The sequence below is a fragment of the Caretta caretta genome, chromosome 27, assembly GCF_965140235.1.
Source record: "Caretta caretta isolate rCarCar2 chromosome 27, rCarCar1.hap1, whole genome shotgun sequence".
Lineage (NCBI taxonomy): Eukaryota > Metazoa > Chordata > Testudines > Cheloniidae > Caretta > Caretta caretta.
Genome location: NC_134232.1, coordinates 9,003,094 through 9,071,287, shown reverse-complemented (window position 1 = coordinate 9,071,287; position 68,194 = coordinate 9,003,094). Strand labels below are relative to the sequence as shown.

The window sequence follows — 68,194 nt, the reverse complement described above, 5'->3', positions numbered from 1 at the left end:
AGGCTCCGAGCGGCCCTGGAATGCTGCTTTCTCTTCCAGTCCTGTTCACCGCTCCCGCAACCCGGGGAGACCTGCTATTCCAGTCCTGGAGCACCAAGCATTTCCCTTCTGACCGAGAGCCCTTCCAGGCCTGGGCCCCCGTCCCGTGTCACGCTGACATGATCTGGCCCAGCCCTGGGGTCTCCCACATCTCTGCCGAGGCCCCTCAACCTGGTTATTCTGGCCTCCAGGGTTCTGCCATGGTCAGTTCTCTGCATTGTTCTGACCTGCTGCTCTCTCCCTTTTAAATCAGGAAATACAGTTTCTGCTGTCCCGGGGGTGGAAAACATTCAGCGTCAATCACAACTGGCCACAGATATCCCGTCGTACCAGGCCGTCCTCCCGCCCTTTCCCCCGCGGGGAAATCCAGGGACCAAACTATGCTACACTCTTCACCCAACGCTGGATTTGCCAAGCCCGCGGCAGTGTTTCCACTGGAAGGATAACGCCGCAAGGGCTGCCAGAAACGCACGCCGTCCAACCTTCCCCGACAAACAGACTCACTCGCCGAAACCGTCTGTGCGGAGAACACTGGTCGAGGCGGGGTTCTCTGCACGCGCTGTGCAGGGGCCAGGGTAGATCCCGGCGGGCTCTGGTGGGTGAAGAGCTGCTCTGGAAGCAGGAGGCCAGGACCAGCCAGGGGCCTGGGGAGAATGAAAATGAGTGATATTGACCCGTTCTTAGCCTGCTTAGCATGGATCCCGGCAGGGAACGCTGCCTAAGGAAAGGGGATAGGTGGGCAATCTAGGCCAATCTGTAACCAAGCCAGCAGGTAGCCCGGGAGGGACCCACAGGGACAGTGAATGAATGACACACACCAATTCCTAGCCCCCCCCAGCAGGGGTCACTGCAAGATTGGGATGGATGGGACACACAAGAGGGAACCTAGCGCCTCCTTGAGCCAGAAGGGGCACAGTGCAGAATAAAACGAATCCAGTGAAAACTCCCCTGCCAGCCCGGCTGGAATAACACTGGACAGGATGTGCGGCTCAGCTGGAGGAGACAGGTGAGTTCTGTAAAGCCAGAACTATAAACACCCCGCAACGGAGAGGTGAGAGGCGAGTCCACACCTCTGAGTTATTGTTTCAGGGTCCCTGCAGACCCAGACGGCCCCCGGGTCAGTTACGCTCAGCTCAGTAGCCTTGAGGGGTTTTCTTTTTTTCCTCTTAATGAAAGCGGAGATTCGGCACAATCTGTGTTCCGCCGGCCACGTAGATGTACATGGGATTGGAACAGAACCCAGGAGTCCTGACTCCCAGGCACCTGCTCAAAACTGCTACTCGCTCCCTCGTACGCTGGGTTAAGCTACCTCCACTCCCAGCGTAACTCCATCTCGGTCCCTAGAGTGGTGCCATGCACAAACCTCTCACCGCATTTCCTCCCCACTGCAGTTTCAGTGAAACACAGGATCCTGCTTCACTTCCTGTCCTAAACTCGCTGCCGCGGCCCACCCCAGAGGTGGCCACGCAACAGCGCCGGGCGGAGCTCTCGCAGCCTGTACGGGGCGGGGGGGGGGGGTGTGTGTGCTAACTTCTCTGTAACCAGCACATTTACTCCGGTGCCAAGGGAGTGAGATAGGGAATGAGGATCGAGCCCTGCCATTTGCAAACCAGTTTGTCGAGAGCCCACGGGATGTTCGGATGAAAGGGCTTCACTAAACGGCAGCCGTTGTTAATTATTAATCCCCATTATTAATAGGCATGACAGTTCCGTTGCCACGGGGTGGGGGGGGAGGAGGGGTATTTCTTTTCTGCTTGCTGGTCCCCTCCCAGTACAGCCCCAGCCATTCTCCCCACTGCCCCAGGAGGTTCAAACATTTTCCAGATCACTCTCCCAGTGCCCACCCTTCTGGGGTTTCCCTGCCACAGGCCCCTTCCAGGAATTCGCTTTGCTTTCCAACGATTTAAAGGGCCTGGTGCTTTTGCTAGCACTGAAGTCAGTCTGGATTCATCTCTCTGGGCTGGCTTCCTCTTGCTTTGATGTGAAGGCAACTCAGTTGAGGCTTATCCCCAGGTGGTAACAGCCTCCCTGAGAATTTCCCTCAGCAGGCAGCTGGCATACAGGTACCACATTATCCCTACTCTCAACATCCAGCACAGGGAGGGTGTTGGGGGCATAGCCTAGCACTATGGTCATCCTCTACTTCCCTGAGGATCATGGGATACACAGCACAGATTTAGAGCAGCCTAGGGGCTGCTCTAATTTACATCCGCATCCTGCATGGCCCTACCCAGACAAAGGGAGTGCACATGGGCTTTAAGCCATCATCTTACCCCGTCCCTGTCCTGGCATAACTACAAGTCAGGGTCATTGACTTCAATGGAGCCATTTCCAGTTGGCACCGGTGTGAGATCAGAATCAAGCCCTCCAGTCCAGGTTTGCCGGAGCTCAGTACGTTGGGTGCTGATCACTTTAGCAAATCTGGGCCCAGCGGTGGGTACTGAGCCCTTGGGAATCCGCGGGTGGTTGCTTTCTTCCCTGATCCCTCCTTCAGAGTCAGTCACGCCTAGGGAACAGACTCCTCATTCCAAAAGCCCCCGTTCACGTTCACACGGGGGCTCCCCCTCAGCTACCTACAATCTAGCGCATGACAGCTATATTTAGCCTCCCTTTTTTCTCTTGATAAAAGCCCTGCAAGTATGTATTTCAGAGATCAGCCATGCCAGCGTGGGGGCTGCGCCCACCTGAAGGGAAGGGAAAGGGCTGGAGGGAGCTGATGCTAACAGGCATTCGCTGAGTTTGCAGCCTGCGTGGTTGGCGGAGCTGCTCACGGCAACGCCGTTTCGAAACACCTAAAGCCGCGAGGGGAGTTGCATCCAGTGGTGCAGGCTAGTGGTTAGTACAGGAGTCAAGGCAGCAGGGCACCTGGGTTCTGATCCCACCTGGGAGGGAGGGAGCTCACTCAGCCAGAGAACTCCTTAAAGTGGAGTTTAGTCTACACATTCGAGGGCAACAAGTGGGAATCTGGATTTCTGAGTCTCATTCCCAGTGTTAAGGGGGAGAGTAATCTCGTGGTTAGCAGCACATAGCAATCTGAGTGCAATGGCTTAGGGCAGGAAATGAAGAATACCAAATCCAGTTGAGGCTGCAGGGTGAAATTTTTTTTGTGGGGGGAGGCAGAACATAAGTGAGCGAATGTGCTTTAAAACAATGGGTTAAAACATGGTCAGCAGAGTGATCTAATGGGCAGAGAAGAGGGGTTGGGAGTCAGGACTCCTGAGTTCTATTCTTGGCTCGGGAAAGGAACTGGAGTCTCAAGGTTGGGGGGAAGGGGGCCTGGGCATTGGGACTCTTGGGATAGTTTTGTCTGTGCCACTGACTGATTCACTGTGTGGCCTAAGGGGGCACCGTTTACCTCGTCGTGTTTCACAAATGGGTATTAGACGTAAGTGCCTCTCCTGGGCATTGGAACCTGAATTCGTTAATGGGTTGAAAAGGCCAGGAGCATCCAGTGAGAGATGCTCCGGAGGGCGCTTGAGGGCTCAGTCTCCTCCCCTCTGGATACCGGGGTGCTGCAGAAATGCACAACTGGAGAGTCACGTGCACGGCTATTCGCGCGTGCGTACACACACAGCGGCGTGGGCACACACCTACACACTCGCACGCGGTCGTGCACACCCGTGCACGGCTCTCTCCCCGTGCCCTGGAAATGTGTGGGCCAGATTCCAGCTCCCAGGGAGTTTCTGGAGCAGGTACATGCCCTGGAAACTAAGGCTCTGTAATGGGAGCGGGGCCGGAGCGGCCTACGTGAGCACAGCTGCCCCTGGGGAGCCCCGCCAAGGAGAGAACACCACACTGAAGAGCGGAGCAAGAATCTTAATGGAGACTAATGAGGCTACTGGCTTTGCTCCCTGCAGCTCCCCCACAACTGAGACACCCCTCCCTGCAGCCTTCCCCCCCAGCTCAGACCCCCCCCCGCAGCCTCCCCTCAGCTCAGACCCCCCCCAAACAGACCCCCCCCTGCAGCCTCCCCTCAGCTCAGACCCCCCCGGGGCCTCCCCCCGAACTCAGATCCCCCTCCCTATGACCACCCCCCCCAGCCCAGACCCCCCCCCTCCCTACAGCCACCCCACAGCTCAGGCCCCCACTCTCTGCGGTCTCCCCACAACGGATCTCAAACTCCCTCAGCTCAGACCCCCACACACACACTTCCTGCAGCCTCCTCCTGCCCAGCTCAGACCCCCCCCCTTCAACTCAGCCCCTCCTCCCTGCACCCTGGCACCCCCACCAGGCCAGCCCCCCCTTCCCCACCCAGCTAAGAGACGGGGCGAAGGGCAGCCCGGTGAGAACCTCCCGCACCGGCTGGGGTAGCCCCGCTCAGCGCCTCTCCCCCCTGGTGGCCACCTGCCCGCACTGCACCCGCCCTCCCCCAGCGGTGCCAGCTGCCCTCTGTCCCCCCCAGGACCCGCCCCGTGCGCTGGGTTGACCCCGCCATGCCCCCTGGCAGGGTGCACGTTCCGTGTGCAACGCGCCCTGGGCACGCGTGTCTGCAGCTTGCCCCCCCGCCCCCCTCCCGGGCTAGCGCTCGCCCCCCGCGGCAGTGCCCGGCCTCAGGGAGGGGGCAAAAGCTGCCCCCTTGGCCAGCATCTGGCGGGGCAGATGCACCCTCTTCCCTGGAAAATGCATCCTCCCCGGGGCAGGCTCATCGCTGAGGGGCCCCCAGAGCTGGATGGAGGCGGGCCCCCCTTTCCCTAACGCAGGCTGCTCCGTGGCTATCCACCGCCCCCCCCCAGCCCCCTATCCCCGCTCTCCACCCACCCTCCTCTGCCACATCCCAGGGCGAATCAGGCCAGGCCACTCAGCAGGCAGGGAGCCGCAGCCGCGTGTTAATAACAGGCCTGTTGCAGAACATAAAAAGCCCCTGCCAATGAGTCACATACACCCCGGGAACAAATAATCACAGGCCCTGGCATGGGCGGGCACCTGCCTGCCAAGTCCGCTGCCATGCTGAGATGGCAGGGAGGGGGTTAGAGGACCCCCCCCCCCGCCAGTCCTTTGCAAGGAGGTGCCAGTCAGCCTGCAGCCTCCTTGCTTTCACTCTGCAGCGGGAGGTGCCCTGCGATGCCCATGACCCCACCTGCCGGCAGAGGGGGCAGAAGCTCACTGGCAGCAGGATGTCAGGATGGGGTGGAGGGGGGGGGGCAAGGCCATCAGTGGGCCCAGCCCCGTCCTCCCCTCTCCAATCTCTTGCTCTTCCTCTAAAGGTGTGAGGGTACCTCTGGGGTGGGCCGGACTTGCCCAAGGGCACCCAGGAAGTGCACGGCTGAGTCTGCAATTGACCGCAGTTCTCCTGAGTCCCAGTCCGGTGGCCGGTCCACTAGACCCTCTCTCCGCCCCCAGGCTGGGCTGGGGCACAGGCAGGCCTGCAGAGATGCCACCTTAAACGAGCGGAGGAAACACACACCGCCCTAAATATAGACGCCACTCGCACACAGGCTTGGAGGCCTGGACGGAAAAGGGGGAGGGTGGCTGGTTAGGGGGCGCTGGGCTCACAGTGGAAACAGGCAGGAGATAATCTATCCATGGGCCATGCTCTCTGCGGGCAAATGGGCTCACGCAGCCCTCTCCTTCCGAGGATGGGTGTTTGTCCCACTTCTATGGGGGTCTCTCTACCCCTTGTTCCTCCACCTTGTTGTTTCCCCAAAACCCCCCTGCACCCGAGTCATCCCATTCGCCCTCTTTGTCCCAAATCAAGAGCGGCGCTTTCCCTCCTAGGAGATCAAATACCGCAGAATCGGTCCCTAAATCTGTGCAGGGAGGGCTCTCAAGGTCCGCACTGTCCTGCTGTGGGGACAGGAAAGGACAAAAAGCCAGGAAACGGGGGACCTGACACAAGCCTTCACTGGTCAGAATGTTGCAAAGTTTTTACTAAATTTAAATATTAAAGGAGGAAGAATCAGAGGGGAAATTTGATGTTTTTGCAAATTTCCTTCCCCCCTTAACAATTTTTGAGCTGGATGAAATGTTACAGATTTAAAGGGTAAGGGGGGGATTGTTTTGAAAATGTCCCTATCTCTAATGATTTGGGCTTGCACTAGGGCAGCTGTAAATAACCCAGAAGCACTGAGTGCAAGACCTATTGCGCCAGGTGCTGTACACACCGTTTTGGGGCTGAGGAGTTTGCAATATAATTAGACGAAGGATGATTTATCCCCATTTCACAGGTGAGGAACTGAGGCTGAGAGATGGAGCAGAGAGGAGCGAGACAGACTGAAGAAAGTAGCGGGAGAGTGGGAGAAATGTGAATGAAAAGATAAATGCAACCTATATACTGTCCAGGGGCCCACTCAAAACAGCTGCCAAAGTTTGCTCTTCCCCTGCGGTTTGGCTTCCCCTTTCACCCTGTTTCACATGTCTTTGCAAGTCTAATATTAACCCTTATGGAATTGTACTGTCACCACTGCCCTCTAGTGGATGGAAGCAGAACTGTTGCATATGTCCTAAGCCCCATACTGCTGAGTAATGAGGGTGATTCTCCAGTCCCTCACCATAGAGGACTGTGATCTGCGAACAGGAAGAGCTGAATTTTGTCCCCACTGTTTTCCTAGAGGCTGTGTCCTGCACCATAGTGACCAGTGTGTAGCCTTTATCCTCTCCCTGTCCCCATTTCACTGTGCTGGAGACGGCCTTTGCCTACCCACAACTCACAGCATCCGTTCAGGCTTCCCCCACCCCCCATCTCCACCTATCCGTGGCACTTCAACCGGGCCCTCTAGGGCTGGGGAAGACAGGCGAATCCTTTCCGATTGCTCATTCAGTCCTGGCTTTTCTGTACAGATTGTGGCTCTCCATTGAGAACAGTGCCTTCAGCAGCACCGTGGCATGGCGTCTGAATACATGTTTGTCGTGGCATCTGTGTGGTTTGTATTTTCATCCACTCGATCCCTTGAATGGTGTAATTAGCGAAATGGGAGAAGGGTCGGAGCACCCAGAGTGGGGTCTGTGGGCAGAACGGGCCGGGGCTGGGGAGATCTGGACCACTCAGCTCACAGTAACGGGAGTGAAACCAAGGCCTGATCAGTGAAGGCGTCTCGCCGAATCCTGCCCCTCTTCCCCACGTCGGTGCGTGGCCTCTTGCTCCTCCAGTCGCTCCCCTGATTTCAACGGGAGCTGTCCAGGAGCGAGACCCTGCTCGGCGTGGGTAGGACACTGAGACCTGATCCTCGGGGCTCGGTTAGAACCAGCCCTGGTGCAGCTGGTGTGAGACCCTCCAGCACATTCCAGGTAGACCCCGTACCCAATGGGCATGGCGGTCGATCACGCCCGCCTGCTGGGGGCGTCATCCGGTGCCCTAGAGGCAGGAGGCTCTGCAGGCATTAGACCAACCCCCATGGCTTTCCAATGGTGCTTCTTCATCTCTTCCCTGTCCGACAGGAGACGGCCAAGCCCACGGGCCGGCGTCACTCCAGCTGAGATGCTTCCAGGAGCCTTTGAGACCCGCTGCAGCATGGTTCCTGCCGCCCAGTGTCCAAGTGCAGGATGGCGTCATTAGGGTGTCAGCCTCTCCCGAGTCAGTGGGGACTAAGACCTGAGCCCCACACAGCTGGGGCCAGCTCTTCCCAAGAGCTCAGCACGCCGGGGACAAACTTGGCCCTACGAAACCATCGCTATCTGCTCTGTGTGCAGTGACCTCCGGGGGAAGATTTGCTGCGGCTCACTCCAGCTTCTAGGGACGTCCCAAAAGCCTGCAAGCCACAGCTGCCCTCCTGGCCGGCAGCCTGGGCAGAGAGGCCGGGGGGGTGGGGCTGAAGGAGCTACAGAGACCATGCTCCCAGCCCAGAGGTTGCTGCTCTGTAAGGGCTCCCCTCTCGCCCCCAGGATGAATCGGAGAAGCGTGGGGGGAGTTGGCATGCAGCCCTACCCACCAGGTCACAGCTCTGGCTGGCTTCTGCTTGTCAGTCCCCCAGGCCAGGCGGGGCCGTTGGAGGGTGGGATGCAGGGCTCCCCACCAGGCAGAGGGCGTGGCTGCTCTGTGCACCAGGCCACCACAAGCCAGCCTCCCCAGCCGTGGTGGGCAGATGAGCCCGAGCGGTGACGATCGCTGAGCCCGGGGCAGGTTCACAGGGAGGTTAGTGGAACAATCCAGCTGTGGGCAAGAGATGACCTCTGAGCCAGCACAGCACCGCGGGCAGGATCCTCAGCCACGCATGGCAGCTGGGGCTCACAGGCCACACGGCCAGCCCCCTCTCCCCGGCACTGCCGTCCCCCGAGCCGGGCAAGGGCCCCGGGATCCCGGACACAGCAGAGAATCAGAGCAGCACGTGGCGACTCTGTGCCAAGACAGCTGATGCGTGGGAGGTTTTACCTGGCTGGAAGGAGATCAAGGAGTCAGTGGGAGGAAGAGAAGGCTGGGGGGGAGGAGAAGGCTGGGCCCAAAATATGTCTGGATCCAGGACATCGGTCGCCCCTTTCTCCCTGCCCCACACGAGTGCTGGCAGGGCTGGGTCCTCCATGGCAGAGGCCACTCCCCGCCAGCTGCAAGGTGCTTGGCCCTGGACCCACAGCCAGACCTTCTCCACCTGTAATCCCTTTAACTCTCCCAGGCTAACCTGGGGCAGGCATGGGGCCTGAGCGAGAGCCGGGGCAATCCCCGTGCTGTAGGAAGGGAGACCGAGGGGGTGTGTGTGTGTGAGGGGCTGTCAGGCATCCCTCTGCCCAGGGAGTTGCGACTGAATCTGGCCAGCAGGGGGTGCTGTTCTGCAGCAGGTCCCCTCATTCCCAGGAGACTCCTGTGAAAACAAGGGGGTCACTGGGGCAGTTCCCCCCCACCCCCGTGCCCTGCGGTTCCCGCTGGCTGCAGCATGCCCACTGGGCACATACTCCCCTGGGCACATACCCTCCTGGGCACCTAACCCCCATGACACCTACCCCTGGGCACCTACCTGCCCTGGGCACCTACCCCCAGGCACATACCCGCTGGGCACCTACCCCCCTGGGCATATACCCACTAGGCACCTACCCCCCTGGGCACATACCCACTGGGTATCTACCCCTCGGGCATATACCCAGTGGCGCTTGGCTCGCCCTCGGGCTATTAGCTAGACAGCCAGCTCTGGAGCTCAGTTCCACCTTGTCTAGACCCCCCCACCACCCCAGCGGATCCCTCTCTCGCCTTGTCTGTCCTGACAGCCTGTCCCTGTCAATCAGAGCGTGGCTCTGGCTGGATTCCCAGGCTAAGGGGGCAAAGATGGCAGCCCGGGGACTGCTGTGGACTCCTTTCCTTACGGGCAAGTAACATCCTCTCTCTGCCCCGGGGTTTCTCTGCAGCGAGGCTGGGGGGGGGGGGGTGTCTATCTGTATTGCAGAGCCCCGGGGCTCGGGGGACTGGGGGAGAGATGCCAGCAGCCAGCCTCAAGGCTCAAACAAGGGGGTAGAGCTGGCTATTCTGAGAGTGAGACACGGGGCTGAAAACAATGCCCCTCCTTAGGGGCGAGGGGTACACAGACAGAGACCCCCGCCCTGCCACTGGCCCCAGCCCGGAGAGTCACTGGCGACTAGCAAGGCGAATCCAGAAACTCGGACTAAATATAGCTAAAACTAAATATAGCCAAAGGTGCAGCAGGAGTAGGGGGACAGGACGGCTTCCGTCCAGGCCATTTCCCCCCGCCCCCGGCGGACTCGCTCTGGCTGGGCCCACCAGCGGGCTCCGCAAGGTGGAGGGGCAGGAGGCTTCTGTGGGAAGGTGGCGCAGAGCCAACCGAGTTCAGAACCAGCTGGCGGCCCGGAGCCGGGTCTCGCTCTAAACTTGGGGGGCTCTCGCTGGGGTCCAAGCTGCCCCCAGGGGGTTCTGGAAGGCCTATTTGGGAAGCTGTAGTTGGGTTTGTGGAGGCTGTTATAGGGTGACCAGGTGTCCGGTTTTCGACCAGAACACCCGGTCGAAAAGGGACCCTGGCGGCTGCGGGCAGCACCGCCGACCAGGCCGTTAAAAGTCCGGTTGGCGGTACTGCAGATCTAAGGCAGGCTAGTCCCTATCTGTCCTGGCACTGCGCTGGGGGGTAGGGGCCATGGGGCTCCGCACGCTGCCCCCGCCCTCAGCACCGGCTCCACACTCCAATTGGCCGGGAGCTGCGGCCAATGGGAGCTGGGAGGGCGGTGCCTGCGGGCAAGAGCATCATTCAGAGCCCCCTGCCACGCCTCCGCCTAGGAGCCGGACCTGATGGCCGCTTCTGGGGCGTAGCACAGACTCAGGACAGGCAGGAAGTCTGCCTTAGCCCCCTCGCTGCGCTGCTGACCGGGAGCCGCCAGAGGTTAGCCTGCGCCTCAACCCCCAGCCCCAGCCCTGAGCCCCTCCAACACAGAGCCCCCTCCTGCACCCCAAACCTCTCATCCCCAGACCCGCCCCAGATCCTGCACCCCTAGACCGTGCCCTCACCCCCTCTGCTCCAGCCTGGAGCCCCCTCCCACACCCTGAACGCCTCATTTCTGGCCCCACCTCAGAGCCTGCACCCCCAGTTAGAGCCCTCACCCCCTCCCACAGCCCAACCCCCTGCCCCAGCCCAGTGAAGGCGAGTGAGGGTGGGGGAGAGTGAGCCACCGAGGGAGGGGGAATTTACTGAGTGGGGGGCAGGGCCGTGGGGCAGAGGGTGTGGCCTCAGGAAAGGGGCGGGGCTAGGGTATTCAATTTTGTGTGATTAGGAAGTTGGCAACCCTCCCCTGGGCTCTTGAGTTGGGCATTTTATCCCCAAGTCTCTCAGTGCTTGGAAGAGGGAGGTGCCGAGCGGCTCCCGCTTTGACACGGAAGGAGGGGTCAGCTTGCCCAAGATCACCCAGGCTCTCTGGACTCACAGGCCCTAGCCACATCCACCGTGCCACACCGTCCCCCTGAGCTCCTCCCGCAGCTCTTATCTGGCTGGTTGCCCATTGCTCCCCTTGTCTTCTCCTGGCTGGATCTGGGGGAGCCCATATGGCCACAGGATGCTCCCATTCCACCGGGCCGCCAGTTGTAACCCAGACCCTCCTCGCAGCGGTGTTCCTGGCTGGGATCCTGGCTGCTCTCCCCGATCGGCACGTCTCGCCGGTGGCCGGAGCCATCTTCGTCCATGAGCTGAAGAGGGAACATTTCCAGGGGGCCTTCCCCTCCATTCGCAAGAATGACAGCGGTAAGTGAGTGCGCCGGGAGGGTCCCACAGCCCCATACCCAACCTGGCCCCATGCAAGTGGCTTCCTGGATTCCTATTGTCAGGTCAGTCCGATAACCGATCCAAGAGGAGGGGGCTCCACTGGGAACTGGGTCCAAAGGTGGCTGGTACCATTCCCTGACCACTCCCCAACATGGACTGACCAAGCTGTAGGACTAATATCAAATGTATATATCAACTCTCCATATACCCCAATATCGAATCTGATCTATCTATCTATCACCAGATACCCCAACATTCATCTATCTATCACCAGGCACCCCCCATCTATTTATCCCCATACACCCCCAATATCTATCACCAAACACCCCTCAACGTCTATCTATCACCATACACCCCCAACATCTATCTATCTATCACCAGGCACCCCCCATCTATTTATCCCCATACACCCCCAACATCTATCTATCTATCTATCTATCTATCTATCTATCACCAGACACCCCCCATCTATTTATCCCCATACACCCCCAATATCTATCACCAAACACCCCTCAACGTCTATCTATCTATCCCCATCCACACTTATCTATCTACAGACATATCCCAATATAAATCTAATCTATCACAACACCCCCATCTATCTATCTATCACCAGACACCCCCAATATCTAATCTATCTATCTATCCCCATCCGCACTTATCTATCTACAGACATATCCCAATATAAATCTAATCTATCACCAGACACCCCCCATGTATCTGTCCCCATACACCCCCAATTATCTATCTATCATCATACACCCCTCAACGTCTATCTCTCTATCCACATACACACCTATCTATCTACAGACATATCCCAATATTAATCTAATCTATCATCACCAGACACTTCTATCACCATACATAACCCACTGTCTGTCTATCTGCAGTATTTCTCTCCCTCTCATATTCAGCTATCTAGCATTATTATTACTCATTCTGAATAGCTCTCACTCTGGGTCAGGCCCTTTCCAGCATTCAGTAAGGGCCGGTCCCTGCTCGGAGGTGCTCGCGGTGGAAGGACAGATGGACAAGCTGAGGATAGGGAAAGGGGACCAGCATCTCCCCAGCTGTCTCTCTCGTCGCCCCTGGGATCTCTGGGGGTGCGGTGCACACAGCAGCCCTGGGCTTGGCTCCATATACGGGCCAGGCCGTGGTGTAGGAACTGGCTCCAGGGAAGGTCCCATCGCTGTTGGGGTGGTATGAAACTTGGGCTGCTGGGACGGTGCCTCCCCTGCCTGCCTCTCCCCCGCTCCCTTCCCTTCTCCCCGTGAAGTCCACTGGGGACTTTGCTCTTGGTCTTGATTTTACATGGAAGGCGCCCAGATCCTGTGGTGACGGGCAGCAGGATGAAATCTCAAGAGCGCTAGCCTGGTGGGGCCTCTCCAAGTGAAGGCCCCTGAAAACCCTCAAACCATGTGCGGATCCTTTCAGAAATCCCACCCGACACCCCCATCACCTTCCACGCCCAGCTGCTGGGATACCCCGACCTGCCCCGGTGGCTGCGCTACACCCAACGCGGGCCGTACCGGACAGGCTATCTATACGGGTCCCCCACCACGAAGGACGTCGGCAGGCAGCTCATCGAGGTACGGGGCCGGCGCTGTCCCCCGCAGAGCCCTGGGGCGCGGGCAGGACGCAGCGTCTTTGCGGGCAGGGGTGTGGCTTTGGGCCATTGCGGGTCGCTTTGTGGCAATGGGTGCTGTTGGGAGGGGTGCGGGTGTACGGGGCCGGAGGGGGGTTCCGTGTGTGTGCGTCTGAGGGCGTAAGAACCGATGTTGCTTGTGAGGGGCGGGTGGGTGCCTGGCTGTGTCGGCCTCGCCATGGGGGCCGGTGAACGCTTGGTCATCGGGACTAAACCTAACGCAATAAAGCTAAACAGCTCCAAAGTCCTATGGAGACCCGAGCAGGCTGCAACCTGGGGGCTCCCTTCCCCCTATTGACCAGGCTCTAGGAGCTGCTCTCTGGGCACTCGCGAGCCATCTCCCCATTCAAGGGCAACAGGGCAAACCCCCTGGAGCTTGGATTTCTCCGCCTCCTGCCCGGGTCTGCCGTTTGAGCCACCCTCCCCAGCAGAAGGAGATGGCCTAAGTGGGACTTGACCTGGCTGGTGGCCATTTTGTTCCGTGCGCGGATCCGAACCTCTTTCTTCTTCTCCATGTGGCAGGTGACGGCGTATAACAGACACACCTACGAGACTGTGCGGCAAAGGGTCATCTTCACCGTTGTCCCCTCCCCAGGTAATGCCCCCGCCTTCCCTGCCATCGCTACCCATACCCCTTTCCTAGCAACCAGCTTAACCCAGGTCTGTCACCATCCCCTCGCCTGGGCAGGGCAAGGAGGAGCCAGCAGCAGCCCTGACCTGATGGTGCAATGATGGACCCATCTGCCGTGTCAAGAGAGCGACACCACCCAGCCCTCCCAGCATCCGTTGGAGGTTGCCCCTTCCCATAGACACCTCAGCATACTCATAATGCTGGAGGTTCTGGCCGTAAGACTCCAAGGCCCTTATGAGGTCTCTGCAGGTCCAACCCCGATGCCCTCCCAACGGGGTCTCTCTGCTCCCTCACCACAGACACCCAGATGCCGTACCAGGCGGAGTTCTTCGTGAAGAACCGAGACGTGGAGGAAGTCCTGCCAGCGGACGCGCAGAAGCAGTTCCAGCAAGCCCTGGACATCATGCTGGAGCAGAAGGACTGGAGTATCATCAACATCACATCGGCCTTGGACCGGGGAGGCCGTGTTCCCCTGCCCATCGAGGGCAGGAAGGAGGGGTAGGGACCTTTCCCGTAGAACATCAACTATGACGGGACAGACAACTACCCATTGGCTTCCGTAGCTCTGTTCCTTCTTGAGGCTGCCCAGTGCAAGCTCTCCTGGGGTCCCCCAGCCTGGCCCCTCAGCTTGCACTTCTGCGAAACGCCCTAGAACCAGGGCTTGGTCCATGGGGCCAAAGGGTTCCTAGGCTGATTCTACCAGTCAGAAAGATCCCAGACCACTCCCCACAGCCAACGGACTCCCAGACTGTTCCCCACAGCTGGGGCGGGGTGGGGGGGGGCTCCCATACCATTCCCCATAGCCGGGGGCTCCCAGACTGTTCCCCACAGCTGGGTGGCTCCTGGCCCATTCCCCATGGCTGGGAGGGCTTCCAAACTGCTCCCCACAGCTTCTGTAGCTGAGGTAGGCTGGGGCTGCCATGACCGACATTCTCGCGAGCTGTTACACCTAACCCCTCTTCCTCCCACCTTTCCTGTCCCTCTGTGCGTCTCCTCCCCAGGGTTTACATCAAGGTGGGCTCCCGCAGGCCTTTCTCCAACTGCCTGATGGAGGCCATGTCCTCCGACAACCAGTTCAGGTGCAGCCTGGAGCAGCAGCCGGTCATTACCTGCTATGACAGCTTCAGCCCTCAATTCAGAGTCGACTGGTGCAACATTACCTTGGTGAGGGGCTTTGACAATGTCTGCGCTGCCCTGGGTGTCTCGCATCCATGCCTTACTACTGGGGCAGGGGAGGGGGAGGAATCCTGACCCAGGGAAATCCACTGATTTCACCTGGGTTTCCAAGACTCCCTGCCCCAGAGCTGGTGTCCCATCTCAGTGCCCTGGGAGATGCCACCTATTACATATCTCTGCGCAACAGCAAAGGTGAACCTTAGGGCCTCTCCTGGTCAATTGGTAGGGTATTGTGCTGGGAATCAGGACTGGTTCTGTTCCTGCCTCGGTGACTGACCTGCTCGGTGACCTTGGGCAAGTCTCTTCCCCTCCCACCCTTGTCTATTTAGGCCATAAGCTCTCTGGGGCAGCAGGGGCTGGCTTTCGCAATGGCCTAGTCTACACCCAAAGCTGCACCTGGTTTAACTAAATCGGTGCCTTTACTTAAACCGCTGCAACCTGTGTGCGTAGCCCGGCCTTTGTGGGTCTGAACTGCCCCTAGCACAGCGGGGCCTTGATCTCAGCTGGGGGCCTCTAGGTGCTGCTGGAAGACAAATGCCAGGTCTCAATGAAAGGGAGGGAGGTGCTAGGCAGAGGGGCGTCTTACGCAGCACCGTGTCGCTGTGGAGAAAGAGGAACTCGGCGGCATAATAACGAAGCAAACTGTCATTTTCGCTGGAAATCCCCAACAACTCAGTTCCCGAAAGTATAGTGCCAGCCGCAGTGCTCCTTTCCACCAGCAGAGGGAGGCGGCTCCTTTGGAGAAGGTGGCGGGGTGGGGGGGGCTAGTGAGCTCTGCCAGGCCCTTATGCAGGGTCTGAACCATGGGGCTGGTACAGTCTCATTAAGTCCCTAGGGGGGATGATGGGGCGGGGGGGGAGGGGGGGGCATGTTGGCAGGGCCCCACTGCTCAGGAAATTGGGATAACTGGGGATGTTTATGGGCAAATCCCAGAGGATTCGATAGGAAACATTAGCCTGGCTGTAGGGTTCCCGATCACCCTATGGGAATTAATAGGATGTTTCACTCAAGCTCTCCTCCCCCTGCAGCAGTCAATAGGCAGCGATTATTATTAAGGATCCGTATTAGGGCAGTGCCACCTAGTGGCCCCAACTCAGATGAGGGCCCCGGTGGGCCAGGGGCTGGACCCGCAGAGTGAGTGGCAAAGGGCTCACAGGCAAAGGAAGAGCCTACCCCTGATTTACAGCCGGGGAACGAAGGTGCAGAAAGATGGGGGTGTACGGCATCACGGGGGTACATCCCTGCTCTCCAGAGTCCCAGTTCGCCGCCTTAACCCCAGCCCATCATCCATTACTTCCTATCTATGGACCCCTAGAGGTCTCCCCCCCGAGAGACCACGGTCAATCGTGATGGCATCCTGGCGTCTTCTCTCTCTTCTCCTCCTTCAGGCCGATCTCTCCAGCCTCAGCGTCACGGAGGGGGTGCCCGTCTGGGGCGATGGGGTGCTGGAGGAGGGCAGTGAATACAACCCCCCCACGGACTCCCCTGAGAAGGCATTCTTGTCTGACTATCTGCTGACCATCTTGCTACCTCTGCTGGTGGCCTTCCTGCTCTGCCTACTCCTGGCCTACATCATGTACTGTAGGAGGGAGGGAGTGTAAGTTGGATAGATGCCCCTGGAGCCAGGAAATGGGAAGGGATGTAGGAATCAGCTGGAGACCCCCTCCCCAGCTGATCGGGGTGCTCAGGACTTCCCTGTTTGCTGATGGCTGGAGCCCCCTGGGGCTGAGTGAAATCCACCCTTGCCAAAGCACTTAGCACCCTAAGGGCTGCAGATGTGCCTGGATTTTCGGCTGGCCCCTCTGCTCTGGGGGGAATTTCCCCCGCTCTGGGAAACTGATCGTGCACCCGTCTGTCATGGTAGCGGGGAGAGAGTTCAGCTCCCGAAGTTCATTTTTGGTCACATCTTGTGACCTTTGACATACTTTTAACAGCTGAGCTCGCAATTCGGGAAAGTTTGTTGGCCTAATTGGCAACAGCCCCCCGCCCCTTCAGCCACTTGTGCCGTACGAGGATCTCCACTAGCTGTGAGACGTATTGGGGCTATGACACACAGCAGCTCTGAGTCCCTCCAGCAGAGGGCAGCAGTGCGCGCACACTTCACTTCTCGCTGCTGTTCACGTGGCTGGGGCCAGCCAGGCTGTCTATAAACATTTGCTCAAGGGTTATTTAAAGTTATGATTTATCTCTACTGGGGCCTGGCTGCACATCTGGCTTAGCTGATGACAATTTTAAGCTCAGCTGTTGGCAATATCTCATGACCACTCCCCCCTTTCTTTTCCCCCCGTAGGCACAAAAGGGATAGGAAGACCTCTGAGTAAGTGATTCAGCGATCACCATTGTGTCTGCATGCGGGGGTGTGTGTGAGATTTGTATGTCGGTGTGGGTTTGTGAGGCTGATTGGTGTGTGTGCTTTGCGGGGGGTACGGTTGTGTGTTTTCTGCCTGTTTGTATTTTAACACGTTTCCAGGCTTCGGCAGTTTGTGTGCTTGCTTGCCAACGTGGGTGTGTGTTTGGGGGGTTGTTTGAGATTGTGTTGGGTGGCTGGGGGTGTACACACCGAGTCATGCCAGTACCTAGGAGTTCTTTCTCCTCCCCACTCATATCTCACAACTGTCACGTTGCCGTGAGTGTGAGCAGATCCGGACGCAGGTCCCTGCGGTGGCCTGGGCAGACCTCTGTTGACTGACCCTCAGGGCCTGGCAATGCAGCCTTCAAACTTGGACTTAAAAGGCTCCAGGCTTGTCCCGCTCCCGGATCCCGCTCTCATCACCTTCGTTCCCTGCCTTCCTCTGCAGGGACGAAGGGTCACGCAGATGAAGAATTAATCTCTTACATTTCGATAGCCCAATTCATCCCCGAGCACTGACACACATAGGATGGGATTGCATTGCCCACCACTGAAATGCAGCCACCTCTGGAGTGGAACGAGGCAGCCGTTTGACAGCACATGCAGCACGGCGACGCCCCACTTTAGTGCAGGAGGCTGCCAGATGAAGCAGGATGCAAATCCCCTCCCAGTAGGATTTTGGGAAGAGCGCCAGGGCTAAATACCCCAACTCTTGTGAGAGGTGCCAGGGGATCGTTAATGAGAATGAATAGCCGCAGGCCAAGGGCTGCATCTGAATAGAGGAGCCAGCAGTACCAACGTCTCCCACTCACCCTCCTGGGACCCTGAGGCGAGGACGAGCCCAGCCCGCCCGTCTACACTGTAATTTTATAGCCTGAGTGTTTGCTGAGCAGGGCCAGCCATGGGTGTTTCACTGCAGTGCAGACATAGGTCAAGATCCTACAGGACCTCAGCCTGAGCTGGTACCCGTGTCATTCCCCCCCCTTCACTGGCTGTTAGCAGATGGGTTTCAGGCTCATTCCCACCCTTCATCCCTTCTTGGTACCAGAGGCTGAGCCTGGCCCCAGGAGAGTTGAAATGCAACCTTGTATTCATGGAAGTGCTAGAACTCTGGTTTTGGAGGTTTTCCCTCCCACTTTGACTGGCTGCTGCCCAGCCTGGCTGGCCGGCGTCCTGGCTCCCTGGGAAGATCCCTCAGCACCAGCTTTCCTCTTTCTGCCAGGCTTCCTGCTCCCAGTCTTTTGGGGGCCTCCTTCTTGGGCGCTGCTCTCTCTTTCTTCTTTCCCACCCCTTGCCGACTCGGAAGGGGCCCCAAGCTCCCGTGCCTTTCAGCTGCTGCAAGACCCCTTTGAAGACCAGGTTCTTGAGCACCCTCTGGAAGTGATGCTCGTTCCTCCTCAGGTAGTAGCCAGTAGCCATGATGATCTTCTTGACAACCTGCAGGGAAAGGCCTGAGCACCCCTTGGACACGGCCACAGCCTCCAAAATTAGCTTGGAGACACCTTGACTTAGTAGCTTGGAAGGGTTGGCACCAGCTGGCTGGTTGAGGAGCCTAGAACCTGATGGCTTGGGCTGGTTTGAAGAGGCTGGAAACCAATGGACGGGAAGTATCAATTTTCTCAGTTCTCTCTGAATCTGGCTTATCTGAGACCAGAGTGGCCACATCCAGGTTGGCTGACGCAGAGGATGGGACCTGGGAAGACTCACTCGTATCAGTCATTTTGCTCGCTGCTCCTTGCCTGGTCGGTTGGCAGCCAGAGGTCTTTCCTGCCTGTTTACTGTGTATTTTCCAGCTTGAGATGCAGCACCGAACCCTGGAGTGAAGTAGGCAGCCTGGTTGCTCCAGATCCAGCACTGTGCAGATTGGCCTCCCCTCAGCGAATCCAAACCCCGGCATGGGCTCCACGTTCAGACCGATTTCCACAGCTCCTTGGGTTTAATTTCCAGGGACCTCAGTTAGGAGAGGACACAGGGAAGCTGCCAATTCACTGTTTCCTGAGTGAAAGTGCTGAATTTTTGCAGCTACTTTTCAATTTTGGTTCCTCGCAGGCTGACTTGGAGATCCAGGATCCTGGCTTGGCTGCTGTCTTCTTTGAGGACTTTCTCCTGCTAGGTACCTGGGGAAATGGACTCAGCTCAATCCCTCCTGCTGGATTCCAGTTGGCTCCCAGTGATCAAGTCAGCTATTTCCATGTGAGGTTGCAGGCCTATTACAGCTGTCCCTGAGCTCCAGGACAACCTGGCAGTAACCATGACAGCAAAAGTGGGCCAGTTGTGATGTCATAAGGAGCTCGTGATGCCCATGTGTGTGTCACCCCACATCGCAATTTTTACAGACTGTGATTTAGAGATTTGAAGGATCTGCCAAGATGTAATTTGTCAAAAGGCCCTTGATTTGATTGAAATGGCGCCCTGCAGGCCCCTGGGTGTGGGGTTCAAGGCTCTCCTCTGCCTTGCCGTGGAAGTTACTCTTATCCAGGGGTGTCAGAAGGGAGCTGACGGGCTGTGTCGTGTGTGTGTGGGGGGGGGGGGGGGGATGGAGCGGGTCTAAGCATGTCTGCAATGGAGTGAGCGTGTCTCCCTACGTATCTGTTGGGTGTTCTGTGCCCAGAGCAGGAGGGGACCCGATTCCTGACATGCCAGCTTGGTGCTCAGCCAGCTAGCGGTAGGAGCCAGCCCCCAGTGCTTGTGTGATCAGAATCCTGGGATAAAGGCCAGCGGGTATCTCAGCGTCCCGGTCTCTGCCTCCCAGAGGGCATTGCACCCAGCACCATGAAACTGCAAGCTACTCATGGTCGGGGAAGCCAAATCCCCGGCTAACCAGGACCAAGTTAACCTCACCGGGCATTTTCGTGCCACAGCAGGTGAATCAGGTCGAGCAGCAAGGGCACTAGCTTGGGACTTGATGGGCCTGGGTGCTAATCCTGGCTCTGCCACTGACTCATTGTGTGACCTTGGGTACATCACTTCCCCTCTGTTTCTCCTCCCGCTTTGTCTGGTCAGATTGCAGGCTCTCTGTATGCCTTCCTCCATACTGGCTCCGATGCATGGAAGCCCTGCCAGTCCAGGATCTCTCTCCTTCAAGTCCTTCCATAAAGGGCACCTCTTCCCCTAGGGACTATCAAATCCCCACTTTTGCAACAACCCAGCACGCCCTCTGATCACTGCATGTCGTTCGTGCCTTGGTCCTCTGGCTTAATCGGAACGACAGAGCCTTGCAGAGCAGAGGGTCCCTTGCCCCATGATCAATGTGAAAGCTTGACCAGCAACATAGGGTGCTACTTGCCCCCCCCACACACACATAGCTTGGGAGATGTATAGGGATCAGAGCCCCACGTGGTGTAAATACATCACCATTCCTTCAACCCCTCCCCCTCTCTTCTCCTGGAGGCAGGTTCCCAAGGATGAGTCTGGACATGGGGAGTTTTTAAATACAGCCACCATTTTATTTCCACCAGGGGTAAACCTGTAGTAGGGGTGGGTCTATCCTTCAAGCGTTGGCTGGCTGCTGCCCAGCGTGGCTGGCTGACGGCTTGGCTTCCTTAGAAGATCCATCGTCAGCAGCTGCCCTCTTTCAGCCAGGCTTGTGGCTGCTATGCCACCCTTGAGGGGCCTCCCTCGTTTATTGGGTGCCTTTTTCTTCCTGTGCCCTGTGCCCATCTTCTTGGCCAGCTCCTTGCCGATCCCAAAGGAGCCTGAAGCCCCGGTGCCTTTCAGCTTTTGCAGGAGCCCTTTGGTCACCAGGCTCAAGAGCACCCTCTTGAAATGGGTCTTCTTCTTGGCCATGTTGTAGCCCGTGGCCACGATGATCTTCTTGAGAGCCTGCAGGGAAAGGCCAGTGTGCTTCTTCGAGGTGGCCACAGCCTCCAGGATGCGCTTGGAGAGTCCTCGACTCAGTGGTTTGGACAGCTTGGCGTGGCTGACGCCAGGCAAGCTGGATAGTTTGGAGATCTGGCTGCCTGATGGCTTGGTCTTCTTGGGGAGGCTGGAACCAGACGCCTCAGGCTGCTCGAGATTCTCACGGGTCTCTGCCGCTGGGTTAGCTGAGCCTACGTCAGCAGAACCTGGGGCTGTTGGCTCAGGGTTCCCTGAAGCTGGGGCGGCTGAATCCAGGGGAAGAACCTCAGAAGGGTTTTGTGTGTCATCCATTTTGCTTGCCTAAGGGAGCTGCTGCTCCTTGTCTCCTGTCCCAGTTTAGGGTCTGCCCCTTCAGACCAGCTAAATGTCTATATCGTCTGGGAGTTCCGCGTTGAGACGTAGGACTCGCCAGGCGGCTAAAACCCCGTTGTCCTGCTGCCCCAGGACCAGCTCGCTGTGCGTGGGCCCTGCTCACCGAGCCCAGCCTCTGGCTGGAGTTGCGTGTCCAGCTCTTGGCAGCTCGGGGTACAAGAGGCTTGGCTGCCGGAGAGGACCCAAGGAAAAGCTGCACCTAATGGTTGCGTTTGGGGACGCACGGATTCTTAGCTCTGGCCTTGCAGCCTTGGCCCGTCTTGGCCTGGCTGCCTCGCTTGGTGGCTGTTCTCCTTGAGGACCTTCTCCCACCAGGGACCCACCTTGTCTGACTCACCGTGCTGGATTCTGGGCTGTGGTCAGCTGGGGGCAAGGGTACAGGGCAAGCGAGTGATGAGCTGTAAGCCCCAGCCCACTTGGCCACACTTGGGCTGCTAGAACATAGTGGTTGCCATGAGACCGGAGCTTGGTAGATTGTGACATCAGGTGCACCCTGTGATGTCTGCGTAGGGGCGTGTCTGGGCACAGGCCCCCTTGGAGAGGAGCAGGGGAGTATCCCTTTAAATCATTTGCAAGCCCGCTTGCGGTGCTCACTGTGTTCTGGGTGTTAGAAGCGGCCAGGTAGAGCAGCAAGATGTATATAGCCAGGCTTGGCACGTTCATATTTAGTCAAAAGGGTTGTTTGGGACCCAACTGTGCAATGTGCTGTCCTCATATTGTTGTGGGTTGCAAGGTGTTAACCAAACACCCCACAGGTGACCAGAGACCCCCCCGAGTGCTGAGCTTTCCTTTGTGTTCCCAGGAGCAGAGGGCCAGGCTGCTCCGAAGCATTCAGCACCCAAGCAGGAGCAGGTTTCGTGGACAGCTCAGGGTGGTGGGTGCATGCTGGGAAATCCAGCCACGAGTGTCACAAGCGGGAGTGGCAGGGCGCTGACTCCTGGCCTTTATTCAGGCACCTAAATGGGAGCTGAGCTCTTCTGTAGGTTCTGATTGTAGGGGCCAAGCACTTGAAAATCTGGCCCATTGTGGGCCCAGTTCTCTTGTCACCGTATACCAACTTGCCCTGGGAGTCACCTGTGTGCAGCGGTGGGAGAATCTGGCCTAGGAATTGTACCCGAGTGTGCACCCACGAGTGTGTCCGTCCATACACCGCTCTTCTGTGGGCATGTTTCTTGTTATTCTGTCCTTGCCAGTCTGAGGACATCCTGTTCCTCCCTTCACATCCACCCAGCCCCTGTAAGACTCTCCATGGCAGTGATCCTTCCTCTGGGCCATATTCTCTCCAGCCTTGCTGTTGAGCAGTGCAAGGGATTGCCTCCTTCCCGGAGGCCTGTCCCTGCTGCATTCAATGCCCTGGCACCCAACTGCTGATCCCCTGCATGCCAGCACGTTGCAGAACGATTAGCCCTACCCGAACCAGCCTGCCACGTGTGTGGTCTGTCACAATTTTTCCCACACTGGTGTGGAATGAATTTGGTTATGTGCACTAATATGGAGGTGATGCATGACCCTCCTCCTCCTCCCGCAAAGCCGACCATGGCAAGTGTTTCCTCGGTGGCCTTCTCCCCTTTCCTGGAGGTCCCCTCATCTTCCTGGTGGGCTTTGCCCTTCCGCTTTCCCTTGCTGGCTCTGGCAGCGCCCGAGGCCTGGATGCCCATCACCTTGCTCAGGAGCTGCCTTGCCAGCACCTTCCTGAAGCAGTGCTTGCTTCTGCCCTTGCCATGGCGTAGCCTCCGGCCTCAAGGGTCTCCTGGGTGGTTGCCAGGGGAAGGGGCAGCTTGGAGGTCACCACGGCCATCAGGAAGGCCAGGGAGAGGCTGGGACACCTTGGTTTATGCTGCCTGAGAAGCTTTGATGGAGCTGGGGCTTGCAGGCCCAAGGAAACGGAGCAAGGCTCCTTGCCGTTTTGCTTCTTGACCAAGCGTCCTGTGCAGGGAGCTGCCCAGCAGTTGCCACCCCAGCCTATAAACCCAGTAACCACGGCAGCCCAGCTGGTGAGGTCAGACCGCAAGTGCTCTCCTAGTCCAGCCTCGCTGGACGGCTTCCCCATGGGGTTGCTTGGGATGGTGGAGGGACGTGTTGATTTCACCGACCCACGTGTTGATTTCAGGCACCTCCGCCCCGATCCTCCTACGCATGCTTGAGCATGGGAGCGTCCATCCACGTTCAGCTCTGTGTTGCGGGAACACTGGGGGGCTCTCTCTGCCCTTGGTGGGGGATCCTTGGAGACCTGAGGACTCCCCATCCCCCGCTTCAGCTCCACTCGCTCTCCCGAAGTGACTTGGCCTCAGGGCAGGGTCTCCACCTTGGGACACAATTGCTTCCAGCGTCCACACTCAGAGGATGAGAAATCGGACTTTCCCCTTCAGCCCCATCCAAGGAGTTCAAGCTACTCCGTTCTCTATAGGATCCCATGCTGCCCTCACCCCTGCGGTGTACGAGCACCTGCCAGTCGGGCATTCAGCAATGTAGCCAGCATCTGTCATGGGAGGATCGTGTCCTCTCCCCTGGGGGAGGAGTGTGGGGGCAGTGGAGGGTTCTGTTTTCGTAGGGTTGGGTCTTTGAAATGTGTGTGAAGGCGGGTGGGAGCAGCGCTCCGCACCTTCCACTCCAAATGCCAGGGGGCTTGGGGTGGGCCTTAGCTCCTGGGGGAGTTCGTTCCACAGACTGGGACCAGCCCCTGTCAAACGCTGTCTGCCCCTCTGGGTTGATCGGACCCCCTCCTCCCCTGGGTTCAAAGAAGAGAGAGGCCCGAGCACAGCGAGGGAATCCATTCCACCTGGTTTCTGTGGTCAGCGCTTTGGGCTGAGTTTGCCCCATCGCAACCCCAGGCTGGTCTCCTGTCCCCACGTAGGTGGGGCTAGATGCTACTTAGTTCAGAGCCTTGCAAAGGCCCTAGTCCCAGGAACTCAGGTTCCATTCCACCCCCACCCTCTTCCTTTCTCTAGGGTTTCAGGTGCCTTCCCACCCTTCACAGTGCCAGAGGCCACGGGAGAGCTGACATGCAATCTTATATTCATGGCAGTATTACACCTCTGGCTCTGAAGGTCCTCCCACTTCCACGGGCTGCTGCCCAGCCTGGCTGGGCAGCCTCTTGGCTCCCTGGAAAGATCCCTCAGCACCAGCCTTCCCCTTTCTGCCAGGCTTCCTGCTCCCACTCTTTGGGAGGCCTCCCTCATTTCTTGGGCACGGCTTTCGCTTTCTTCTTTCCCCCCTTGCTGATTCTGAAGGAGTCCAAAGCTCTGGTGCCTTTCAGCTGCTGCAGGAGCTCTTTGGAGATCAGGTTCTCTCCATGTGGTAGCCAGCGGCTACAATGAGCCTGCAGAGAAAGGGGGTGACCACAGCCTCCAGAATGAGCTTGGAGACACTGTGACTTGGTAGCTTGGAAAGGTTGGCACCAGCTGGCTGGCCAGACAGCCTAGAATTTGATGACTTGGGCTGGTCAGAGAGCCTAGAACCTGATGCTCGTGTGGACTGGAGAAGCCGGAAGAGGATGGATTGGAAGTTCCGGCATTCTCAGGTACCTCTGAACCTGGATTAACCGAGGATCCAGGGTGACTGAATCAGAGGAGGGAACCTGAGAAGACTCACTCATATCAGTCATTTTGCTTGTTGAGAGCTCCGTTGAAGGCCAGATGTGGGTGGTAACCGCAAGAGCCAGGGCTAGTGCATTGTGAGGTCATAAGAAGTGTGTGTGTGGCGGGGGGGGGGCGCCTTAGATCAGACTTCCCCATGTTGGATGGAGGCCTATCACAACACCTTAACAGAAAATATTCTGTCCCATGCACCTCCGGAGCCCTGACAGATCACTCCACCTAGCTGCCACCTCTGGGGTGGCACATGATGGCTGTTTAACAGCGCTCAGCAAAGCTACATGATAGTAAAGGGAGGGGAGAAAAGCACTGTACCCACTGAAAGTGCAAGAGGAACTTTGATGATTATATATTTATTCTGCCTCCCTAATTTGGGCTCAGGAGAGCACAGACAGCTTGACGTGTGCAAATTATGCCATGAGACCTTGAATGGCCAGAAGCCTGGCTTCCCTTCTCATCTGAGAGAGGAGCTGGGCTGCCTTCAAAGCACATGGAGGGGCTCCAGTTCAAGATTAAGTGGGGACGGATTAGACTAGTTATCAAGCATCAGTTCTGTAATCCCACAGAGTTCTCCCCCGCACCACAATGGCCCAGACTGATGACCCTTAGCCCAGAGGGCTGGGAAGGCTTTCAAGGCTACCCTCCTGACTTCCAAGGCTGTTTCCTCTTTGCAACCCACTTTGAAAGGATTCACCCAGACACGGGAGAGCTTTTAAATACACGGATCCCTTTATTAAGCCCTGTTTCATAGCGGAGCCCCAGCGGGGGATGCAATCCCTCACACGGCGGCTTGCCGTTTCCTACCCCGGCGAGCTGGCCGGCTGGCTTTGGAGGACACGCGTTTGGGTGCCTTCCTCCTCCCGGGCTTCTTTCTTTTCTTGGCGGCTACTTGATTCTTCTTCACGTCCCTCTTCTTCCTGCCAGTGCGAAAGGAGCCCGAGTCGCCCATCCCAGTCATCTGCTTCAGCAGCCCTTTGGAGACCAGCCCCTTGAGCACGCGCAGGAAATGGGTTTTGTTTCTCACCACGTCGTAGCCCGCCTTGGTGATTATCTTCTTCAGGGCCTCCAGGGAGAGGCCTTGGCATTTCGGGGAGGTGGCCACAGCCCAAAGGATGAGCTCCGAGACGCTGGGGTTGGCATGCTTCGAGGCCGTGGGGGCTCCTGGTCTTGTGGTTGAACCTTGGGGCTCTGATGCCAAAGAGGACCCCTCGCAAGGTTCACACAGATCAGTCATTTTGCTGGCCAATAGGAGACACTTCTCCTTGACTAGCCTTCAGATTGGAGCCACCTCCCGGCTGCCCGGTCTCGTTTCCGGCTGGAGGTGCGGCCCCAAACGACGCGACGTGGGGCGGTTGGCCCTGGCGTAGCTCCCTGGGGTTCTCCTCCTCTCCCGGCGCCGATCGGTCTCGGACCGTTCACGTGGCGTCCCGCTTCCTCGGTTCGAAAGACGCCGAGGACCCAGGGAACGCTGCCGTTAACAGCCCCTTTATGAAAGCACGGGGTGAGGCCCGTGACACGCGAGGGCTTTAGCTCCTCACGGCTGGGCTCCGCGGGGCTAGTACTCGATTGCCTCGTTCCTCTGCCGGCTCCCTGCGTGGGGGAGGCTGGGCAGGCAGTGCTGAGCTCCAAGGCAGACCCCCCCCCCAGTCACTGGCCCAAGCTAGTAACCATGGTAGCGCAGCCTGGTGCTTTGTGATGTCGGAGGGGCCCTGTGATGCGGGGAACGTGGCCCGATGGGGCTGGTTTCCCCTGTGGCGTGGCCATGCAGCTAAGGAATAGGCAGAGATTTTAAAGAAGCAAAGCGACTCGTCGCTCAAATCCCACCCGCGCTATCCCTGCAGAGCTCAGCTCACGAGCCAGGGGTTAGCATCGGAGCGTGTTTGTGTGCGCGGGGGGGGGGGGGGGGAGAGAAATCCTGGCCCCAGCAATGGCAGTGGGAATTCTGTCACTGACTCCAACAGAACAAGGATTTCATTGTGTGTGTACGTGAGAGAGAGAGAGAGCGCACGTAGCTCTTTGGGACAAGGGCTATCTTTGTCCTGGGTTTGTACAGCGCCCTGCACACTGGGATCTGGGCCCAGGATGGGTTCCTAGGTGCTACCGTAATACACCTAATACATAACATACAGCGCCTAGCACAGTGGGGTCCAGGACTAGGGTTCCAAGGCGCTACTACACTACAAATCAATTATTATTCTCCCTCCCCGCCCCCCGGCCAGGCTAATTGTGTCCTCTCTGCTCTCCCCCATCTCCTGGTTGCCAGTGTCCAGATGGTGCATCACAACACGATCCACAGCAACACGGAGGAGCTGAGGCACATGGCCAGCAGCCGGGACGTGCCCCGCCCTCTCTCCACCCTGCCCATGTTCAACGTTCGCACGGGCGAGAGGGTGTCCCCGCTGCAGGGCCATCAGGACAGCGCCCACGTCCCGCTCATCCTGGCCCAGCAGTGAGTGTTCCCCGCCCACCTGGGTCAGGGCCCACAGAATGGGTTTGATAATTGATTGGTGGGGTGTGGGGGGGGGGGGGGAAGGGCTCAAAGCCGTGGCCTGGGGCAGGTGGCTCCTCCCCTTTAAGGGTTAATTGTTCCCCCTAGGCAGTCAGTGGGCTTGAAATGGGGGGGGGAGCCAGGGGAGAATCAGGCCTCAAGGGCTTGATTTGTCATTGCTCTGTGGCTTCTTTGCCCCATCAAGGAGGCTGCAGGGCAGGTGGAAGGGCTGCATGGGGACTACTTCCCAGCACAGCCCCTGCCTTTCACACAGGGGTGTATGAGGCCCCACAGACAGTTGGTCCCCAGGGCTGTAGCTACATTGCCTTGTCAGCACAGCTGGGGTCGGTAGGATGTAGGGACTGACCCCTTCTTGGGCCGAGGGGGCAGTTCAGCCTCTGGGGTCCATTGAGACCTTGGCCTCTCTGCTAGGGCAGCCAGCAAGGGGCTGGTGGGGGTGGGAAGCTGTTTAGTCAATTCTGCTTCCTTTGGACTAAAACGCTAGATGAAAAGTATGGCTGTGAAAGCTATTTGAAAGCTGGCCCTTTAACTGAAGGCAGGGTGGCCTAATGATTAGCACACAGGACTGCGAGTTAGGAGACCTGGGCTCTAGGCCCTGAGCCACTGCTTGCTCATTTCTCAGCCTGGGTTATAATATTTTACCCGGGCTGAGGTCTTCGAAGGGGGAGAGCCATACAGGGATAACACATTCTTATTACCAGGGCTTTTCTCTCCTTCCCCCCCCAGGTAAAGACCAACATGGGACATTCCTGTCTCTTGACTCCAGGGGATTCGCGGCAAACAGCCAAGGAATCTTTTTTTGGTTGGGGAGATGGGGGAAAAATCTTGTTTTTCCCACTGTGAGAAATAGAGTAACAGGTGGGGACTAAAGAGATCAGTGTGCGTGTGTCCGTCACAAGCAGGAGAGAGGCGGGGAAGTAATAAATAGCAGTGATTGCTTAAACCACTGAGCAATGATTAATTAAAGCACGTTTTAATATGAAACTCTGTCTCTGTGCTCCAGCTTTGCTGCTCCCTAACTCTAGGGCAGAAAAGGTCATGGTGTCTCGATATAAATCCATGATATGCCCACATCTGGAATACCGCCTGCACCTGTGGTCACTCCAGCTCAAAAAAGATCTGTTGGAACTGGAAAAGGTTCAGAAAAGGGCAACAAAAATGATTAGGGGTCTGGAACGGCTTCCGTATGAGGAGAGATTAATAAGACTGGGACTTTTCAGCTTGGAAAAGAGACGGCTAAGGGGAGAGATGATAGAGGTCTATAAAATCATGACTGGTGTGGAGAAAGTAAATAAGGAAGTGTTATTTACTCCTGCTCATAACACAAGAACTAAGGGGCATCAAATGAAATTAATAGGGAGCAGGTTTAAAACAAACAAAAGGAAGTATTTCTTCATACAACGCACAGTCAACCTGTGGAACTCCTTGCCAGAGGATGCTGTGAAGGCCAAGACCATAACAGGGTTCAAAAAAGAACTAAAGTTAATGGAGGAAAAGTCCATCAATGGCTATTAGCCAGGGTGGGCAGGGATGGTGTCCCTAGCCTCTGTTTCCCAGAAGCTGGGAATGGGTGACAGGGGATGGATCACTTGATTACCTGTTCGGTTCATTCCCTCTGGGGCACCTGGTGTTGGCCACTGTCGGAAGACAGGATATGGTGCTAGATGGAGCCTTGGTCTGACCCCGTAGGGCCATTCTTATGTTCCCCAGGAGATAGGTGTAAGCTGGCAGACCTTTTTAGGGTGCGTGCCAGAACAGCTGTTAAGGGGCTAAGATTGTCCGCAGCCATGAAGGACCCCAGCAGAGATTGTGCAATCACAGGCGCACACCTTCTCCCGCCAGTGCCCTCCCACCACACATATGGCACAAGGGTAGAAACACACTCATGCAGCTGGGTACACGGGGATCATGCCATGAAGAGCTGGCTTGGGAAAGCCAGCTCTTCTTCTCTGTAGCGTGGGGCCGTGCAAGGTATTGAAGATCACAGCGGGAGCGCCTACGCTATATGGACATGAGCCAAGATTTGTGGAACCCCGTTAGCCAAAGCAGAGGCCTGAATGGGAGAGAGAACTGGGCCTCCAATCTGGAGGTGAACTCTTTCTCTGGCCGTTCGCACGGCCGCTGTAGCCACGTTGGTCCCAGGATAGGGGAGAGACCAGGCGGGTGATGCAGTGGCTCTTACTGAGCCAACTTCTGGCGGTGAGAGACAAGATTTTGAGCTCCACAGAGCTCTTCAGGTCTGGGAAAGGGCCTCCAAGTGGCACAAACAACTTCCAGCCGGAACAGGTTGTTTAGCATAAGGAGTTAACACATGTTGCAAGAGGCCATTCAGGGTGAAGTGGGCAGTTCACACCTCTGTAGTCTTGGGCCAAAAGAGGGACAGTGGGTTACAGATTGTTGTAATAAGTCATAATTAATTTATGTCAGGGAGGTCAAGCAACAGGTGACAGACTCGTGAGGGGGCCCTCCTCAGGGTTCCAGCGACGGGGGACGCCTCGGGTGAGCCCTGGCAGGGGTGTCCCATTTTCTCTTGGGGAAATATGGTCCCCCTGCAGCTCCCAGCCGCCACGGGTGGACGGCTGCCCCCCCACCCAGCTTCCAGCTGCCGCTGGCAGAAGGGGAACTCCACAGCTCCGAGCTACCGTGGTGGTGGGGGAAAACCATGAAGCCGCAGCAGCAAAAGTCACAGACAGCGCATGACTTCCGGGAATTTGTTTCTGTGACTTTTATTAAAAATAGCCATGACAAAATCTTAGCCTTAGCCATAGTCAGTCGTGTGGCGTGTTCAAAAGCATTTAAGCATGTTATAAAACCATGTCCCATCAAATCAGTCCTAGATTCTATGATTGATTTGATGGGACATGGTTTTATAACATACTAAAACATGTTAAATGCTCTTATCAAAATGCTTTGGGTCTATTTCCCCCCCCCAAACGAAATGGTCAAAATTGCATTTCCCAGTGAAAAAATATTCCCTGGGAAGATTTCTAACCAGCTCTATTCGATAACAGGCCAAACAAGTCAGCCTGAAGCATGTCAGGTTGCTTGTTGGATGGGTGGGATTTCTGAAAAATCCCAGTGTACATTTCCTTTCTAGGGAAGTCTCTCTTGCTCCCTGTCCCCCTTTCCCATCTTCTATTCCCGTGTCAGCTCCATCCTTCCATTAGACTCTGGAGATCAGAGCGCCTGGAATAGGGAAGCCCACCAAGACTGGTCTTTCAGAACCCACCTGAATCCTGCACCCTCTTCCATTGCTTCCTTTAGGGTAGTATTCAGCAGAGACTTTATGCCACATTGGGGTGACCCACTTTCTGCGTAGCGAGGAAGGTATTCACTGAGCAAAGGGCGTTTCAGACCCCAGGTGCTGGCCTCCCTGTTAATCGCACGCACAGTTATGCTAGCAAGATCCCAGAGCTCAGTCACACACAGGAACAGGGACTCACAACCAGCCTCCCACCTGACAAGGCTCACAATGAGCCATGCCAGAGACACTCACAGGAATCCCAACACACAACTAAGCCTCTCCCCCCGCCCCATCCCTAGAGGAGAACAGACTCACAAGCACACTTGGAAACACAGACTCACAACCAGCTATGGATGAAAACTCACAATCACACACATGCAAGAAAGACTCACAACCACATCCATCAACCTGAAAACCACACACAAGAACACAGGCTCACAAACTGCCAAACAGACCCCTCTCTATTTATCTAGGGCTTCATTGTCATTGTCTGTCCACATAAATGTACTTTATAGCCCACCACAGATACACATCCATGTAATAAAGCAACTCCCCCAACTCAGGTACCCATCTGCAACACAACAGGTGTGCCTTGCCTCAGTTTCCCTCTCACTCCACCCATGAAATGAGCGCAGCCCCTCACTGTCCAATACATCCTTGATTCACATGCACCCATTCAGGAATCCTCCCAAACCCTTGTAACAAAACCCCTCTCCAGTTTCCACACTAACCAGAGAAAGATACAGCAGGCTTTTCCACACCCCTCTCCAGGGACAGCACCTCCAGCTCCCCACCCAAGAGTCAATAGCAGTACTGGGGTCCCAGTTCCCTTCCTCTGACCCTGGGCCCCACTCTGCAGGCCTCCTGAATGGCAGCCAAACTCCTGATTCTTACCACAGCCCCCAAGTCAGGTCTCCTGCAAGACAGCTCCCTGCAGGGCTCCACTCCCCAGGCCCCCCTGCCGGTGCAAGTCCTACACCTGCCCAGGACACCTCTCTCCAGGGTCCACCCTCTTACTTCTAGGCTTGGCTTCCCCTCACTGAGCTGGGGCTTCCCCCTTTACTCCAGGGCCACTGCCCCATACTTCTGCCCACCAATGTCCCCAGCATTGGTCAGTTCTCACCTGTGGTTCTGATCCAGGTCTCCGCTGAGCTCAGCTCTTCCTAGGCTATCCTGTGGCTTTCTCTTTCTCTTTTTTTCCAGCCCTTCCACCTGCTCCCTGACTCTAAATCACCCAATCTCCAGCCATGTAGGGCCCAGGTGCCCTCTCTTAAACCTAATTAGGTGGGTCAACTGACCAGACACAGGTGCCCTCTCGTCTCCCTTCTTAAAGGGCCGGTGACAATCCATATATGAACACAGACCTCTAGCCACCCCTGTGCGTTCACACACACACACACACACACACACACACACACACACACACACGAACACGAACACGAACACGAACACGAACTCAGATTCCCAGCCAGCCGCAAACCTACACAAAACACTCCCCCCCCAAACACACACAACAGCACAGACTCACAACCACCCCCCATCCAAACAAGGCTAGCCTCGCACTCAGACGCACATACCCAAGACCAGACTCACAACCACCCCCACACAGACATCTCCCCATATTCGGGAACCCAGACTCACACCCACAGGCACACGCAAACAAGGACACAGACTCACAACCCCGCACGCAAGCAGACTCAGAAGCATCCTCACACGACAGCGCAGCCTCCCCAATGCAAACATGCTCACACACGCATCCTGCTTTCATATACAGGTGTGTAGCTGTGGCCGGCTATCAGCCAGGTTTTGTAGGTCCAGATATCCCCATTTTCTCACCCACTGTCCAGATATCCCCATTTTCTCACACACTCGGCTTAGAGGCACTCACTGCTTCAGACATGCAGCTTCCCCAGTTCTTTCTCGGGTCCACCAACAGAGAACACGTGTCCTTTCCTCTGGGCCAGGCTTTCCCACTTTGCTTCTGAAAAGGACCATATCACACCCGGGAACTTGCTGCAAGACCCAGGCATCTCCGAGGCAACTCGCTGGATCCCGTCACATTCCTAACGCGCTCCCAGGCCCGGTGCCATCCCTCAAGCTGCAGCAGCTGCTGTCAGCGATGAAAGAGCATCTTTCTCTCCTCTCCTTGCTCGAGAGCGGACGTAAACCGAGCCAAAAATGCCAGGAGCGGGGAGCGAGGTTAAGAAAACAAGAGGCGCCAAAGAAGGAACAATACAGCGATGCAAAAACTCAGACCTCTGGCTAGTTCCTAAGCGCGCAGGGAAAGTTCGATGGCAGAGTCCAAACCTTTGCAGTTCAAGAGCAGAGCTGGGTCCTCTGCCCGGTTCTGCCGGTCCTCTGCCCGGTTCTGGAGCAGCGCTTGACCGTTCGAAACCAGGGATCCCGTCCGCAAATAAAATCCACTGGCTTGTTGAGATGTTGCTGCCCTGCCCCGCCACTACCAGCCCTCTCACGTGCCATTAGAAAGGGTCGTGCTCTGGGAGGGCCAGAGTTTCCAAAGGAGCTCAGTCCCGGCGAAAAGCAGCGTAGTCACAGGCAGGGTCATTCCTCTAGCCCCCTATTTCATCGCTGCAGGATCCGGTGGGCCCCAGCCCTTTTCTAGTCTGTCTGTAAGGGTGCTCCGGCTAAGGTGAAGAGGGGTGGGAAGGCAGGAATTAGTGGTTGAAAAGTGGGTATAAATGAGAGAGTGGAAGGAGGAGAAACACACGCACACGCACGCACATGCAATGCAGCGTGGGGAGGGGGAACCCACCTAGGGGACCTGACTCTTTAATCTGTACAACATGGTCCAGTCATTGCTCATGGAACAGGCTCCCGCCAACGCGAATTTACTCCCCGGCGCGTCTCCCGGTGGGTCCAAACCCACGGATCCTCGCAGATTCTTCCTTGCTGGCCCCACAAAACCTCCGGCCACAAGATTCCACCTCCTTCCACTCCTGCTTGTGCTCTAAGGAACAGGAGCAGCTGCAGCAGCAAAAATGACTCCAGCGTCCGTCCCCCCCCGCCGCCCCCGGCCGGCTTCTCCAAGCCCTGCAAGGGAAACAAACAACATCTGCTGAGAAGGATCCGTTCAGCTCACAAGCTGGGCTGGGAGAGACTCCGGGAAAAGCCAGCGACTCCCCTTCGCTCCGCTCCATCCTGCGCTGGGAAGCACTGCAGAGAGACGCGGAGATGCAGTGGACCTGGGGGAGCGTTTGGCGAACAGCCTGTGATGTCATTTTGGAGGAGGGCACGGGGCCAGCTGGGTACAATGGTCTCACTGTAAGGCAGGGGTGACTTGGGCCTCAGCAGAGCTGAGCGGTTGGGGGGCTCTGTGCACCAGCGCCGTGGGCAGATGTGCAAACCTCGGTGTGGGTGGGATCAGGGATCAGTCCGTGTCTACACCTGTCTCCCCAAGGCCACCCAGGTGCAGAACCCAGAACTCCTGCCTCTCCTAGGCTCTTCATATGACCGGTTCACTCCCAGGCCATCAGCTACGAAGGGACGGGGCAGCTCCCCCTCCAGGCCCTAGATCCCAGCCTGCCCCTCGGGAGCAGGTCAGGTGGGGTCTGATTTTCCGAAGAGTTCAGTGCATGCCGGCCTGGCCCCACACGTCCCAGAGAGGGCAGTCTCTGAAGCGGGGTCGGTCGGTCCGATGGAGCCGGTTCTGTTAGACTCGCACTGTGTCTCCCTGTCTGATCAGTCCTCCTGCACCGCCAGGCCCAGTGCGATGGGTGAGCTGAGGTGCCCGGTCTATGCTCCTCAACCCAATGCCCGTTCAGTGGCTGGGGGATGAGGGCAACTGGACCATGACCGATTCCCCAGGCAGAGATGCAGTCAGCACTTGCTGGCCTTTTTGCTTGAGGCCTCCACCCCTCTGTCCTCTGGCTGAGGTGGGCCTGGGCCCCAAAGAAGGGGGCACGAGCCATCAGGCTGGTCCATGGAAGGGAGGCGGGGTGCAGGGACTGGCTTTGATTGACGTGCAGCTCCTCCATAAGCATCCACCCTGGCGTGCCTCCAGTTTGCGGTTCGGGGGCTGCTGGTACCCGAGAGGAACCTGTGGGACCAGGCCGGGCTTCCCCACCTGTAGCACTGGGGCCCTGGGCCCTGGAGAGACACAAGTCCCTGCTCAGCGTTACTCACCTCAGGGCCACGGGGGCCAACGTCCTTTGGATGCCAGTGCCCAGCTGCCCCCCAAGCTCAGACTCATGCTGCCCCCCAGTTTTCCCATCCCCCTCTGCCCTGCCTCCCCCCCACTCAGAGTCACACTCCTTTACAAGATCCATCTGTTTCCCCTGCCCCCGATCTGCCCCCCCATTCAGACCCCTCCCCCCGCTGGGTCCCTTTCATCGCGTTCCGCCCCACTAGTAGGGAGGCGGTGGGTTTACCTCCGAGTAAGGTCTGTCTGGAGCATCCTTGCCCCCCATACACATGGGGCTAGGGGTGAGATTGCCCCCTGCCCATTGCGGGGGTCCCCATGTTTCCGAGGGGATACGTTGGTGGCGAATGGAAAACACGAACAATGTCCCCTCTCTGGGCTATTTAAAACCCAGCGTCACCTGTGAGCCAGGCCACGGCCAGCCCCGTGGCACCAGGGCTCCCAGCGTGGGTACCTCTCACCCGGGGCTGGCCCTGCTTCGGGATCCCCTGGACAAAACTGCTCCCAGCAGGGGAGATCCGTCCCAGGGCTCCTGAATGCAAACCAGTGACCAGGGAGCAGCCATTGCTCAGCAGAGGAAACCGGTTTCGCTGTGGACGGAGAGGACCCGTGTGGCTCCTTCCCTCCAAGCATTAGGGAAAGAAAACAAACTGTAAAGGGAGTTGCTTTGCCCCGCTCCCTGGCAAGGGGAGTGAAAAGGAGTGCCGGGAGCAGCTGGAGCAGGCCAGAGACAGGGGTGAGAAGGGAAGAGAGAGCTAGCCGACCATACAGAGCTGGCAGAGGGGGTAGAGAGAGAAGGAGGCAGGCACTGAGAGGGAGAAAGAGATTGAGGCACAGTGCAAGGGATGTGGGGCACCAAGGGTGGCGAGAAGGTGAGAGAGAAGGAATGCGTTGGGAAAGAGAGAGAAAGCTAGAAAGTGGCAGGAAGAGAGGTGGGAGAGCAGGGATGAGACGGGGGCAAGAAAGGGACGGAAAGCAGCAGAGAAAGAGAGGGAACATAAGAGACAAAGAAGAGGAGAAGGAAAGAGGGGTGACAAAGGGGGAGGATTGGAAGTCCCCCATCTGCGACTGCGGGGCTCCGGGCACCTGCCTTTGAAGCAGCCGGTACTAGCCACCGGCCTCTGGACTACCTGATCCAATTTGGCTATCCCTGTGTTCCTAAGTGGCAGAGCAAGAGGCTGGCTTGGAGGTGAGAGAGACGAGATGGGAGAAAGGAAAGGACAGAAAGAGAGGAAAGCAGAGCAGAGACAGAGCTGGGGACAGGGCTCATCTCCCTTGTTCCTGTTCGCACTGCCCATCACCTCCCCGGCCCCCCAAGACCTGTCTGCCGATGTGCCATGCGCGAGAGAAGAGTCCAGAGTACCACAGGGTTGTTTGGATCATTTCACATGCTTTATTTCAGCAGTCAAAATAATTAAAAACATCTCAAATTATTATACATATACAAAATAGGTACAGAAATCCTCAGTTGCTCGCCCTCCCAAGAACATCTGCTTCTCGCTAGGAATGGGGCTTTGCTTTGGGGTTGCTTTGAAACCCACGGAGAGACGCACAGAAGAGGAGGGTGGGAAGAGGAAAGCGAAAGAGAGAGAGAATGCAGCAGTAGTGGAGGATGGCGGGAGAGCGAGAGGGGACAGGAGTGTGCGTGGAAGAGATGAGGCAGCAGGATAAAGGAGGGATAAAGGACAGAGGGATGGGAAAAGAGAATGAATAGAAGAGGGAAAGCAGAACTGGAATCCACCTGCTTAACTGGAAAGATAGGATTGCACACACCTTCGTTCCCTTCCAAGCCTACTTGGATCTAGTTTGCGTTAGTTCCCGTCCTTGTTTTTAGGGTTTTTTTTCCTGTTTGTTTTTAAATAGCACCTTCAGAAAATTCACAAGTTGACCCTGGGCAGCAAAAGAACTGAGTTTCTGTCCTGAAAACAACAGTCCTATCTCTATAGCACCAATCGGTCCCTATCGCAGCCTCTCCATGCGTTGGCTTCGTGGAGTTTGAAACCACCAAAAAAACCAAGAAATGAAAAGGGACCTAGAACTGAAAAACATTAACACAGCGAATGGAAAAAAAAGAAAAAAAAAAAGAAAAGACAAAGTTAGCACCTTTGATTGAAACCTGAAAGCCAAGCCCCCTTCTCCACAGCCTGGTGTCAGTTAAAAAAACCCCCAAAGCAACTTAAAACTACTTGGAAAACACAGTTGAGAGGTAACTTTCCATACAACAATAATATACATTTGGAACATAACATTTTCTCTGCTTTGGGTATTATTATTATTATTCATTTTTTCCCTTCATTGTTCACCGACAAAACACTGGGTTTGCTTCTACGCGGATTTTATCTCCCAGCTATTCTGCTAAAAGCTCTTTCTGCTTAAGAGTCAACGCACCAAATGACAGATCTTGGCTGTTTTCCACACTACTGGATTTTGCTTAGGAAAACAATTACGACACCTGGATTTGACGTTTTTCTCATATTTATTTCTTTTGCCACCTGAACAAATGAAAGGAAAAAACCAAAAAGGTCCATTACACACGATTTTAAGTGCCTTCCTTTCAGTGGTATAAAAATATATATATATATGGTAAAGACACCAGCAGGGAGAGGTCGGCTGTAGGTTAATTTTGGTATTTTTTTTCCAACTCCAGGTTATAAAAAGAGATTTTTTGCATTGGCGGGAGAGGAGTAGGAAGGAGCAGGGGAGCAGGGTCTAAACCATTTTGGACTAGCTTAGCATTGCTCGTGCGGCTGCAGAATTTTCAAAGCAGGTTGTTGTGATTTGGGTGTTTTGGTAGGGTTGATTTTGGATGGGATTTTTGTTTTGACTGTGCAAGTAGTGGTCCCAAGATATTACTTAAAAAAACCAGTAACCAAACCAACCCCAATCTGTCTCCAGGGATTTAAAAAAAAAAGAAAAAATAGAACCATGTCAAGCAAGTGGACCCACTTCCTTCATTTTTTTGAAAAGTCATTTATTTTTGTTTTTTTGGTTTAATGCTTTTTTTTTTTTTAATGGAAACAAAATAGTTTTAGAGATGATGAATAGAAAAAAACACAAATTCAAGTCCATGTGAAATTGTCTCCTTTTTGGCTGTTTTTGATTTTCTTTCCGGGGGGGAGGGGTTTAGCTCCGGTTTACAAGAAGCAGACGGGTCCGATGTCAATTCCGAATTCCTGATCTGGCGCACCAACGTCCATGAGGGCCACGTCAATGACGGGCAGGCGAGAGGTTTTCGTTGTCTTGTATTCGATGACTGTCTTGCCCCAGGTGCCAGTGTGACTCTGTGGGGAAGGGACCGGGAAAAGGAGAACGTTAGGGTCACTGATAGACCCGCTCCTCGAAGCTGCAAAGCTGGCTGCAAAGGAACCTCTGCCCAAGCATTGGAGACAGCATTGCACAAGGGGTGGTCTAGTGATTAGGGTAGGGGGCACCTGGGAATCAGGATTCCTGGATTCTCTTCCCAACTCTCAGAGGTTAGAGGGGACCCTGGGAATCAGGACTCCTGGGTTCTCTTCCCAACTCAGAGGGTGCAGGGGGCCCTGGGAATCAGGACTCCTGGGTTCTCTTCCCAACTCAGAGGTTAGAAGGGGCCTTGGGAATCAGGACTCCTGGGTTCTGTTGCTGGCTCTGACACTGACTCATGGTGGGATCTAGGGCAAGTCACCTTCCTGAGCCACCATATACGAGCCTGTACCAGCCTAGGGGACTTACACAGGCTGTAGAGAACTCTGCCAGTCATGTCCACGGCTGGAGAGACTGATACACAGCTCTGCTCTGCCTCTTGCAGCTGGTAACCCCATATCACCCTCTCCACCCTCTCATCTCAAGGGCCTGGGGAGGCGTGGGTGCACCAGCTCCCGGTACCACCTGTGCTGGCGGAGCCAAAGGCGGTAGGAGACTCACCGTGCAGCCATCCTCGGTGACTCCATAGGTGAAGCGGCTGTTGCCCTCTGCTCTGATCTCAATCTCGTTGGAGCCCTGGAGGAGCAGAGCCTTCTTCAGGTTGCCAGTCTCCTGGTCCATGTAGGCCACACTGTTCTTGCAGTGGTAGGTGATGTTCTGGGAGGCCTCAGTGGACATCAAGCGCAGGAAGGTCAGTTGGATGGCAACGTCAGCTGGGTTGGATCCCTCGCCACCATATTCGAACTGTAGAGGAGAGAGAGAGAGAGAGACCCCCCGGCAGGAAAGCAATGTTAGTCCTCAGATCCTTTTCCCCATTCCGAGTCTCCAGATCCAGCCCCTTCTCTTCCCACCCTTCCCGCCTCGCCAGTCCCCTTAGCTCACCTGGAAGCCGTCACTCATTGTCTCGCCGAACCAGACGTGCTTCTTCTCCTTGGGGTTCTTGCTGATGTACCAGTTCTTCTGGGCAGTGGTAGCCTGGGTTGGGTAGACGCAAGTCTCGCCAGTCTCCATGTTACAGTAGACCTTGATGGCATCCAGGTTGCAGCCTTGGTTGGGGTCAATCCAGTACTCGCCTGGCGGGGAGAGGAGAAGGACAAGTGAATGGGCGAAGAAAGAAAGAAAGAAAGAAAGAAAGAAAGAAAGAAAGAAAGAAAGAAAGAAAGAAAGAAAGAAAGGAGAAGGACGAGTGAATGGGGAAAGAAAGAAAGGAAGGAAAAGGACGAGTGAATGGGGAAAGAAAGAAAGGAAGAAACAAGAAGGATGAGTGAATGGGGAAAGAAAGAAAGGAAGGAGAAGGATGAGTGAATGGGGAAAGAAAGAATGGAAGGAGAAGGACGAGAGAATGGGCGAAGAAAGAAAGAAAGAAAGAAAGAAAGAAAGAAAGAAAGAAAGAAAGAAAGAAAGAAAGAAAGAAAGAAAAAAGTGAATGGGCAAAGAAAGAAAGAAGGAAAGAAAGAGTGATGGAGGAAGAAAAGGAGGAAGGAATTCAGTAGTAATGGGGGAGGAGAGGGAACAGGAGTGTGAGTTAGTGAGGGTGGCTAAAGGCAGGGCAGGATAAGGGGAGCAAGACAGGACGCTACGAGAGGAGATGCTCAGTGAGGATGCACCCAGGACGAGGCTGGGAAGCTCACCGCTCTTCCAGTCGTTGTGGCACATCTTCAGGTCGCGGCAGGTGCGGGCTGGGTTCTTCCTGGTGCCCTCAGGGCTGCGGATGTTCTCAATCTGCAGGCTCAGGCTCTTGAGGGTGGTGTCCACCTCCAGGTCCCGATCACGCATCACGTTGGCGTCGTCAGCCCGGTAGTACCGGCTGTCGGTGTGGGCCTTCTCCTGAGGAGGCTGAGGCAGGAAGCTGAAGTCGAAGCCGCCGCTGGGTGGGCCTGGGGGACCTGGGGGTCCGGGAGGTCCGGGGGGACCCTGTCAGAGGAGGAGAGCAGAGCAAGTTGAAGGCAGGAAGCCCTCTCACCCAGCGGCCAGCAGATCCCAACTGCCTGAGCCCCAGAGGGGGATACGTACAGCAGGACCGACATCACCGGTGCGACCACGTGGCCCTGGTGGACCAATGGGGCCAGGGAGACCATTCAGACCATCTTTGCCAGGGGAACCAGAAGAGCCAGGGGGACCCTGTGAGGAAAAGACAAACACAAAGTGAGATCCGTGGGTTCTGGAGAGAGGAAAGTGGGGTGGAGGCGTGTCCAGCTTGAAAGACAGGCCGAGGGAGAACATGCCAACTGTCCCATCCTTTCAGTCATGACCCAGCCAATCACCCATCCTTCCACCCCTCTTGTCTGTTCCATCCACCCAGCTCTCTCATCTAGCTTACCTCCCACTATTCTTATTCGTCTCAGGAATTAATAGAGCACCCGTGACCACAGTACCAGGGACCGTGCCCCACTGGAGACACACTCGGATCAACTAAAGCCACTGGAATCACTCTGGATTTGCCCAGGTCCAGCTGAGAACAGAACCAAGCCCTGTCCTTGCCATCTGTCTGGGAAACCCTCGCCACACAGTGAGTGCTGGGAGAACCTTACAATGACATCTCCTTATGGGCGGTGTGATACCTACAGGAGGACTTCGATTGTAGAAGTGTCCATGTCCCCTGGATCATTTTTGTTCCCTTCCCATCATCGCCTCTGTCTGGGACAGGATTTTCTAAGGCTGACCCACACTGTGCAGGGCCTCTCTTATTAAGGCACCTCCCTACTAAGGTGGAAGAGTAAAGGGTCAGTAGAAAGCAGCAGGCATCTATCCTGGGTTTCATGTCTCCTTGATAGCAGTAGGCCCATGGCCTACATGCCCAGTGCTTACAGGAGTCTGTGCTGTGTGCTCAGAGGCTACACTGATGGTTTTTAAACTACCGGCTACACTATGGTCCATATTCTGCCTCTTGCTGATATCCGTGCCACCCCAGATCAGGGATTAGGCAGGATCTGACCTTTAACAGGTGATGCCATGTGTTGTGTTGCACCCTGGCTTGAAAACGGTGCTGTCTATTTCATTCATGAGCTCTCTGCCCCCAGCCTGGAATTTCCCACGGCTTCAGGCGTCTGCACCAGCTGGGCTCATGAAGGTGGCTGTTGGCTTCACTGGGGTGGTACTTACCCTTGGACCAGCGGGACCGGAAGCTCCAGAAGGACCTTGTTCACCAGGAGAACCCTGCCCCAAACAGGAAAGCAAACGTCAGTTCTGCATCTACGCTGCAGCCCGTGCAGAGATGCTAATAAAACCACTGTGTCTATGAGAAACTCCCACTGGGCTCTGATCAGCTAGGCTACTCCCGCGGCTGAAGCTCATGAGAGAGGGCAAACAATAGGGCAGGTTTGGAGGTTCTAGGGGGCAGCTGTTGGCCTGTGTCCTAAGATCAAGGGGCTGAGGTAACAGCAACAGGCCGGACACCTGGCTCTCCCAGCTGCTGCGTGGGCGAGGGCAGTCGTGAGCTGAAGGTCTAAGGGCAGCCTGAAACTGGGGCAGGCCAAGGCTTGCCCATCTCCTCATCAGGCGATGGCCTTCACTAGGATTCTCCCATGATTCTCTGGGGCAGTGAGGAAGAGGGTCCATACTCTTCTCTCCAGAGACCTGCTATGGGCTTGTCTCTGGGAGCCGGCTGTATCGGGGGCGCGGGAGGCAGCCATACTCACGGGAGGACCAGGTGGACCCTGGAGACCAGAGAATCCTCTGTGACCCTTCAAGCCTCTGTCACCGTGTTCACCAGTTTCACCTTTGTCACCGCGGGGACCTTGTGGGCCCTGGAAGAGGAAGCAGAGTCACCTCGCTGAGTGGCTGGGAAGGATGCCGCCCTGCCCCTTGCTCAGCAATGTTATTGCCAAGCCAGTGGCTTTTCCATATCAATAAAAAGCGGAATCTGAACCCATAACTTACAGCAGCACCGCGAGCACCAGCGGGGCCAGCAGGGCCAGCGGGACCAGCAGGACCCTAGGAAAGGAAAGAGAGAGAGAGAAAGGCAACGATTAGAGCATCCACTGGGATCATTAACGTTCCCTTGTGTTCATTGCTCTGCATCGTAGCAGGGAGCGCGTCCTGTTGGTTAGAGCAGGGCAGACTGGGTGTCAGGACTCCTGGGTTTCATTTTCAGCTCTGAGAGGAGAGCACAGTCTAGTGGAGAAAGCAGGGGGGACTGGGAATCAGGACTCCTGGGTCCAAGGCCTGACTCTGAAAAGGAGTATTATCTGGTGGTTGGAGCAGGCAGCTGCTCTGCTTGATCCTGTCTTGATAACTGGGCTGATTATTTCATATCTCCCCAATTCTGTTCCTGGGGTCTATTCCCAGCTCTGGGAATAAGCATTGTCCCCTGGTTAGGGCAGGGAACTGGGAAGCAGGATGCCTGGGTTCTATTCCTAGCTCTGGGGATGAGCATTGGCTGGGGGTTAGGGAAGGGGACTGGGAGCAGGACTCCTGGGTTCTATTCCCAGCTCAGGGCAGGGAGTGGGTTTTATGTTTAGGGGAATGTAAAGAAGTGTCACTTACAGTCTCACCACGATCTCCATTCTTGCCAGCGGGACCAACAGGGCCAGGAGCACCAGGGGCACCGGGAGCACCAGGAGGACCAGCTGGGCCAGTCTCACCACGGTCTCCCTATTTCCGGAGAGGACGAGGAGAGAGGGAAGCAAAGCACCAAGTTAACGTTTGCCTGAAGTTCAACCCTCCCCTACCCCCACACCAATAAAAGCCTATTGCCCTGACCCTTCGGGGTCCAACTCACCTTGGGACCAGCAGCTCCATCGCGACCAGGAGCACCTTCAGCACCGGGAGAGCCCTGAGGAGAAGCAGAGAGACCCAGCATTAGGCATGAGCAAGACAGAGGGGCCTTCAGTAAGAGACAACCGAGGAGTGAAAAATTAACCAGGAGGCCTGGGACAAAAGCAAGAGATGGGTGAGGTCTAGAGATCAAAAGAGAAAGGGGCAGGGAAAGGGACCCACAGGGCTTCCATTTCTCTCTGGAACTGGCCCCTTCTCTGATCCCTCCCGTACTCAGCTCCTTTGGAAACCATCCCGTCCCGGGATCCTGGCTGTTCTCCCATCTCTCGGGCACTGCACTCCGGGCATTGTCCCATTGTTCACTGGCACCAGCCCCTGCAGGAGGTCAGGGGCAAGGTCTGTCCTACCCTTCAATGGAGCAGACCATTCTGAGTGTTGGCCCAGGGGCATGGAAAGGGTTAATCTCTCCTTGTCTTTGGTGCTACTCCTGGTGATGGTGGTGGTGTCTGGAGCTCCTGATGTCGACAGGTTGCCTCTAGTGACTATCAGCAGGCCTGCAGGATTCCCCCCAGGGGCAGCCAGGAGACTAATTCACCCTGGCTTTTAGCACTTCTTGGCCTTGCCTGTGTTTGGGCAAAGGAGAAGACAAGCATGGTGGCAGCTCACCTCACGTCCAGCTTCACCAGCGGGTCCGGCCAAGCCAGGAGGTCCTACTGGGCCAGGAGGACCACGTTCGCCAGAGGAGCCAGATGGACCTTGTTTTCCAGGTTCGCCCTGGGGAGGAGCAAGAGAGAGACCAGCCCAGGTTAGAGAAGAGGAGGCAGTGCAGCTGAGACCAAAGAACCTGCTCGTGATGGGAGAAAGGTTGAATCCCCTCCCACTGCCACCAAATGACGACACAACCCTGTCCCAAACTGGATTCCACTCCCAAGGGCCTCAGAGTTTGGGGCTGGAGTTCTGGCTCCAGGCTCAGACAGAGCTGACAAGAAGGTCAGATCCAGGGGTGGTGATCTTCTGAGCACCCCTCAGCCTGGGAGGTTTGGCTCCAACATCCTCTTCTATAATAATGATAAAATCACAGGTCCCTCCCCGCTATTCCTCCTCTCTTATCTCCTGGCAAGAGCAGCTCCCCCGGACAAGGGGGAAGAGTCAAGGACTCCGTTCCTTGCATGGAGAGCTCCCAATCACGCCAGCAGTGAAGCGTGCCCGGCTCCTGTCTCTCCCACCCATTCCTTGCCCTGCAAATGCCAGGAGAAGGTCTGAGCCTCAGCGGCTGGGCCGTGAGATCCAATCCTGCTTGGATCCTTTTTGGGCAGGGGCAATGGGTTGAAGCCACAAGCGTCCTTTGAGGTCCGGCTTGAAGGCGTAAGGGTTCGGCCTCATACTCACAGATGGGCCAGGGAGACCAGGGAAACCTCTCTCGCCTCTCTGTCCGGGAAGGCCGACGACACCACGCTGTCCAGAAATACCCTGTGGGCCTGGAGTACCAGGTGCGCCCTGGAGGGGAGAGAGAGATTCTGATTACAAACCCACCCATCTTGCTCTGGGGCACGCGCTCCAACGACACCTGCCAAGGGGCCCGAGGTAGGACTGAACGGGTACTTACAGGGGCACCATCAGCACCAGGGGAGCCCTTCTCACCAGAAGGTCCGGGTGGGCCAACGGGGCCAGGTTCGCCAGTGCGGCCAACTGGGCCAGTCTCACCACGGGGTCCCTTGGTACCTTCCTTTCCGCTGGGGCCTGGTGGGCCAGGGAGACCAATGTTTCCCTGGGAGAGAGCAGAGAGGTGAGGTCAGGCAGCGAAGCCCAAGACTTTGAGAGGCAACCCCTCTCCAAGGGGCGCTGATTTATGACTGCCAGCCCCCTCAAGCAGAGGGGAGAGGAGACCTGGCTCCATGCTCCAGCGCCACCATGGGGCAGACAGAGCCACTGCTGGGCTGCAAGTGGTACCAGGCTACCTGGACCATCAGCCCGCGGGAGCCCTCATTACATTCTGAAGCACCATGGAAGCTCTGCGGCAGGGCCTTGGTATTCCTCCTGCCAGCTCCACGGCTCCTCATGCCCCTCAAGGGTCCCGTCTCCTCCCCGTTTGGCTTCCAGGCTGCCCGCTCTTGACGACGACCATCCCCCATCCTCCCCAGCTGCTGGAGGCTGGCAGTCCCGTGGCAGATCTCCCACCAGCCTCCCCGGCCCCCCCCCCTGCCAGCAGGGCTCAGTGTCCAATGCTGTCGGCCCTCCCCCTATGCCACCAGCAAGGGGATCAAAACGGAGATACTTACAGAGGGGCCAGGGGGACCAACTCTTCCAGCAGCACCAGGGAAACCAGTAGCACCCTGCACAAGGTGGGGAGAGAAGGCATAAGTCCCACGGCTTGTTAGCCACAGATCTGTACTACAAGCTCTGCCCAAAACACTGCCCTGCCCATGGGGCCAGGGTGAGAGGGAGAGTTGTCACAGCAAGGTGGAAGGTTAAGGCAGCCCTAAGAGGCTGCCTGATCTTCCAGATATGTCTTGCCCCTCAGGGCGAAAGCCAGCCAGCTCTGGACAAAGAGACATTCTCTGAAGCTCGGGTGGAATTTTAAGTCTCCAGACATTTAGTGTTCATGGCTAAAGGGAAGTGGCTTAAATACTCAGCCAGCTGTGGCCCCTGGACTGCAGGGCTGCTTCAATACCATGGCTCATTGCTCGTTCACGGAGCAGTTTCTCTCCATGCAGAGAATCTTAAGAGGTCCATGAATGCTCAGGACACTACAGGACTTTTACTCGGGCAGGTGTATGGCAGGGACATGCTCTCTGAGCTGCAAAAAGACAGCCACGTTAAAATGATCTGATTCGTGGGCGAGGGGCATTCGTTCTGTTGCCCCTAGGTTCTGATTTGAATGCTCTAGCCAGAGGGAAGCAGAATATTTCTCGGCCCAGGGAAAAAGCTGCTTCAACTCCCAGAGGGATGGGAGGAGGGGTTTTTTTGCATTTTGCTACAAACTCAGAAAGCAACCCCCTTTCGGCTCCCAAACTGCCTCTTTCCCAGTGATGGGAGAGAGGGGGGGAAAGCAGGCCCAGGGCAAAGGCCGTGCTGGAAAGGTGGGTTCTTACATGCTGCAGCTGGGGCGGGTGGGAAAGCAACCTTCAGCCAAATTTTGGTGGGATAAGCCGAATCAGAAGGGGAGTGAACACTGCCCCATGCAAACCAGAGAGCGATCCCATGGGGGACTCACCAGCTGATTGTCAGCCCAAGCCAGTCTGTCACCGGCCAGGAGCTCAGGTAATTTTCCCCAGCGCCCGGCTGACTGTGTATCAAGGTGCACGACCACTGTTGCTAAGAGAGGGACATTGTGCAAGGTGGCTCCCATCCCTGGCAGCCCAGAGGCTGAGCACCAAGGTGGAGGAAATACTCACAGGGGGTCCTGCACTACCTCGAGCACCTTTGGGTCCGGGAGCACCAACAGCACCCTGCAAGAGAGGAAGGAGCAGGACATCAGAGGTGGGAACGGAACACTGGCCGAACGGGGAGGGATCGGGGCAGCGGAGAGTCACTTACAGCGGGGCCAGGAGCACCAGTGGGTCCAGCAGGGCCTGGGGCACCCGCATCGCCCTTAGCACCAGCATCGCCAGTTTCACCTTTAGCACCAGGCTGGCCGTCAGCACCCTGTGGAGGAGAGCAGAGCGGAGGGTGAGGGGCAGCGTCCCTGCTGGGAGCTCGCGGAGGTGGGAGTGGACAGTGGCAGGGGCATGGTCCTTCTTAGAACAAACACGGGCTGAGGAGACTAGGCTGTCGTAACGGGGAAAGCCCCGTTGAGCCCGCATGGGAGCCAGAGGATCACAGGACGTAGGACTGGTCCTGTTCCCCATCGGAGGCCTGGTGTAGGACAACCCGGTGACTCCACGGGCCAGGGATGAGTCCCATCTCCGTACGCACGGACAGTATCCCAGTATCGCAATGGTAGGATTGCTTCCGTCCCAGAGCCCTGGGCTGCATGGGATTACCCCCGTAGCCCGCCCCGCTGAATACCATCCTCCCGAGGGAGGTCTGGGTGAGGGGAGGAGTCACTGGGGCTAGTGAGAACCACCTCTTAACCATCATACTTACAGGGGGGCCAGCGAATCCAGCGGGACCAGGTGGGCCGGGCTCACCACGATCTCCCTGGAAGAGAAGGAACCAAGAGAGACGGGGTCAGCGAGGAAAGGGCGAGGTTGATCTTTGCCTCTGAAGCCAATCGGAGAGGAACGGTACTTACGGGAGCACCACGAGAACCAGTGGGACCAGAGGGGCCGGAGGGACCAGCTTCACCCTGCGCAAGGGGAGAAGAGGGAAGAGGTTAAGGCTCGGGCCTGGCAAACCAGGGCTCTTCGGAGGCGCCTCTGGGGCGAGGCTGGCTAGCTCGGGGGTCACTCGCGAGATGTGGGGAGAGCAAGAAGTTGCCTCCTCGCTGGAAATGGGGGATAGGGATGCAGGAACCCCCCTAGGCACAGCCCTGACTGGGCAGGCCGGGACTGTAGAAAGCATTCCCGGGGGAAGCTGATGAAGCCCCATGCTCTCACTGGGTGGATCCAGAGGCACCTCTGCATCGAATGATCAGCTGGGGCCTTCCTCTCTGTCTCCCAGGAAACAGAAACCGGGTCGAGAGCTGCTGGGCACAAAGGGCACTGGCCTTTGCACGAATGCCACGACACCAGCTCAGGTGCCCGAGAGTCACTGCCCTGCTCCTTCCAAGGGGACAGGGAAAGGGGGCGCGGCGATCCTTACCTTGTCACCAGGAGTGCCAGCTGGGCCGGGGGGACCAATGGGGCCAGTCAGACCTCTTGGGCCATCTTTGCCGGGAGTTCCATCAGCACCCTTGGGACCTCCGTCACCCTGGGGAGAGAGGGCAAGGCAAGGTTACCTTCTGGTTACGGAACACGGAACAGGGTGGGGACTTGTGCCAGCTCTGGGGGGTGTGTGTGTGTGTGTGTATGTGTGTGCCCGCACACGTACAATGCACCTCTGTGAGTGTCTCCGTGTTGTCCCCCTGCTTCTCTTCATGTCACAGTGCCTACCCCATGGAAACCCACCTGCATTCCTGCTTCCCCACCCACATCCTCACCCTCCGTTTATCTGCCCCGCACTGGAAGACCTTCATGCCAAGTGTCCGGGCCATTAGCCAGTCAGCTTGGCCAACGGAAAAAGACAGTGCAGCCTCCAAGTGCTGGCCATGTCAGCTCTCCAAGCCATTCAAGCTGATGGAGAAGACCTCTTCCAAGGGCATAACTAGGCCATGTGGAGCAGAGAACCAGGGCACTCTGCTGGACTCCTGGAGAGACACACACGGCAAGGCCCGAAGTTCCTTGGTTTGGGTGGGGGTTGGGGTTTGCTTTGGTCTAAAGCAACTGTTGGATGAGGACATCTAGGCCTTGAAGTGGCTCAGGCATCTGGCCTAGATAGACTCCCCAAGAGCAGAGAGGAGAGGCAGAGGAGGCGGGGGACAGAGCCGGAGCTGGAGCAGAGAGATGAAAGAGGAGCAAAGGGGGACGAGATGGAAGGGAAAGGGGGACGAGAAAGGTGAGGAAGAAGAGGGACACAAGGAGGTGGAAAAGAGAGAAGGCCGGAGAAGAGTGGAGAGGGGAAATGAGGCGTCACAGACTGAGCATGAGCAGGGAGATCTGAGGCTTCTCCATGGTGAAGACTGAGGGTCGCTTTGCTGGTGGGCCTTCGGGGGGCTCATACGTACTCTGTCACCCCTGGCTCCAGGCAGACCGGCAGCACCACGTTCGCCAGGCATTCCCTGCAGACCGGGAGGACCTTGGTTTCCGGGAGTGCCAGGAGCGCCAGCATCACCCTAAAGCCCCACAAGGCAGAGCCGGGGGAAAAAGAGAGTCGGGGTTAGAAACAGAGCTACTTCCTCATCACAGCAAAAGCCGCCCGCCTTCCAGAGAGACGCCACCCGTCCCCCATTCTCCGGTGCCAGGGCAGGCTGCCCCTGGAGCCAAGCAAGACCAGGCCATGAGTGCTGCCCAGGCCAAATGGGGCCTCCTGGGCCTTGGGCAGAGAGAGGAGAATCCTGCAGCAGTTGCAGGACTGGGGCTATCTCGATGGGGGAAGATGGAGTCCCCACTTCCTGCTTTGCACCTGGGTCGAGGCAGCTGCTGGCTGGCTGGACACCGAGCCTCAGCCCCCTCCAAAGCAGGAGGAGTGTATCCCATCGCACATCCTGTTCCAGAGCCTGCTTCCCCTGGACACGTCAGAGGCACTGATTTTCCCCTGGTTTCCCCTCCCATTTCTGGCTGAGCCTCCTTCGCCCATCATGGCGGAAGGAGGAGGAGGAGGAGAGAGATAGGTACATACCTTAGCACCATCGTTACCAGGAGCACCGTTACCACCACGTGGACCCTGTGGACCGGGTGCACCTTGGACACCACGCTCGCCGGGGAAACCTCTCTCACCCTAAAGGAGGGAGGAGAGAGAACCCGAAACTGGTTACAGCACCATCCAGAGGGGCAGCAGGCGAGAGAGATGGAAGGGTAAGAGATTGCTTATAGCAGAGAAAATGAATCGCAACTTACTCTTCCACCAGCTGGACCGGGGGCACCAGTGTCTCCGGGGGCACCCTGTCACGGGTGAGAAAGAGAAAGCAGAATTAGGGCTGAGGGCTGGGAAAGGGGCATGCTATCTGCTGGAGAAGCCCAGATGTTGCCCCTGAACTGGCTGAGGTGGAGCAGTGAGTGGCCGGGGAGGGGGACATCTGCTCCAACCCCATCCATAACTAAGCACCAAGCTCCATCCTCATGAGGGCCAGACTCTGCCTCTGTCTTTCCACCACTGTAATTTTGCATGGATTGTCCCAGTTAGAGACAGCAGAGCCATACGGTCCTGGACCACCGAGTCTCCTCCCAAGCAAAGCCAGGACATGGTCTCACCCAACAGAGGATGCATCAGCTGTTACACTGAAACTACACTGGCTCTTAGCCGAAAGGCTGGTCTTGGGCCCCCGGGCTGGATATCTGGACTGAATACAGAGATAATCCCAAGTGGCCAAACTGAGATCTGGATCCAGAGTTCAACGCCCACCACGTCCCCAGCCCCGGTTTATAGGTGTTCAGATCCATGGCCGGGGCCCATGTCCACACAAAAGGCTTTTGGAGAAGAGGTTGGAGGCCTGGACTGAATGAGTTTCATGGTTGCTGTGGCCTCTGAGATGAGTTCTGGGGCCAGTAGAAGGTCTGACGGCGGCCAAGGCCCTGTCTGGAGGCAGCTCTCCTCATTCATCGGCTAAAGGGGAATCTGCTGAGTTTCATCACTCTGGACATACGTCCAGCCTTGGAGGAACGTCTCCGGCTGGGGGTGGAGGAAATGGGGCAGGAGCTCTACGGAAGTGAGAATGGCCATGAAAGGCACTGAGCGAAGATGAGGGGCAGGCAAGCAAGGGAATGGGCGCCCGGGGACAGGATCTGTCATGGAGGCACTTTTCCTTGGCTTCTGATGCTAAGTGGAGCTCTTCTCCTTCTTTCAGTAAACCTCACCCACCGCCATGGTTTCCTGGCACTTACCTGCTCACCGGGCTTGCCAGATTCACCAGCTGGACCAGCGGGACCGGGCAGACCCTGGGAGGGGAAGAAAAAAACCCAAGAGTTGAGATTTCCTGGGGGAAGGGGTGTATGTGAAAAAAATGGAACAAAATATGATTGATCAGGAGGGATTTTCCCCCCTGTGATGGGGCCTTTAATGGCACACTCCTCACCTGGAATCCAGGAGCACCTGAAGGCCCTTGTTCACCTCTCTCTCCAGCGGGACCCTGAAAGAGGAGGGGAGAAAGTCAGCAAGGATCCAGTGGGGTTTGGAGCAGTGTGCTCCCCGACAATCCAGCACAGAGGGCAGGAGCGAGAAAGGGTTCATACTCACAGCTGCGCCAGGAGGTCCCTGAGCACCAGCTTCACCATCTTTGCCAGGAACACCCTGGGGGGAGAGGAGGAAGAGGTTAAAAAGAGCTCGGCGCAAATGCTGAATGAGTCTCAGAAGGGAGCAGGGCATGAGCATTGGGGAAGGTGTGGCGACCCTACAAGGTTGAGAAGCAGAAAATCTCAGGGGCTTCAAAAGTTGCCCTCATGGATTATGTAGTTAACCTGCAGAACTCATTGCCACAAGGTATTAGTAATGAGGAGAAAAGGGCATAAGGGATATAAACCCTGCCCCAGAAGTCCAGGGAATAAGCAATTCTGTGGCTTAGGAAGAACCAGCCACCATAGTCATGTCATCCCAATGCAGAAGTTTTTATATGTTCCACTGAATCTTGTGGTGGTAGGCCAGAGCCCAGATATTGGCTAGATGAATCATAGAATATCAGGGTTGGAAGGGACCTCAGGAGGTCATCTAGTCCAACCCCCTGCTCAAAGCAGGACCAGTCCCCAATTTTTCCCCAGATCCCTAAATGGCTCAAAACCCTGGGTTTAGCAGGCCAATGCTCAAACCACTGAGCTATCCCTCCCCCCAGTCTGGACCCCAGTCTGCTCTGCTGTGGAAAGCCCTATACTATCTAGGTCCGTTTTACTGTCATGGTAAATTCTCTCTTTCTCATCTTGAAGGAAAGAGGCCTCAGGCTGGCAAACTCTCAGCTGGGCCCAGCCCTGGCTGCGAGAGACAGATTGTTAGGGGCCATCAGTACCAAGGAAAATACGTACAACAGCGCCAACGGGTCCGGGAACGCCTCTTTCGCCGGGTTTGCCGGGCTCGCCCTGAGAAAGGGAACAAAATGGCTTCAGTGAAGGAACGCGGTACGCCCCCGGAACAAGCAGCGAAGGGCTATCGGGGACGGTTGGCTCTTGTATGGCCCTAGGATGCAGCCACAGGAGGGCCCGAAAGGCGCCATGACAGGAAGCAGGCGGGGCTGGCCCTGTGGTAGTTTTAGTGACACTCTAGGTTGCCTCCCATGACTGCCCCAGCTCTGTCTTTCCTTGTCATCTCCCCTCCCCATGGTGGGATGTCTCCTGGGCCGCCTGTCTCTGCCTGCAGATAACCCCTGAGGGAGAGGTTCCCAGAGTGTCCCCCCCCATAAAGCCCCTCTTTACAAAATGGTACCCAAAGTGGCCACTTATCCCTTGTGCTTTGTATGCAACCACTCCCGGGCGGCAGCCAGGGTGACAGGAAGTCCTGAAGATGGCCATTTTGTCACGGCCCCATCACTGGGCCGGGCGACTCACCCCGGGCGATTCACCCCGAGGCGACTCACCCCGAGTATAGGAGGGGCGCAAGTTGATACTCACAGCAGCACCTTTAGGTCCAGGGAAACCCATCACACCAGCAGGACCTCTGGCACCGGGTGGGCCTGCGGTTCCGGGGCGACCATCTTGACCAGCGGGACCCTAGTGTGGAGGAAGCAAAGGCACAGTTCAGAGGAGGCCGTTGTGAGCAATGGGAGAGGAGGAGGAGGAGGAGGAGGAGGAGAAGGAGGAGGAAGGGCGCTGATAAACCACGACTTACAGTGGGGCCGGTCTTGCCATCGGGACCGGGGCTACCTGGGCTTCCAGTCAGACCCTGAAAAGGAAGAAGAGCTGGGTTAGCCATGGGGCATCCGGCCTCCTTTGCTGTGCGCGAGGGGTTGGTGGCCGGGGCCAGAACAGGGTAGGATGTGGTGGGCGAGGGCGGGTAGGGCAGCCGATAGGTCGCTGCAGGGGGTGGATGTGGGGTGGCCTAAAACACCCTATTTCCAGAACGGAGGAAGAGGGCAGTTGCTCTAAGCCGGCTGCACCCAGAGCGCTGGCCCCAGAAGAGGCCGGGGGCAGGGGGTGGGCAGAGAGTTCACCTTGAGATGGCGCTTGGCAGAAATAACAGCAAGGTTCGGCGGGACTCCCCGGGCAGCCCCTCCATCCCACTCAGAACCATTGCCCGGCTCCTCCCCGCTTTTACCTTGGCACCGGGCAGACCAGGCTCGCCAGGGCGTCCAGATTCACCGGGGGATCCTTTGGGACCAGCAGGGCCAGGGGAGCCACGTTCACCAGAGGGACCCTAGGGTGGGGAGGGAAGCAGGAGAGAGAGGTCACACACTGCGGTGGAAACCCGGATCGCTTCTTCTCGCGGGCACGGCGTGATGAGCCAGCAGGGACCCACTGTGTCACGTGACAGAGGAGGGTGACTAAATGGCACCGAGTGGGCACTGGATGGGCACTGAAAGGGCTTTGCCAGGGCTGGCCACAAAGAAATCACTGGGCTATGCCATGGGGTGAATAACCCTAGCGAAAGGGCCATCCTAGCATATGTACCATGTGGAGACAAGCCAATTCCCACCTCCAAATCCAGAACGCGGGGTGTAAAGAAAAGGGATGGGGCCAGGGAGCGGCTGGGTAATAGATCCGATCCCACAGGGCAGAATGCACTGCTCCCAGAAAGTCCCCCTGACTCCCCCTTCCACATGCTTTAGCTGCTCCCAAGCCCCTTGCAAAGGATGCCCAGGTGGAAGCCTGGCTCCGAGTCCTTTGTGTATTTCAGTGTGGCGGACATCTGAGCCTCTTCTGTCTCTCTCACATTAGGAGGGAGCAAACGACCGGAGACTAGCACCTACCTTAGGACCAGAAATGCCATCAGAGCCAGGGAAACCGCGGCTTCCGGGAGCACCCTGTGATGGACACAAGAGAAACCAGGGAGGTAAATGCCCATGCAGCCAGCAAGTGAAACAGGAGAAGGTCTGAATGGAAAGGGAGCTTCACAGAACCCCCAACCGAATTCCCCTCCCCTCCCGGGATTGCAGTAAGTAGGAACAGGCCCTAGCTGCCAACCTTGGGGGTGAAAATTTCAGGGGGATGGGGACTCCAGGGGGTTGGTTGGGTTTGGGATGGTGATGGGGCCGGACTGCACGTTCAGATCCCACTGTGATCTGGGTCTGACCTCCTCCCAGAACCTGGGCGTGTGCCAGGCTGGGATTTCAGGTCAGGCCCCTTATGGGGCCAGTCACAACATTTGGATCTGGATTTGGTTCTGGGACCAGATCTGAATTTCCCATCCCAAGATTCGGGTGGCGCTTGGATCACTGAGAAAATCGGTCGGGACCCCTCTGTGTCCGAGAGACAGAGCTCCAGGTCTGACCAGAGGACAGCACCATGCCAATGAGCATGAGCTCCAGGGGAAACACAGTTGCCACTTACACGTTCGCCAGCAGGGCCGGGCAGACCAGCAGGGCCGGGCTCACCACGGGATCCTCTCTTGCCTTCTTCACCAGATGGACCAGGGGGGCCTTGGACACCAACAGGACCCTAGAGAGCACAAGCAAGTCAGAGTGGTGAGTGTCTGCCTATGGCTAGCAAACCAGACTGTAGGCAAAGCTCCTAGCAGCCCCCGCGGGGCTAGTACTTACAGGTTCTCCCTTGGCACCAGCATCTCCCTTGTTGCCTGGAGCACCGGGTTCGCCCTGAAGGTAGAAGGAAAGAGAAACGAATTCATATCAGACGTCTCCCTGCATGAACAAGGGCTTAATGCTGCCTGCCATCTATGTTGCACCCTCAACCCCTTTTTGGCTCCAGGAGGAACGGCAGACACAAAAGGCTTGGCCCCATGAAGGGACAGACAACTTCGATATTCTGGAGGGGAGGGGAACTGTGCTGGCTGTAACCCAGGTCAGAGGATCCCCGTGCCAGGGCGGAGGAGAGACGTCTCCAGCGGAGACAGGTGGCTGATGAGGCACAGAGGGGTGTAGGGAGGTGCTTGCAGCTGCAGAGCTGCAGAGGTGAAGGCTCTTGAACTGCAAGTGGCAATGCCACAAGGACAGTCAGAGAAGGAGCCGAGGGAGGGGATGTGTGGGGCGCTGGGGTCAATTCACAAAGCATGATGGGCTCCTTCCAGGCCTGGCGCATCCCTGCCTAATCCTGGACGGGGAAGAAGGCCAATCTAATTCAGCGGCGATGGGGAAGGAGGAAGGATACTTACGCTGTTACCCTTGGGACCAGGAGCACCGCTGGGACCCTGGGGTCCGGAGGGGCCACGAGCACCAGGGAAGCCAGGAGCGCCAGCTATGCCAGGAGCGCCCTATGGGAGGCAGAAGAGATGGTGAGGCAGCTGGGAAAAACTGGCTCCCAAGAGCCGACCGGCTACAGAGGACAGAGGGGCAGGAGACGGCTACTTACAGTTGCACCTTTGGCACCAGGTTGACCATCGCTACCAGGGTTGCCCTAGGAGAGAGAAGACAAGAGGAGGGTTATCACCGGAGAGAACAGGGCAAGGAGCAAGAGCCGGGAGGGGTCGTGCAGTTCCACTCACAGCAGGGCCAGCGGCGCCAGCGGGGCCGGGGGCACCGGGCTCACCACGGGTGCCCTGGGGGCCTTCACCACCGCGACCGCCTTGGGGACCAGTTTCACCCTAGAGCACAAGAGAGGAGAGAAAGACCAGTGAGCACAGTGACTGCTGGGAGACACCCCCACCCCCACGCTCCGCGGAAGCCATTTGCCCTCAGGCCTGACCGGGCTCTGACTGGAACCGAGCTGCTCCATCCCTCCAACCCACTCTGGGGGGGGACTGACTGGGGCCTGCTAGCTTTCGGCTCGCCCTGTTTCCTCAGAAGGCAGCTGCAAGGCCTTCGGGGACGACTGGGCACAACAATTGTGCTGTTATCAGACCCGGGGCTTAGCAGGAGTTGGGGTCGGCATAAGGCAGAGATGGACCCGCAAGGATCCTGACCCACAGTTTGGTGAGGGTTATGGGGCCAGGCCATCTGGACAGTATATTTGAACTATGATGAAACCTCAAGATGAAGGCTAGGATCAGCTTCCACCCAAGCCGGCTGCGGGGAAAGCTCCTGCCGCAGCGCTGGGGGGGTGCCCCCCGGTGAAGACGGGATCATGTCCTTACCTTAGCACCGACAGCGCCAGGGAAGCCAGGGGGGCCAGCGGGGCCAGCTGGACCCTAGGGGAGAAGGAAGCAGGTTAGAAAGTGAAAGCAAGGAACCTCCGGGGCTGGGGGGTTCTCGTCACGGCAGCCATCTTGGCTTCAGCCAGAGATCTGGGCTGTGTTTTGACGTGGGTGGGAACAGAGGCCGGAGGGAGGAAACCTTCCCATCCGGGCATTGGCCAGTTCCTGAGCGGGGTTGTGCTCGTGCCACCCTTGGGGCTCAAGCCAGCGAAGCTCCAGGAGGGGAGCGATCTGGGGGTCGCTATGGCCAGTGCCTGTGTGACCGCGCCACCCGACGGCCAGGGCCCCGCGGCTGAACCGTCTCCTCTCAGGGCAGCGCGAGGTGAAAATACTCACTGTGGGGCCAGCAGCACCTGGAGCACCGTCGTTACCGCGAGCGCCCTGCCGGGGAGAGAGGAGAGAGGCACTGGTTACAGACAGGTTGGCACAAGACCCGGAAGCCGTGAGATGAGGAGCATGCTGCACATTGGAGCTATCCCAGCGGGCGTGGCCCAGAGGGGTACCATCGGGGGGGATGCTTCAACGTGCCCGCAGCCCAGCAATGCAGCATCAATACTCACAGCGGGGCCAGATGGACCAGGGCGGCCTCTCTCGCCAGGAAGACCACGGGGCCCCTAGAAAGGAGGAGAGACGTGAGTTCATCTCGAGACGCCACCATCATCATCTGCACCCTGCCCTCTCCCCCGCTCTCCCACCCCTGCCATGCTCCCCAAACCCTGTGGGGCTTCATGCTGGTAAATCTGCCCCCTTTGCTGTCTAGTCCGTTGGAAAACCAAGCGCTCCGGAGAGCCAGCTCGACCCTCCCCACAACCCCGATTCTTGCTGCTCCCATAAGCTGAACGCCTGCCCGCGTCACCACCTCCTAGTCCAGACTCTTGCTGTCAGTGGGAAGCAGAAAGGCCTGACAAACTACTCACTATTTGTCCGGGAGCTCCATTCTCACCAGGGCTACCAGGCTCACCCTAGAAGGAAGACAAAGCCAGAGTCAATGGCTGGTTCCCAAAGGGGACGAGGAAATTTTTAAGGGAACAGAGAGGGCCAACGTGCCTCGTGGCAGAGGGACCTTACCTTGGGGCCAGCTGGACCGGTATCACCCTTAGCACCATCAAGACCGCTGAAACCCTGGAAGGAAGGGGAAACAGAAACACAAGTGTCCAGTGATGAGGCTTAGGAGAAGGCTCTGTCGTCCCAGGTGGAGGCATGACTGAAAATCATCTGGCTTTGCAACGGTCCCTCACAATGTGTCTGGGGGCAGGAGGGGGGTAAGGCCCCATCTGTTTGCCAGCTAGTGGCATGAGAAGTGGGGAATTCCTCCAAGAGGTGGCGTGGACAAGGGGCTCCATCAGACCCCTCCTGGTAGAAAGGAACTTCCAGGATCGCCTTGTGATGCGGCCAGCTGAGGGCACTGTGGGGCCATCTCAGATACTGCTTATGTTTCCACCGGGGCCAAGGGCTGGTGAGAGTGTGCACGCTCAGACAGCTGCATCTCCAGGGCTTTGGAGCGGTAGGGGGACACCTTTCCTTTTCCTTTTCCAAGTGTAAATAACTAGGGAATCTACTTACTCTGTGACCCTTCATGCCTGGCAGGCCAGCAGTTCCGGGCAGACCACGGGCACCCTGGGGAAAGGAAAATAAATGATTTAGAGACAAGGACACCAGTGACACCCCACATCAAGCCAGTTACTGCAGAGGGGAACCCACCACCCCAGGCAAGGTTGGATACTTGGGGCATCCATGGTCATGACCATCTCTTGCTGTGATCATGACTCCTAGCCATTCACAGTGGTCAGCTTTAGTCAGGACTGGAGCCAGAGCTTGCTAGAGCCAACCATCTTCCCCAGTGAATGGTTGTCATGTGAAGTAAGCTAAAACCACACAGTGAGACCAAGAGGTTTCGGGCAGGTTTCCCAGCCAGTGCTCTTCAGCCATGTCACAATGATGATGCTGGTCAAAGGTAAAAACCCACCCTAACCCGAATGCTACGGGGGGAACCAGACAGAAAGGACATCTCACCTGGGGGCCGGGAGCACCACGCTCGCCAGGACGTCCGGGCTTTCCAGCTTCACCCTTGGAGAATGAAGAAGAGATGGAGTCAGGTCAGTAGCCCACACAGCTCGTTTGCAGCAAGAACCAATCAGATGCTAAATGCACCGGGAAAGGGACGTAATTCTTCGCAAAACCCTATCTGGGGAGAGGTCCCGTTTTCTTTTCTCTCGGTTTTTCAAGGCATCATGGAAGCCAAAGCCTCACCTGGCTCCTTCTGCTTGCAAGGAAGGCCATGTACCCAACAGGCTTAGCACAGCTATAAATATCTGGCTAACAAGCAAGGCTATCCCCTGCATTTTGGGGGGCAGGGAACTTCTCTAGAGGGACTTTTGATCTTGAAGGACACTTACATCATCTCCGTTCTTGCCAGGTGGACCAGCTGGACCACGGGGACCCATGGGACCCTAGAACAGGCAGAAGAAACGTGTGTTAATATTCTGAGACTGGGCAAGACTTTCCCATTGCCACCCCTCCACTAGCCATTCACCCAACAGGACTGGGCCTGGTTCTTGGCTTGGCTAGAGAAATCCCGTCCCCCGATGAAGTCTTTTCCGCAAAGGTAGGCCAGGCTTTGCATCAGCTGCCCCCAAGTGGCAGAAGAGGGAAGGTGCAAGGAATTGTCCCGGGCTCGGGCCGGGAGATTCAGCGTGCAACCCATCCCGTTACCCAAATGAAGAGTGAGAAGACAATTGACCATGACTTACAGAAGCCCCAGGCTCTCCAGGCTCACCGGGAGGACCTTGGAAACCTTGAGGACCCTAGAAGAGTAGGAGAAGAAGACGGGTTAGAAAACGAACATAACCGCATCCAGCTTGCTCACGCGTCAGTCCGATTTCCCTCCGCTGCCGGCAATGGCTGCCTCGCACGGAGCATCCGTGTCTATCACACTCCATGGTGCGAGGTATCTATCGCCGACCACCAGGAGGGAGCCAAGCCCACTCTACTCCCCAGCCCCAGGCAACTCCCCTTCCCTTCGCTGAGAAGGTTTCTGGGAGCTGAGGAGCCTGAAAGGGCACCGGTGGTAGCTTGTTCCCAAAGGGAGCAGTTACAAGGTGCTGGCTGAGGGCTCAAATGGGCCATGTTTTCTTGACAGGGAAGATGTGAGGTACTTACAGGAGAACCGGGAGGGCCGGGGAGACCGCGGGGACCAGCTGGGCCCTAGAAATGAAGAAGAGAGAGAAAAGAATAAGTCAGGTGAGGAGATGAGCTGGTGCAGTCGCCATGCTGCCCAGGCCTGGCCACCCCTCCATCTCGGTTTTCGGTGACCTCCTCTTTTCCAGCAGGCCCCTCTCTTCCCTCGCCACCCGCAGCCGCCTGGCTCGGGGCTGACTCTCCCCAGCACAGACCCTGCCGCCTCTTGCTGATCTTTTACTACCTCTCCCCTCCCATCGTGGACGGAGCCCCTGGTGACCCCTTGAGGTCCTGATCCATGGAGCCACCTACGAAGAAGTTCTACTTGGGGAAGAGAGCAAGCCCCAGGTCTCAAGCTGTCCGAGGATTAAGGCAAATTCAAGTATCCCTTGCCGATCCTGAGTAATCAGGGTGCAGCTGCCCTAGGAAAACATCGGCCCTGACCAGCTGGTGGTTATGAGCCTCCCCCCTGGAAGATATCTGCCGCCCCCCCTGCTCTGCCTGACTGATGCAGCAGGCCTGGTGCGTTCTAAAGCCAAGCTAGGCCAAGCTAGCTCCTGTTTTTCCTGCTATGTAACTCCCACTCCATTCCCTCCCCTCCTTTCTCCCTAACGTCTTCTCCTGTTTCAGTCCTGGCCATCAGGCCGGCCCCTGCCCCTGCCCCAGCCCCTCGAGGGAGACGCTGGACACTCACCATAGGGCCGGGCATGGACAGGCCGCCAACGGATTTTTCGTCATAGCCATATGCCATTTGAGGTGCGAAGTTCTGCAGGAGAAAGAAAGAAGGGAAAGCCGGTGTGAAAATACTGCACTGCATTCATTCCGTGCCGGGGAAAAACTGAGCGAATGATTGGAACCCAACTCACTCCGCCAAGGCCTGGAGGTCCTGGGGGGCCTGGGGGTCCAGGAAGACCAGGCTGTCCGGGAATGCCATCTCTACCAGGTGGGCCTGGGGGTCCCTACAAAAGAAGAGGAGAGAACTCAGAGGTTAGTACTGCGGTAGCGTCATCCGGGCATGAGACAAGGTAGGGTAACAGGACTCGGTCGCAAATGTCCACGGTTTAAAAGTTTTCTGGACAATTTTAAAATTCTTTAACACGTCCATGGAAGTCTTTCCCCCTCCCTCACCCCCATTTCCTGACCAAACTCCAGCGCTCAATGGCCAAAGCATGGCTGGAGAGACCTACCCTGTCTCCTCTGGGGCCAGGTTCTCCTCTGGGGCCCTGGAGGGGAGAAGAAAGAGGGGTGTTTAGAGAATTAGCATGGAGAGAAAAGACCCTTCAGAAAACAACAGGGAACAGGATTGCGTAGCAAGACTATGGAGAGTCATTACCTCTACTCCAGTGGCTTCTGGGTAGACAGGAGAGGCTGCGGGGAGAAGGACAAGGGGTCATTTAAAAGGAGCAAGTCATGTGGTTATCTAAAACCCACCCCCATGCTGCACCCTACCCATGGAAGCCAACCCAGCTGCCCTGGTATAAATGACACCAAAACACCCCCCCTTGCTGTACCTACGTAAGTAACATGGCTGGCAGAAAGATGCTCAAATGTTCTACCTGTAAAAGACCTGCATGTCTCACTCTCTGCCTGTCACCCTGCCCGTGATGCATGCTAAGGAGAGGTCATAACTGAGTCCACCACAGCTTATACTGGTCCACTGGGCACCTCCTCCAAGAAATAATCAGTCCTGTTTGAAATGTCTCTTTAGAAAGAAATGCCCGAGAAGCTCAAAGGAGAGGCGCAGGCTTGCTATGTCTTATCCATGGCGCCACAGCTCGGGGCTCTAGCTTCACCAGGGGTGATGATGGAGGTATCAGGTCTCCAGGTTAGGCTCTGCTGATCTCCTGGTCTCCAATCCCCCTCCCTGTCTCTGCATGTGTAGGAGGAGCTGATTGTATCTGGTGCCAGCATACCCTGGTTCTTAGCACCTTATATCAGGCTAGATAGACAGACAGAGCATGCACAAGAGTGTCAGTCAGTACCCTTTGTGTCAGGGCAGATGGGGCAGCATTCTCCAAAGGGGATCTCAGCGTTGGGGCAGTTCAAGGTGTCTTCGCAGATCACCTCATCGCACAGGATGTTGCCGTTGTCACACACGCAGATCTGGCAGGGTTCAGGTTTCCACACATCTTTGTTGCTGTATGTTAGTCCGTCCTGTATGCAGTTTACAGATGGAACTAGAGAGACAATGAGAAACGGGAGCGGGGGTGTCGGGAGCGAAAGAACTGAATCAGGACCCAGCCCAGAAGCTGGAGGCGAGGAACCCCCAAGCCAGGGACAAAGAGGCTGATCGGACTCGATTGATTTTTTTATCCAAAGGTTTTTTTCCTTCCGCTCCAGTTCCCGCAACGCAGGCCTCCCCCGCCCCTTCTCCTGGAACCTTAAAACACTCATCTGCTTCTCATCAGCTCAGCTCCATGACATAGGAAACAGGCCAACACCGCAATAACTATTTCCAGTGTCTTTGGAATTTAAACAAAACCTGCGGCCAGTTGTTACATCCAACTGTAACCTCAGCTTGCTGGAGCCTAGGCCAAGCCAAATAAAAATGCAAAGTCTCCTAAAGGGAAGAGGGCTGGACTAGGAGGGGGCGGTGGAGGGAGGGAGGCAGGGGTCCAGAGACAAGGGGTTCTGTGGAGGGGCAAGGAGGGGGAGTGAAGTGTTTTCTGTCTGTTGCTTTGGGAAATGGGATCAAGTGAAAATGGTTTGGGTGGGAAGGCAAACGAGAGCAGGGTGGGATGCAAGGCCAGGCGGGCCAGGTTGTAATTAGATTCAGCATTTGACACATTCAGGCAGGCAAGGCTGGGAGGTGGTGGCGATGGATCAGACCCAGGAAAGCAGGAGGTGGACTTAATAAAGAGAAGCACGAGATGGGGAATAAAAGCAGGCCAGCTGTTTTTCTTAGCATGGAATTGTTTTCACACCAGTTTCAGGTTTGGTAAAATCTCGGCATCATTTGCCCGCAGCGGGGAGACAAACGGGATAAACCCTCCTCGCGTGTGAAATCCTGTAGGGCGGGATCACGGCTGACAGGCCAGATGTTTCTACTCTGTCGTCCCCAACTTCTCATGTCTAGTTTAAATTATTGCTGGCTGAGTCCCTGGGAGCCAGCGGTTTTGCAACAGGAAAGTGCCGTGTTGACACCCGCCCGGAATGCAATGGGGGTGCAGTCAGTCACTCCGCCTGTAGGTGGCAGGCCAAGCCTAGGTATAAATGCCTGCAACAGGATCTCATTAGGGGTGTTACTCCTAGCATGGGGGGGCTGGAGGGCGGGGGGAGTTTGCTCAGCAAACCTATTCGACTGTTGACCCCGGAAATATAGTCCCTTTGGTGAGCACTGTCCAGCCCCAGGGCTCCCAATGGGCCCCAGGGGGCGGTGATGCAGTCCACAGAGGGCTTTGCAGGAGCAAGGCCAGGTGATGGCCGCCAGAGGTCGCCATGGGACACCCCCCCCTTCACACCCCCACACCATGAAACTTCACTGCAGAAACATGAATCCAGGTCCTTAGCAGCCAGGAGGTTTTGTCTGTGAAGTGATGTCTAGACTCCTGCGCTTTACAGGCTTCTAAAACATTTCCCTTATGAATCATCTGAGACTTTTCTAATTCTTTCCTGATGGCTTTTGCAGGTCAGAAAACTCCAGCCCTGGGCTCGCTCCCCACTCCCTTCACTTTCCAAGGCACACAATGGCTTTTCCATAACTGGCTTCCCCCCTCCCCAGCCAGCCTTATCTTCCCTCCCATGACAACTCCTCCCAGAGGCTGATTGTGCTGCTCACCCCCGGCCCCCAAACTTGGCAAGGAATCTCAGGGCTTCTAATTGATCCAACTTGTCTGCCCGCCAGAGGCATGTTTGAAAGAGACACAGACCATATGAACACGCCCAGTTCCCTTCTGCAGCTGGTTAACTTTGCTTGTGGAAGGGGATGTTTTCCACACCGAGCAGCTTCAGGGGGGGAAGAACGAACATCAACAAATACTTGATTTGTCCACTCCCACTTTATAAGCAACACATTCAATCCCCTTCTGACCTCCCCCCCACCGCCCCACCAACACACAATTCCAAATGCTCTGTAAAGGTTGAGAAATTCTTGCCAGCACCCCCACCCCATTTGAAGACACACAACCCTTTAAAAAACAACATTTCTCCCCATCTCCCTAACTTGATCTTGCAAATGCAGTTTCCTAACGAGAAAAGCATGCAAAATTCCCATCCAACTCTTGCAGAGCACTAGGGTTCGCAATCCCACTCGAGAACGTTAACAGACTTTTTCTTCGCAGCCCAGTCCAACTTTGCATCCCTCTTGCTCTAAAGTGCAACGTTACATTCCCCCCCTGCGCGCAAGCAAAGCTGTTTAAAGAGAAAAGGCATTTAAGTCTATCTCTGTTTCTCGTACAGAAAGTTAGCGAGAAAGTTTTTACTTACTGTCTTCTTCTTCTTGACCTTTGGTGAGTAAAACAGTCGCTGCTATCAACAGCAGTAACCGAGAATCCACAAAGCTGAACATGTCTAAATATTAGACATGTAGACTCTTTGGGCCCCTTTGTTCTGTTTTAGAGTCCAGTCATACAGGGATGATCTGACTATGTAGTTCCAATCCAGACCCCAGCAGAAACCTCCTACTGACTCTCCAAGAGCCTAGGTTCCCTTTTTATATGATCCAGCATCCCAGAGAGGTGGGTCCCAACTTAACTTGCCTCTCAGTGCAGAGGGGAGCTTGGACCAACCCCTTAGCCAATCAGAGGAGCTCAGCTCACATAGTCCCAGGCGGGGACACACACACATACACACACACACAAAGTTGGGAGACAATAGCCAACCCCCTTTCAGCCCAGCCGCAAGGGTACGGACCCATCTATGTAGACTTCCAAAAATCACTGGGCTCCTCTACATTGGCAGGGCAGGTTGCATGGACCGTAGGGATGTGCTGGGTTCTAGTGACACTGAAAAAGAACCGGAGGAAACCTTTTGCTTTTGACAGGTTAAAAGATTGGGTGAGTTGTTTGTGACACTCTGACCAGAGTGGAAGCCCATTGTGTGGTGCCACCAGATGGAATGTGGGGTCTAGCTGTCCCAGGGATGCACCAAGAAAGGGGTTTGGGGGCAGAGGAGATTATCACATTTGCTTTTGCATTTCTCAAAGTGTTCAAAATGTTTTTTTTTTTCCGGGTGGGAATTGCAAACAACTTCCAGATAAGGCGATCTGAATCCTTGCCTTGCTGTGGCTTTCTCTAGGAGGAAGTCTGCCTTGTTCTAGTTTTTGAAATAACCATAATCCTTTGTTAATTGCGAGTAAGGTCTCAAAAACTGTATTAAAATATTGTCCGACGGGACCATTCTGCTTGATAAAATCGTGCTGGAAATGACAGAAGAGGACCGGGTTTGAAAGGAACTCGGAAGAGGAGGAATAAAGAGAGAAGAGAGAGACAGAGCCACTGGAAAAATGCACTAATTTGACAGAATTAAGCACCGCAAAATAATGTCTTTAACATCTAGACCAAATATGCACATAGGACATTAAACATCGTAAATATAATTGTTCATTAACCCAAACTATATGTGTGTGTATCTATAGATCTAACCAGCTGTATAGATGTAGATATATACACATGTATATATTGCAATATACACCTTGCATTCATGCACTGCCCAGAGCAGTCGTTTTTGCTTGTGGGCGATTTTCTAAAGCGAAAATAGTGTGAAACCCTCAATAAATCAAAAAGCCCCATTGCTTGTCTCTGATGGAGATTTCAATGGGCTGGTAACGTCCCTGATTTGTAACTTTTCATTCTCAGCCCCTCGGCAAAGCAAAGTAAATGGAAAAGCCACCGAACTGCCACAAAGTAGGGAGCTGCGCTTCAAACAGAAAACATGGTGCCATCTGCATGAGACTGCAACGGCACCTAATAATAACGGGTTCAAACTTCAGTTTCATCTGCTGAAATACTGAAGGTGGATTTTCTAATCCACTGGCTAAACTACAGCAAAGGAGTTTGCTTTTTCTTTCTTTCTTTCTTTCTTTCTTTCTTTCTTTCTTTCTTTCTTTCTTTTTCCGAAGAGCCACGTTGGTCGGAAAAAGAAAACGCGCCCTGACAATAATACATACTATACTGTGCAATTTTTAGAGGCTATAATTACACCCCCAAAATATATATGTTTACCAGGCAATAGCAGGCTGCCGGATTGTTAGTAAAAAAAAAAGGGGGGGGAGAGAGGAAAACACAGAGTGCAGCGAATTCTTTGTAGGTTATCTAGACAATGTGGCACGGGTTTTTTTGGTAAGGAGAATGCTAAGTATGCCTTTAGCCATAACATAAGGATGTACCTAGAGGTCATCTCTGTGTAGAGCTGATGGGATTGCTGGTGGAACGATGCCAATTTACACCACCTGAGGAGCTGGCCCTGTACATATTCTCCGTGCTCCAGGGGCCAGATTGTTCCAACCCCTCTCCATGAATCCTTAGTCCTATCAACGTTGTTGGAACCACGGGCAGAGTAAGAATCTCGTCCTGCTTCTACCCAAGTCAATGATAAAAGCCCTGCTGATGTCAGTGCCAAAGATAGCAATGTGTGGCAGAATCTGGCCCCTAGATGATCATATTAAGCAGCAGCCCCCCCGCCACCCCAAATGTGTATGTTATTTGGCATGGCTCAGTATTCCCTCTAGAGCAGTTAGGCATATGAGAGCCAGATCCAGCTGGTGTAAATCAGCATCGCTCCATTGGAGTCTACGGGCCCGACTCCCAGCTGGTGTAAATCAGCATCGCTCCATTGGCATCTACGGGCCCGACTCCCAGCTGGTGTAAATCAGCGTCGCTCCATTGGAGTCTACAGGCCAGACCCCCAGCTGGGGTAAATCAGCATCGCTCCATTGGAGTCTACGGGCCTGACTCCCAGCGGGGGTAAATCAGCATCGCTCCATTGGAGTCTACGGGCCCGACTCCCAGCTGGGATAAATCAGCGTCACTCCATTGGAGTCTACGGGCCCGACTCCCAGCTGGTGTAAATCAGCGTCGCTCTATTGGAGTCTACGGGCCCGACTCCCAGCTGGTGTAAATCAGCGTCGCTCCATTGGAGTCTACGGGCCCGACTCCCAACTGGTGTAAATCAGCATCGCTCCATTGGAGTCTACGGGCCAGACCCCCAGCGGGGGTAAATCAGCATCGCTCCATTGGAGTCAATGGGCCAGACCCCCAGCGAGGGTTAATCAGCGTCGCTCCATTGGAGTCTACGGGCCCGACTCCCAGCTGGGGTAAATCAGCGTCGCTCCATTGGAGTCTATGGGCCAGACCTCCAGCAGGGGTAAATCAGCGTCGCTCCATTGGAGTCAATGGGCCAGACCCCCAGCGGGGGTAAATCAGCGTCGCTCCATTGGAGTCAATGGGCCAGACCCCCAGCGGGGGTAAATCAGCATCGCTCCATTGGAGTCAATGGGCCAGACCTCCAGCTGGGGTAAATCAGCATCGCTCCATTGGAGTCAATGGGCCAGACCCCCAGCGGGGGTAAATCAGTGTGGCTCCATGGAAGCTACAACACTTCACACCAGCTGAGGATCTAGCCCAAGACTGACATGTCACCCTACACCCGGCAGCTCCGTTTTGTTGTGGGGGTTCCAATTTGACACAACATTTCCAGGTTAACAAATACTAGGCCAAGGGGCCCTGGACGGTCCTTTACACTGGTGCAAAGGGGGTTTGGGATGCTATCAGGGCACGGGTGGGGGGGTGGGGGGGCTGTAGGCTTTACGTCCACTTCACACTGCTGCAAACAACTGCCCCAGATGCCACACGGCAGAGAATCAGGCCCCAGGCTAGGCAATGCCGCCACTTAAATTAAGACAGGAACCTTTGCAGTGTTCTAGCCCCCTAGTTCTTCATGCACCTTCCAGCTAGTCTGGGGTGAGGACTGGCACACTCCCTGCCCTGGTGGCTTAAGAAGTTTTGCATTTCTATTCTTTTTTTAAGCATTTGTTTAATGCCTGTGTGTGTTCTCTCCGTGCAAAAAAAAAGAAGAAAAAAAGGCCACGTCGAAATTGCGACAAGAGAGGATCATATGGTGAATGCTACAGGTTTTTTATAGGCTGCCATTAAATGCAAAGAGACCTCCATCGAAAGCAGCGATCTGCGGGAGGGGTGGTTTCCACGACACACACACACACAGCTCTCTGGCCGGCTTTCAACCCTGTATCTATGCACCCAAGACACGTTGCAGGCAAAATCTCCTCCAATCCTGCCTTTCGAAACTTGAAAAACCTGGCCGCTTGCCAGGGTGAAGATGTGTCTTTAATTTTTGCAGCATGACAGAAAAGAAAAGAATGTCATCTTTTTTATATAGATACGTATGTAAAGAGAAAGGGGAGGGAGGGAGAGAACTGGTTGGGGGGGAGAAAACATGCCACCTCATCGTTTGGAATTAACAATCGTGGCTGTTTCAGGAATGCAATGGTTTTGCAGCAAGAGAGCTGGGACGGAATCGAACACGAGCAAGAAAAGAAAAATACCCCCCCTAAAAAAACTGGTAAAGCCATCAGGAGCTGAGGAAAAGGAATCCGGGGGACAGAAAGAATAAACAGATGCGAAGGAGGACATATGTGCGGATTTCTGCAAGCGGAGCTCTCTGTTGCGAGGGGCTCTGATTGGAAGGTGGCTTTTTCGTAGTGTCACCCCGACATTGTCCTAAGCTCTGAGCCCAAAGCCCACTGAAATCCTTGCATTGACTCCAAGCAACATTTGCATTAGGCCCCTTTAACAGGGAAACGCAGGGTCCAGATTTTCCAAAGGGGTCTGCACGGGGAGAGCTGAGCTCCTTGGAAACTCTGCTGCCCGATGGGAGCTGCCAGGTGCTGAGTTCTCTTGAGAATGTGGCCCTAATTTAGGTGCCTAAATGGGAGCCAGGTTCTTTGGACAAGTGGCCCTTATTGTGGTACTGGGAGATCTGGCCCCCCATGGTGGGTGCTGAGCGCTGGGAGATCGGGCATGCAGCTCTTTGGAAAATCTGTCCCTTGGTGCCAAATCCATCACTGTTGTGATGAATTCATGGGGTTACCCCGGGTGCTCGGCCCTTTTTTGGCCTCTTGGAGCCAAATCCACCAAATCTAGAAGGAAGGTCCCGTCGGGGGAGGGGGTGGATCATGGAGCCCTGGAACATCTCCAGTTGGGATATCTCATTAGATGGACCCCCCCCCCTTGAAATGCTCTGCCCCTTCCCAAGCCCACCCAGACGCAGGGGAAATGAATATTCTGCAGGCTATTGCTACAATCGAGCCCCACGGAGCAAAGCAGAGACATGGAGCCTGCCTGGGGCAGAGCGTTGGACGCTAGCCAAAGAGGTGCCTGGTGGCTG

General features: G+C 56.1%; 3 protein-coding genes and 1 long non-coding RNA gene across 4 annotated transcripts; 1 reads left to right on the top strand and 3 right to left on the bottom strand.

Annotated features, from left to right (window-relative positions):
* The first annotated feature begins 9,186 nt into the window (after nucleotides 1-9,186).
* Nucleotides 9,187-28,277, top strand: SGCA (sarcoglycan alpha). Its single transcript, XM_048829656.2, has 10 exons — nucleotides 9,187-9,266; nucleotides 11,004-11,138; nucleotides 12,594-12,748; nucleotides 13,327-13,399; nucleotides 13,735-13,933; nucleotides 14,437-14,599; nucleotides 16,000-16,208; nucleotides 16,902-16,928; nucleotides 27,048-27,233; nucleotides 28,020-28,277. The coding sequence occupies exons 1-10, from the start codon at nucleotides 9,227-9,229 to the stop codon at nucleotides 28,021-28,023; spliced, it is 1,191 nt and encodes a 396-aa protein (XP_048685613.2). The 5' UTR covers nucleotides 9,187-9,226; the 3' UTR covers nucleotides 28,024-28,277.
* On the bottom strand, nucleotides 20,384-21,841 carry LOC125626777 (uncharacterized). Its single transcript, XM_048830192.2, has one exon. It carries the CDS (start codon nucleotides 21,108-21,110, stop codon nucleotides 20,445-20,447), a length of 666 nt encoding a protein of 221 aa, XP_048686149.2. The 5' UTR covers nucleotides 21,111-21,841; the 3' UTR covers nucleotides 20,384-20,444.
* Nucleotides 28,278-30,003: 1,726 nt separating the features above from the next.
* LOC142070185 (uncharacterized) lies at nucleotides 30,004-34,023 on the bottom strand. Its single transcript, XR_012666187.1, has 2 exons — nucleotides 33,311-34,023; nucleotides 30,004-33,182 (listed from the first exon to the last, which is right to left on the bottom strand). It is a non-coding gene; the product is annotated as an uncharacterized LOC142070185 (long non-coding RNA).
* A 2,043-nt stretch (nucleotides 34,024-36,066) lies between these two features.
* Nucleotides 36,067-63,485, bottom strand: COL1A1 (collagen type I alpha 1 chain). The gene is made up of 51 exons (XM_048830208.2): nucleotides 63,278-63,485; nucleotides 60,835-61,029; nucleotides 60,186-60,220; nucleotides 60,040-60,075; nucleotides 59,719-59,811; nucleotides 59,547-59,618; nucleotides 58,835-58,879; nucleotides 58,426-58,479; nucleotides 58,072-58,125; nucleotides 57,689-57,742; nucleotides 57,239-57,292; nucleotides 56,744-56,797; nucleotides 56,593-56,637; nucleotides 56,236-56,289; nucleotides 56,012-56,056; nucleotides 55,616-55,669; nucleotides 55,028-55,126; nucleotides 54,895-54,939; nucleotides 54,698-54,796; nucleotides 54,129-54,182; nucleotides 53,920-54,027; nucleotides 53,340-53,393; nucleotides 52,688-52,786; nucleotides 52,262-52,315; nucleotides 52,045-52,143; nucleotides 51,463-51,516; nucleotides 50,687-50,740; nucleotides 50,526-50,579; nucleotides 50,335-50,388; nucleotides 49,351-49,395; nucleotides 49,133-49,231; nucleotides 48,519-48,626; nucleotides 47,558-47,665; nucleotides 47,049-47,102; nucleotides 46,901-46,954; nucleotides 46,352-46,459; nucleotides 46,210-46,263; nucleotides 45,094-45,147; nucleotides 44,421-44,582; nucleotides 44,204-44,311; nucleotides 43,481-43,588; nucleotides 42,819-42,872; nucleotides 42,584-42,691; nucleotides 41,978-42,031; nucleotides 41,737-41,844; nucleotides 41,201-41,254; nucleotides 40,112-40,219; nucleotides 39,730-40,012; nucleotides 38,981-39,171; nucleotides 38,600-38,842; nucleotides 36,067-37,977 (listed from the first exon to the last, which is right to left on the bottom strand). The coding sequence occupies exons 1-51, from the start codon at nucleotides 63,357-63,359 to the stop codon at nucleotides 37,831-37,833; spliced, it is 4,365 nt and encodes a 1,454-aa protein (XP_048686165.2). The 5' UTR covers nucleotides 63,360-63,485; the 3' UTR covers nucleotides 36,067-37,830.
* Nucleotides 63,486-68,194: the final 4,709 nt, after the last annotated feature.

What these genes read in the sequence shown, in the direction of transcription:
- SGCA (XM_048829656.2), top strand. Translation starts at nt 9,227, where the DNA reads ATGGCAGCCCGGGGACTGCTGTGGACTCCTTTCCTTACGG. An exon ending in TCGGCAGGCAGCTCATCGAG is followed by an intron (nt 12,749 to 13,326) that starts GTACGGGGCCGG and finishes TCCATGTGGCAG; the next exon opens with GTGACGGCGTATAACAGACA. An exon ending in TACTGTAGGAGGGAGGGAGT is followed by an intron (nt 16,209 to 16,901) that starts GTAAGTTGGATA and finishes TTCCCCCCGTAG; the next exon opens with GCACAAAAGGGATAGGAAGA.
- LOC125626777 (XM_048830192.2), bottom strand. Translation starts at nt 21,110, where the DNA reads ATGGATGACACACAAAACCCTTCTGAGGTTCTTCCCCTGGATTCAGCC.
- COL1A1 (XM_048830208.2), bottom strand. Translation starts at nt 63,359, where the DNA reads ATGTTCAGCTTTGTGGATTCTCGGTTACTGCTGTTGATAGCAGCGACT. An exon ending in CAGAAGCCACTGGAGTAGAG is followed by an intron (nt 60,076 to 60,185) that starts GTAATGACTCTC and finishes TCTCCCCTCCAG; the next exon opens with GGCCCCAGAGGAGAACCTGG. An exon ending in CAATGAGTGACGGCTTCCAG is followed by an intron (nt 38,843 to 38,980) that starts GTGAGCTAAGGG and finishes TCTCCTCTACAG; the next exon opens with TTCGAATATGGTGGCGAGGG.